We start from the raw sequence: 72,089 nt of genomic DNA, 5'->3' as shown, positions 1-72,089 counted from the left end.
CTTTGGCTATCGGTAAATGGCCATTCTCTCCTCGCCTCAGGTTGGTGGGATTTTGCAGTGGATGCTCTGAGTCTCACAACCACACAGTGTCTCAACTCTCTTATCTGAGAAACACGGTGTTGGTATTGCTCATGGGATCAAATCGACTTGAAAAGCCTAAAAGATTATGGGACGATGAGTATCAGGCTCATCTGGGTGAGATCTGTACACCGGGCATGTGAGGTGTACCTGTGGACTGGGGTTGCCTCAGTTTTCCTGTCCAGCCTGCTCTCCACCCTCCCACCCTGGCCAGACTAGGCTCTGGGGGTCCCAGAGGAAGCGGTTTCTCACTGAGGGGGAAACAGACTTCCTCCTGGTGGAGAACCAGCTGCAGGCTGTGAGGGCCTGGGAGCCCAACCCTCTCCGGTCCTTGTCCCCTAAGAGGATGGGTGGGGAGCTGGGACCAGCCATCTCACCCGTGTCCCTGTCCTTTAAATGGCGCTGCTTTGCGCTTTATGGTGTTTTCAGTTTCTGTTCTCCAGATCTGGAATTGGAAAGCGGGTGCTCCTTCAGCTCTGGTGTCTGCTCACGCACCAGACCCCCGAGACCCACTCCCCACCTCCTTTCTTTCCTCGCCCCTTCCTCAGGGAGAGAGCGGAACACTTGCCTCAAGGGCCTTAAGGAGGGGCTCACATGCCCTTCTGGAGGTTTCTGCGGAGAGACAGCGACAGATGATGAAAAGGAGAGATGAAGAAGCAGAAAAAGGAAGAAGAAAGGAGGAAAATCTAGGAGATTACAAGGGATCAAAAGAGGCTGTTTAAGTACGTGGCAACTTACATGGGAGCTGGGCTCGGGCTGCTAGAGGCTGCTTGGCAGCTGACGTTGAGAAGAAGCTGTGTATTCCAGAAGCCAAAGGAAGATGGTTGGTCTTCCAGCGGGGCCCTCGGGGACCTCAGGCAACACTCAGCTCTCAGGGGGCAGGGCTGGGCCATATGTTGGCCTGGGGGCAACAGATGTCTACCTGAAGCATTTCTACTGGGACAGACATCCAAGAGGGGTCATGTGTGTGCGTGTGTTTATGTGTTTGCATGTGTGTATTTGCTTGTGCATGTGCGTGCAGTGCACTTATCAGTGCACCAACTGCACGGATGCACAACTGTTGGCTGAATGTGCCAGTGTACACCCTTGCCCAAAAGGCATGAAGGGTGAAACCACATCCAGCTCCCAGCCCACGCCACATCATCCAAGCGACAGCCCTCTCTCTCTATCAGAGCTGCTTGGCGCACTCCCCAGCTTGCGTGGGCTCTGAAGTGGGGCAGTGGTTCAAGGTGGCTGCCTCATTCTCTGCTGGGATGAGTTCACAACTGACACATGGCCAGGACCTAGAGGTTGACCAGGGACTTTCCCCCTCAGGCTCTCATGTGATCCTCACAACAAACATGCTGTGGGCAGAGCAGTTCCCTTTGCAGGGAGGTAGGCCGGCACTCAGAGGCCCAGAAATGGCTGCCTTTGGAAATCGGATCCAGCCTTGCTTCCTCTGCCCCTAACTGCCACGAGGTACCATTTCCTCTATTTTTGGAACTTCTCTTCTATCTCTACTCTTTCAACCCCAGGCGTCAGAAACATGCAGGGCAGGCCAAATCAGGGGTCTGGCTCCCCGATCCATGGCCTTTGTGGCTGGACTTACATGGTCAGGGTCAAAGGGGCCACAAGTCTAGAGCTTAGCTTGTGGGTGGACCCTTCTGCCAAGGCCTGGGGGCCCATAAATTCCATACTTAGAGGGATTTTAAGGTTGGGAGAATTTGTGCTGTAGAGTGGGGAAGAGGTGCTGCTATCAGAAACTCCGAGAGGTTTTGGCTTTGGAATCTGCTGGGACTGTGTTCGAATCCTCCTTATGTGACAGGGGCTGATCACTGCCCTCTCTGCACCCCAGTTTTCTCATCTATAAAATGGGAATAATAATAATAGTAATAAGCTAATGTTTACGGAATGCCATCCATATGACAGGCTCTCAGTACTTACTATATGTTAACTGAGTCCTTACAACAATCTTTTGAGTCAGAAATCGTTATCCCCATTTACCAGATCAGGAAACTAGGTTCCCCCCCTTGAAAGTCCTGGGTGGGCTTTCAGCTGCCTTAAAGGGTTAGAATGCAGCAAATACAATGCTGCGTGATTCCCGAGGCTGGCTCAGGAAAGCCTTTCAGCTCCTGCTGCTCTCTCCCGGGACACTCACTCTGGGAGCCTTCAACTGCCACGTGGGAACCCTGGCCACCCTGAAGCTGGCACGTGGAGAGACCACAGAGAAAGGGCGAGATGCCCAAGAGCCCCAGTTGTTTGTGTGTTCCAGCCCGGCTCCAGACAGGTGGAATAAAGAAGGCTTTAAGACGACCCCAGTCACAGCAACCTCCTGATTGCAACTGCAAGAGAGACCCCCAGTGAGAACTGCCCAGTCAAGCCCAGGCAGCTCTGATTTGTGAGCAAAATAAGTGATCACTATTATTTTAAGTTACTGTTTTGGGTGGTTTGGTATGTGGTAGTTGATGACCAAAACATAACACTTGCTTCATAATAGTTACTGTGAGGAAAAGTGAGGGTGTATATGTCAGTCCCTGGCAGTGAATGCCACCTCCTTTCTCGTCATCCATCAGCCCTCTTTGGGTCCCCTCACCAATACTTCTTCGCTTGTCTTGAAACAGAAGCCACTTATACGCAAGCCAAGTAGCCACCTCAGTAAAACTATGAAAACCAGTGCAGTGGGTCTCAGCTTTCTCATGCATAGTCCGTGATCTTCAGGCCCTTTCAAAAACAAAAATGCTGCGTGTGACACTAGGAGCTGGAAGACCCTGGCTTGTAGAGACAGTGAATTACTGGCATCCTATGTCATTCAAGAAAACCCCGAGGAACTCATGCTGGGCGTGTCCTGTGGCGGACCTTAGACCCTTCATTGGCAAATACCCATTGGGGTCACACTATGCTGAGTTTTCCCTAGATGTCGGTTTTATGAGCATAAAGGCTTTAGCTTTATTTTATTATTCTGTTCATTTTGTGAATTTCATTACTTTCTCCACAAGAGAGAACAATGCATATTAGAGTATAATGAGGGATATGCAGGTCTATCCAAGGCAAGAGAAGCGGAAAATGAAAGAAAGGAAAGGAAGGGAGAGGAAGGAAAGAAAGGAAAAGGATGGAAGGAGGCAAGGAAGGAAGGAAGGAAAATCAGAGGGAGGAAGAAAAGAAGGAAAAATGTAGAGAGAGAGAAAATGAAAGAGAATGAGAAGGAAGGAAAATGAAAGAGAAATGAAAGAAAGGAGAGGAAGGGGCTGAAGATGAAAGGCAAAATGTAACATGGAGGAAGAGACCAGCTTTGTTAGGATCTTCTGCCCTCGGCTGAGTCCTGGAGCTGGAGAGGCTAGAGGTTCCAGTCTCCAGACCTGCCCACCTCACTTTGTGCCAGCACTGGCCTTGCACACAGCTCTTGCCTGCAGCTCAACACCCTGAGCTCCTTAAATAGCTCTGAACCACACTGAGTGGTGGATAAACATTTGTTTCACAGCTCACAAAGCAGAGCTGCTGGCTACCGGCAGGTTTGATGTAATGAGTTCCATTCTGGACCCCGGGGAGCATTTAGAATGGGCTCTTCTTTGCCCAGGCTGCCAGTCAAGCCGGTACCGGGGGGGAGAAAAAACACTGCCCTAATCTCTTCCCCACCATCCCTGTCCAGATCTGGCGTCCCCAGAAGCCAAACTACTCATTCTCCTGGGGTGGGATTGGGGAGCAGCGTGCCCCAGGCACCTCGGGTGGGGGTGCAAAAACGAGTGGTGGGGTTGCCTCCTTTCTCCGTATCCTTAGGAAATGACCTGGTCTCCTGAGCAGTCCAGAATACAGCCCTGGTTAGGAGCTGAACATTGCAGGCAGCTTACGGTCCTTTCCCCTCTCTGCTGGCCCCATCCAGCCTTCAGCAGCTGTGGAGAGCGACGGAAGAAAGGATGCAGGGGTAGGACAGCCTGGCATTGCCACCTTGAGTTGGCAGCTGCTCTCCTTGACCCCTGCTCTCTATCATCCAGAACGTGTCCGGGGACTTCCTGCTCAGCTGGTACTCAGAGAGCCCCAGGGTCTGCCAGGAGCCATAGGCTTACAGTCTGACCAACATTCCCATCCCAATGGGGTAGGGAGGTGGTTGGGGAAGGAGCGGCTGATTCGCCTCTTTATTCTCCCCTTCTTCCCAAACTCCCCACTTCAGGACAGTATGACACGCTGCAGGAAGGAGCTGAGGACCAGTCGATATGAGGAATACATGGTAATTATGTGGTTGGCCTTTCAGCACTTCCTCTGTGGATATTAATAGCCATTAATGTCCCACTGTTTTGCACTGCACTGGAGCCTACCAGCCAGAGCACCAGGGCGGGTCACTGCCCCAGGCCCCTCACTCCCCCCACCGCCCCCCACCACCCCCCCCCCCCCCCCCCCCCCCCCCCCCCCCCCCCCCGCCACTGCCTCATTTGCTTCTGAATTTCAGGAAGGAAATGAATAAGCAAAGACAGTGGGTGGAAAATTAGAAGTGGAGAAAACAAATCCAAGGGGAAGTGATTGAGTTTTTCAGCCAAATTGGTTGTTGGATTGGCTTCTTGGACTGTTATGATTGGGATCTCCTAGGGGTCATCTCGTTCCTTCCCCAGACTCCAGGAAGGAGTCACCATGAAAGTTTATGTCCTTTTCCTTAAAGTTACTGGGATTGAAGAAATTGACAAATGAGTTCAGAGGCAGACCAGAATTTTCCCACTAATCCAAGTTAGGTGATAAGAACAGGATGCATCAGGCAGTTTAGACAAAAGGTGGACTTCCTTCTACCCTACTCTTCTTCAAACAGCAGCCTGGTGGACTGAAAAAGCACGAGCCTTGGCATTACAGACTGGGGTTAACAAGCTGGCTCTATGCCCTGGACTATAGGAGATGATAAAAAGGGTGAGACCTTTGGGTAAGAAGACTCAGCTTCTTTATAGCTGTGTGATCTTCAGCAAGTTACATACCTTCTCTGAGCCTCAACTTCCTCATCAGGAAAAAATTTTCCCGGAACAAGACAGGATATAATAAGTAATAAATACTAGTTCGTCCCTGTCCAGTTGTGTGTTGAGCCAGTTTGTACCAGCTCATGAGCTGTGGTGGACATCTCTTCCCAAATTCGCGTTCAGTGACATCACATTGGTAGCTTGAAATCAGCCATGGTGGGAGTGTTTACACCACAGAAATTGGCAAATGCTACAAATTAGGTCTTGTGTTTTTTTCTTTAGGAGAGCTGACTGTTCAACATTTACCAGCACACCATCGTCCCTGCCTCATTTGAGCTGTCTGCAATTGTAGGGTCTAGAGCACGTCCTCGGGCTCCCAAAAGCTGCGAGCTGGCCCTCCGGATGATCTGCTTGCCTCCCATCCACAACAACAAATGCTCACTTCAGGCAGGGATTGTCAAAATCTCCTCAAGGCCCTATTAGAAAGCTGCAGCTCCTTGATCTATTCAGCACCGAGAGGCTGTTGTCGAGGAAGTTGATTGTAGTCCAAATCCAGGTATCAATTCAAAATGTTTTTGCCTCAGACAACCACGTACGATCAATCAGCAATGTAATCCTCTGCTGGTAGAACACAAAAACAAAGCCCCACCTTGCCTCTTAAACACAGCATCATTAGTCTTAGGATAAACTGTAAATTGATGCATAGAGCAAACAGCCGGAGCTGCGTCCTGGGGAATGGGAGCAGATGAAATAGCAGTACTTTATGGTGAATGACAAATCATTGCTCGTCCCGTTCCCTATCAAGTGGAACACCATCAATCACATGGTGGACTCGTTGGGGTCCAAGACAGATAGGACACCATGAACAGATGCTAAGGCTGGGACTGCTGGCCCAGGCAGAGCTGTGCTTTTTGCTTTTCCTGGGAGGGGGAGATGAGACCAATCCACTCTCTGTATGGTCCTGTCCTTCATTGCAGTTTATAAGAGTGAGTGAGGCAAGGAATCCCATCTATTATAGTGTCCTTGAAGATGGGGGACTTCATCTTTTTCATTTTACACAAAGTCCTGGCAGAATGACAAGAGAAAGGCTATGCTTTCAACCAAGAGAGAAGGAGCAAAGTATTGATCACCTCATTTTTTGATTTCAGGGAGTCATTGAAACCCCAGTGAGCGAGCCCTCATCCCTGGGCCTGTCATGGTACCTAGAATCCCAGCCCTTCAGATCATCCTTTATATTAAGATGTTATGTCCCAAAGGATTGTATTACCATGTACATCCCTGTCTCAACACAAGGGGCACCATCTGAGCATAAATAGGTACTCAACATCTATTTGTTGAATGGATAAATGGATGGGTGGATGCACAATAACACAGGGTGGGCAAGTTTCGATGGAAGGAGAAGAGGAGTGGGAAAGGAGTGAGAGTAAGCATGTGAAATAAACAGTATAGCAAGTGACCCTGCTTTGGGGGGTGGAAGGCTGGAATAGGTGATCCAAAATGAAGGAGGGTGGTATCGGAGGGAGAGGTAGGAGGCCCTGAATTTAATATCTACTTCCTTTCCAATTTTCCCCAGGGCCAGCCCTGGCTCTAGTTAGTTTTTAAGCAAAGTATGTTGAGAGCAATAAACATCAGAGCCTGTCTCCATCCTAACGGGAACGTGAGGCTAGGAGGAAAAGTTAGTTGATTGTGATTCGCCGCAGCTCGTGAATAATCCCGCAGGCCCTATTTCTGGCCCTCTGCCATTCATGGGGCCAGGGAACTGAGGAGCAGTGGAATCTTTCTGACTGCTGATTTAATTAAGTGTGGCTAGTCTGTGACGGAAGCTGGCTCGGCGCAAAGCCAAAGTAACAGGTGAATTGGCCATGTCATTGATGGGTGAGTCTGGCCTCTTGTTTGACCAAATCAACCAGTCATTTGGGATATCTGAAGACTTCTGGATAGCAATTGATCCTGCTATGGTGCAGGAAGACACTGGCGATTTGCTTAAAACCCTTCAACGTAATGACAAATATACTGGTTAATTCAGTCCATCTGACAGTCTGGTGTAGCTACAACTTCAACAATACCAAGTATTTGACTTTATGAAGTCAAAGCAACATTTGATTGACTGATTTTTTTCATTTTGGCTGGTTGATGTGGACAAAATGCTGACACAGCTTAGGGGTAGGGTGGAAACAGTTGGCAAGTTTCCTTCATGTATTTTTCACCTTTGCCATCTGGAACTAGGCAAAGAGAGCCCTCCCTTTGCCAGCTCCCCCCAGCTGAAGTCTACACAGCCTTTACCCAGACATCAGGAACAGCTGTGTCAGGCAGAAGGCAGCTGACTCCAGGTGAGTGCTCAGCGGCAAGGGCAGGTGAGATAACGAGCAGCAATAAAGTCCTTTTCAAGGAGGTGGGAGTCTATTGGAGGGGTGAGTTGGTTGGCATATGCCGAGTCTTACTTGATGTGTAACGTGTTCTTCCATGCAGCTTGTTTCTCAGTGTGCGATCAGATTTACTTTTCCTTCTCTTCCCCTTTTCCTGACTTATTTTCTCCCTTTGCTTACTGTGTGTGACACTGTGCTTGATGCCACAGAAGTCAGGACATGATGCAGCTATAACCACTACCCTCCAGGACCTAGTCACACTCTACTTGAGAAGGAAGGCAAGCTCAAAAGTAATTATACTGCAAAAAAATAAAAAGGAAAATAAGATATAAGCTAGGAGATAGTGTTTGAGAGAGTGCAGGAGAAGGGAAGTGGAGGTGCCTTTGGGCTTCATGGAGGAGGTGAGTAGCACATGCGGGCCTGGAAGGATGGGTGAAATTAGGACTGTTACAATTCACGGGGCAGTGGGGGAATTTGGTAAATTGTTGGCAGGGGAAAAGGAGAGGACAAAGATGTAAAGGAAGAAAATCAGGCAATGTGGCTGAAGTAGTCAAAGATCCTTCTGGAGAGAAGATACACGTAGAAGAGGAATAAGAATAACATTTTGGCCCTGATGAAATAGGATCAGAGAAAAAAAATGGCATTGCATGCATGTTTAGGAGGTTGGACACATTTTGGCTTTTCATTGGGAGCCATTGAAGATTTGTTAGCAGGTTAATGACATTGAAACTAATCTTTAAGAAGAATAATCTAGCATCAATTGTAAGGTAGTTTGCAAGAGGGAAGATGGGCAGCAGAGATAAAAGCTAATAGAATATGAGGCAGTCTAAGAGATGGCAATTAAGAGCTTATACTAGGGCTATCATGGTGAGAAAGCAATGAGGGAACAATATTGAAAAAGAACTCTGCTCAGGATCCACAGGGCATGGTTCTAATAACTGCACAGGAGAAGGGGGAATGAAGAGTGGAAAGTTACTCTGCAGTTTTGTACCTTGATACTTGGTTGAGCTGACTTGGGAGAAAGGATGCTGATGGTGGTGATCTCCCGTCATCCTCCTCTGATCGCAGCACGGCTGTCGTGGAGAGTTCCATGTGGCTTCAAACTCACCTTGCACATGACCTGCCTCTCACCTCAAGGGCTCCCTGTGCTTCTATCCATTTGAGCCCCAAGTCCTTCTCTAAAACCTAGGACCTTTCTTGGCCTGCCCACAAGAGTAGCCTAAGTGTGGCGGGGAGAGAATGTCCTGGGCAATTCTCGACCAGTGGGGAATGGGGTCCGTTCCGTTCTTCAGGAGAACCATTTGGAAAGCATTCTGACCACTTCTCAGGAGCTCCCATTGGAATGGGACTTCACTCCCTCCCCTTTAACTCCTCAATTCGTCTTCCACTCCAGAATCCTCCCTCATCCTCGAGTCCATTTGCCCTCTCTAGCTTCATTTGCCTCCCCTCAGCCTGTGCCCAAGGCCAGCCATTTCACCTGCTCAGTGAGTAGGGGTGGGAGGTAAGAAGGGATGGAGCTTGTGTTCACAGAAGGGCAGTGGGCTTGGAGGTACGCTCATGGTTTAAAAGCAGTGGACAGAATTTTGTCATGTCACAAGAGGCCTGGGTAGGACCAAACAACTGCCAAATACTACATGAAGACTAAACGTGTTTTCCAGCTCCCAGTGGTTTGTGTTTTAACAGGAATGTTCTAAAAAATGCAAACTCTTGGCTTGCAGATGTTGCTTGTCTTCCTTGGCTGGTCCGGAGGCATGGATATATATGGCCTTGGACACTTAATGTCTTCCCTAAAACTGTTATGCTCCAATGGGCCTAAAACCTGTGTCTCTTAATTCCCAATTTAGGGCTCTCTACAACCTCCTTACATTGCCAAGTTCATGGTGGTGAGGGCACTGGAATCCTCCTTTCACAGAGGCACCATGTTTAAGGGCTATTTTCCTAAGACCTCTCCAGGATGAAGCCCGTGGGTTAGCAGACCCCATGACCAGGTATAGGCAGGTGAGGGTACAAGCCCCTTGATAGGGTTCCTTCTTAGACTCCCACATTCTATAGTCCTGCAACTAAAGTGACAAAATCGTCCTGAAGTGCTTGGAGTGGAATGGAAGGAAACGGGAAGGAAGTATCTCAGCATGTCGTTAGCCCTGCCCATTTTCTGCCAAATCTCTGCTTAGGTGAATCTCTAAACCATTTTTAAAGATATTCATAGATTCTAGTTACTCTTGCAGTTGCCAATCATGCCCCACAACTAGCAGAGAGCGTGGCATCAAGTGGGCGTTCATTACGTGTTTGTTGAGTTACTGGATGCTCAGCAAATCTCCCTGCCCAGGAGGCCTTACATCCTGCCGCACGTGTGTTCTTACCGTGTGGTTAGCTGTGGGTTCCTATAGTCCTATAGTCCCCAGCAGCACTTCTCAGCCCAGGTGTCAAAACACACTGGCTTGTCTCATCTTTGTGAGGTGCACGGCAAGTAATTTGTTACCAATAATAAAGCATCGACTCTGGGAAGGTTTTATCTGTGAAACAGAGAAGACTTAAGAGGGCGCTTATCATAACGTCTCCCCCACTTTACCTGCATTTCAGTTTGCTTTCTTGGAAAACAACAGGTAGAATCCCGGCTGGATTGCAGGGCGTGGGTATAACCTCTTTGAAGGCGGTGGTTGTGTTTTGAATATGTCACTTTCACCCAAGTGTCCTGGACTGTCAGGGAAACAAGTATGAGACTCGCTGTTGGAACATTCATTCCTCGATTGGAATAGATAGCCAGATCTTTAGCTTTCTCCTTGCCAGGCTACGTATTCGCAGATCTGCCCAGTGACTGGACATTCAGCATGCTCCTGAGGAGCATTTTAATTGGCTGAGTGGGTCTCTGAGGACCTGCCCCCATTAGCATGAAAGCGATTCCTGAAAGTCGCCCAAACATAGCAAATGCAGCCATGTTGTAACAACACGGTGCCGGCGACCTCTGAACCATGTCTCTCTCCATAGCCTTAGCTATTTCAAAGAGATCATTAACAAGGTGGAATTGGGTGCCCCCGGGGTCACTGCACAATATACATTGTTACTGTCTTTTAATGGACTTTCCCCAGACACGGTGATTCTTAAACTGCAGTGTCGGCAGCTGCTAACGCCAGGCTGAGCCATGCTGTCTGCAAGGAGCACCGGCCTGCCAGTTCTGCCAGAGCCGATCTGAGCTTGGGCAGATGGATCCTGCTTGGAGAGGGGAGGAGGGGACGTGGGCTTAGAGGGAGGGGGCACCAGCGGAGAAGCTAGGCAGCCCTCAGAGGTCTTTGTTATTGATTTAGCGTGAGGACTGGAAGTGGCAGGCAGGCAGGTGGCGGGGGCTGGCGGGCGGGGAAGACAGGTGTAGGCAAACGTGGCCAGTGATTAGCCCGCGTGTTGCAGATGTGGCTGGAGGTGTCAGCTGGTGGTGATTAGCACGGGCGCTTCTGAGGGGCGTGGCATCACATGGTGGTTTCAGAGTCCAGATGTGAGAGGCCAGCAGCCCCCCCTTCCCTGCTTCCACACCCCTTCGTACTCTTTCTACTCTTCCCAGAGTGTATGCTCACCGTCACCTCCTTCACCTTTACCTCTGTGCCACCACCAACCCCTTCCACACATTCCTCTCTAGGTGAAGGGCACGGGTATGCAGATTGCTCTCCCCACAATCTGCAGTCTCTCAGCCAATTTCTGAGACGATCACTCAGACTGAGCACCCTCAGACACCAGGCAAGACAGAACCTGCACAATCCGTAAGTAACCTCACGCTCATTCGTGTGAGAAACATACCTGGTAGTGAGGACGTTTATAACCTAGTGTTTGCTTTGCCTGCTCTGTTTTTAGAATGCGCCTAAAATTTTTACAAATGAAGACTTTTATTGAAGTATAATACACAGAAAGTAAACATACTAGTGTACTCCCACTCAGATCAAGACATAGGAAAATTCACAGCACTCCAGAAGCTTGCCTTAGTTCCCATTCTAGTCATTAACACCCACCATCCTCTCCAAAAGTGGTCACTTGACTTCCAGTACCACAGATTCATTCTGATTGTTTTGGAATTTTATAGAAAGGGAACCATACACAATGCATTCTGCTGTATCTGGCCCTTTTTGCTCAATAATATGTTTGTAGGCAGCAGCTTGTTCTTTTTCATTGCTGTATACTATTCCACTGGCTGAGTAGTTCACAATTATTCATTCCACTGTTGGTAGACATTTGGGTTATTTCTGGATTTTGGTTACTATGAATAATGCTACTCCAATAATTTTCACAGGCCTTTTGTTGTGTATATGCATGCATTTCTATACATTTAGGAGTGGAATTGTTAGAATCATAGAGTATGGGTATGCTCAGCTATAGTCAAAACAGTTTAGTAGAACGGGTTTTGTGAAGTGATTGCACCAGGCCTTCTCTCTGATGTCCTGGAACTAGGCTATCCGCACCACTGAGGCCCATGAGCTCACGGAAAACTAGCCACCATTCACAGTTGCATGTCCTGGCCCATTTCAACACTTGGTTCCTTATATGTATCCTCTCTTACATCTTGGTCCTTCAGAACTCGGGCTCCCTATAACCATTTCAGGCCTTTCTTGCTTCAATGACCCCTTTGGATATGCTTCTGTGACTTAACTGACCAGTTGTTCTGCTCAATCAAACCCTTGACTACACTCCCACCCCACTCCACAGAGTTCGGCTTTAGCTCCACAGAACTCATTCGGGCCAGCCCCTGCTTCTGGCCTGTCTGTAAGAGAGGGTTGGATGATATGAGGTAGAGCTTGTCATCCGGAGAAGAGAAGCAAGTGAACTGTAAGACAGGTAAATCAATGAAATTGGCATTTTTCATTATTAATGGGCCCAATTTGTCCTGGGTTAGTGGCTATTTACAAAATTTCTGGATGCCCGGCTCTTTGAGCTTCCCTGTGTCCTGACCATACTTCCTTGATAGAGTGAGAGTGTGTGTGTGTGCCTGTGCATGTGTGTGCCCATGTGATGTGTCTGTCTCCCAGTGTCTGCTATTTCCACGTCTGCAGCAAGCGCTCTGCACCCAGAAGGAGGATGTGATGAAGTGCCGCCCCGTGGCTGGGGGCGTGTGGTGAGTCAGCCAGGCTGCTCACTGGAGGAGAGGGAACAGGAACCATCACACTTGGCACCGGGGCTGTGTCTGCATGATTGGAAACAATCTGTGAAGTGAGTCAGATCAGTCAAGAAAACAATTAAGAGAGTGGGAAAAGAAAATCAGTAAAACTGGTTGTTTGACATGGGGAGAAAGAGCAGCCCGTTGTTCGGGTCCATTTTTCACTTTCCAGCTGGTCATTGTGACACCAAATGAGGCTGGGCTTGCCTACACAAATGCTTTTAACAGTTTTGACCCAGACTGTCTACACAGCTCTAAAACTATCAAGCAAGCTACTCAACAGAGTCAAATAATCAACTATATGCCTCACTCGTAATTCTGTCCTCCAGACCCTTTTATGGGGATGCCATAGAAAATGATGGCAGACATTTTCAAGAGAGACGGAACTTTGGGGGCACCATACGACTCCTGTTGAATTCTGTGTCTGGTGACTGAGTGACTTCTGGCAGCTCTAGATATTATCTGGCGACCAGTGCTGAGAGGTAGAGACAGGGGTCAGATGGAGTTCAAAGCTATGAAATCCGGAGATAATCCCCCTAAATCATGCTGACCAAATGTTTTGCTTTCATCCAAGATTGTTGAGTGAGTGACTCCACATAAACAAACTAATTCTAGCCTTTTAGAGATCATTAACACAATGCCCAGATTTTCAAGGTGAGAAAAGGGAGGGCCAGGGAGGTGGAGAGACACACACAGGATTATGTAGGTAAAAAGCAGGTGTTTACTTGGCTAAGTTCAACTGCACCTGGCTGTCTCCAATGAAGGTGCTAACAAACCAGGAAACCCAGATATAGTGTAGGAATTTGTGATGGAGACATTCAAAAAGAATAGGATATGAGGTAGAATTTTCTCTTAAGAACTAGGGAGCTTCTCCTAATCCCTTTTTGGGCACTGTCCCTGTGTCCCAGCTGTTCATTACCTGCAGGAGCTCTCATCATTATCCAAAGGACACCAGTGTCCAAAAGGAGGGGAACAGGTATGATCCGGCTTTGGCTGGAGCATATTTATGACCTAAAGTGTGCTCTAATTGTGCAGATATCCCATAAATGTTATTTTAGTAAGTTGAGCTACAGTAAATCTGTCATCTCCCTAAGTAACACCACAGTGGATCTGTAGGTAGGCTCGGAACACTGCTGGGAGCCACGCTGGGCTATTAGATTCAGCTCCACGTTGTTATCTCTGCAGCTATGGCATCTCAGGGGCAAAACTCAGGCACTGAGTGGTTCCTCACAGATGCCCTTACCTCCCAAAGACAACGGAAATTGCTACAAGAGATGAGGGCAAGAAGACCAGAGACCCCTAAATGTTTACTGGCTCTAGCCTGTATGGAAAGAGTGTGAGCCAGCACACAGAGCTGGAACAGGGAAGTCAGAGTCTTGGGTTCTATTCCTGCTCTTACAAACTGCTCAGCCTAAGGAAAATCACTTGGTGTTTCCGGCCTCACTCCTGCCATCTTTAAAATGGTGACACATATGCATGCCCCTCCGTGTCAATACAGCAGTTCTGCAAGCCAGGATGTTGAGTTCTTAAGATGAAAATGGTAACAATTAAGTGTATTCTACTACTTGGCCTGCTTTCCTTTGACCATTCTTCAAGCGGTAACATCACCACCTGCAGAGGGTCTGTAATCCCGCATCTCCTTCTTGCAGGAAAGGAGAGGAAAGGAGGTTAATGATGTCTTTGCCTCAAGAAAAATTTAAAACAAATTGATATCTAAACACATTGCTGGATGAACCTGGATGACTCATTATCTATTTGTGGGGCAGAAGCCAATCTAACGTAAACATGGCCCTTCTTAGGATGTTAGGACTTTGCAAGAGCTGGCAGTGATTGAGAAAAATCAGATTCACTTCCAGTTATTGCACCCCAAAACTAGTCACGGGCTACCGTTTCTGGGGCAGAGCTGAGCGTGCAAAGGCGGCTGTCTCTGAAGGGGCAGAATTGAGAGACATTTCTTTCAGCTCGCACGGTTGAATTAGTTGTTACTCGTTACAGGAAATCACATTCTGTAGTTCCTAAGAAATAAGGCAAACTTTTTCAAGATTTGTTTCCGTGTTCAATAAAATCTCTCTCCACAGCCTTTTCAGAGTGTCATTACAAAATTTCCCCCCATTTTTTTTTTTATTAACTTGAGAAGAAAATGAACTGACTTTGGAAAAGGATGTCAGGGGATGCAGTGAGGGTTTACAGACCCAGGGAAAATGTGCTTGAAGAAAAATGCCACAAACTGGGGTCGGCAGGCATTAAATTACAGACATGTCCGTGGTTTGTCCAGATTGGTTAGAGTATGTTTCTCTGCAACAATAAAAAACAAGAGACGTTAACAAGCAATGATGTTAGATGGAATTAAGTAGCGTTCAAACGATGAAAGGGAAGATTAAGGAGCTAACCTTCCACTGCCCAAGCAGTTTACCCGGTCAGTAAAAATAGCAAGCCTGTGTTTCCCACCATCCCTGCCATCAATGGGAGAAAGTAACTCTGATGGGCCAGAAGCCAACAGCTGCCATATGCCCTTGTGTAGCTGTCCTTTCAGGACCCTACTGATGGTTTGGGGTGACTAAATGGCCAGCTAAGCGCAGTACATTTTGATTGTGAATCTTGCCTCTCTTGGTGGTTCCCTGATGCTTCCCTGATGCAGGCACAGCCATATATCACCGCCATTCTGCAGGCGCGCCACCCAGAGAGCATCCTTAGGATTGTAAACAGGATGATTCACAAACTGGTGGCAGCAGCTAAAAGCAGTGCAGCTCGCGACCCTAAGCACGACGCCAAGATTCTAAATGGGATGTTGCAACAACAAGGCTGCCTGAAGATTCTGAAACACAATTGTGTCACCAGGGCATTCATAGGGTGGCATAACCTGTAACTGACAAGCACACCTGTCGTTGTTTCTCCCTGGGCACAGCATCCTTATGCTCCACTGGGCCTCCTGTTGCATTGCTGCCGTTTATTTGCATCCACAAGCAGGGAGCAGGTATTCTGCAGAAATAGCCCTAGAGGGTGTCTGATTCCCACAGGCCTTTGCAGTCAGCTCTAATGGAATGATTTTCAATATTCAGTTTCGGAGAATTCTGACCATGATACACAGACCATGGCAGATCTTAATGACAATAATATCACCTCACATTTTTATGGCATTTAACAGTTTACAAAGTGCTTTCACACACATTATCACATTTAATCCCAGTGAGGTCGACAGTCTCTTCTCCATTCTATTGGCAGTTTGGTGTAGTGGGAAGAGCTCTGGAGCCAGACAGACTTAAGTTCAAATCCTGGCAATGACCCCCACCAGCTATCCAACCAAAGACAATTTGCTTTATTTCTCCCAGTCTCCTTTTCCTTACTTATAATATGGGGAATCATTTCTCTTACAATAAGATGAGGTATGTGGTAAGAATTAAATAACATATGTAAAAACACACAGCATAGGGCCTAATGCATAGAAGGACTCAATAACCATTAATTTCTATCCACTTACAGAGGAAGAAAATGAAGCTTGAGAGGTTAAGGGAATTGCTCAAAGTAACAGCTAGTAAATGGCAGAACTGAGAGTTCATTTATTTTACAAACATTATTGAACATCTACTATATGCCATTGCCTCAGGCATAGGAAAGTGGATAAGACATAATTCTAGCTCTTGAACCGTTCATACTAGAGTGCCAGAGCCTGAAATGCAAATAATCAATTACAATCTATCGTGATCTGAGAGGCAAAATGTATTTAGGGAATGTCCTAAAGGTATGGGTACACCCAGGCGTCTACACAGGAAATGCGTCTAAAGAAGAGGACCCTTCAGAGGAAGCAGTAATAGAATTAAAACTGAAATAAAATGTCAGCAGGTGGACACTGCAGCACAGCGGGGGACATGAAGGGACAGATGAGAGGAAAGACGGGAGGATCTAAGGAGGATCTAAGAGGGAAGAATGGAGCGCCCACAAGTAATGCTAAGAAGTATGAATCTTTGTCTAGTCAACACTCGAGCGAATCCATGGGATGACTTTACATAAAGAACCAACGTGGTCAGATTTGCATTTCTGAAATTGTGGCAGCAATGTGGAAGATTGACTGGAGGAGGGCGATAAAGGAGGCAGCAGTTCAATGAGAGATAATGAGGCTGTGAGCTAAGAAAGTGGCAGAGCAGACAATTTCGAGAGGTGTAACGAAGGCAGAATTGACAAGACGGGGCAATTGATTAGATGTCGAGGCAGGAGAGAAAGAGAGGAATCGAGAAGGACTCCCAGTTTATTAGCTTGGATGACTGGGTGAATGTGGTGCCCCCCACTGAGACGAGAGGCGAGTGGGTCTGAAGGGACAATTATGAATTCATTTGGACTTGTTGATTCTGAGAGACTAGGAGGGGATATTCAGTAGAGAGTGAAAAATATGAGTGTGGAGCTTGAGAGAGGACTGTTGGGGAGAGGCATTGATCCAGGCATCTTGGTTTCTACAGGATGGTCGAACTGGACTTATGCTAAGACGTTAGGACAGGAAGAAAAGAGGGTCATGGAGAACTCTAGGCAATACCAACATTTAAGTGCTAGAATGAGGACTGTCAGAGAGGTGAGAGTACTGGGAGAAAGGGAGGTTGAAGAACCAAAGGGAGATAAGCGTTTTGTGACAAAGTAGAGGAAGGTATCAGATTCCAGCAAGAGTCAAAGAAAACAGAGATGAAACACACCTATCACATTTGGCAATTAGAAGCTCACTTTGGCAATTTAGTTTTAGACAAAGTGGTTAAAAGAAGAACCTTCAAACTTTTTTTTTTACTATGACCCAGAGTGATAAAAATATTTTATACTGTGACCGAGGACAAAAGTTTCATGAACAATACTCACTCTCTGATCTGTTCTATTCCATTCCATTCTGTTCTGAATGCTACTTACCTGGTACTCACTAAATTTATTTTATGCCCAAGTAGTGAGTTGCATACTTCAGTTTGAAAAAGCATTGATTTAGATAAATATAATTTTTCCACAAGAAAATTATGTGGAGTAGAGTGTAGGAGGAGGAAAGAACACTGGATTTTGAGTGAAGATGCCTGATTCCTGGCATGACTCAGCTACTTACTGGCTGTGTGACCTTAGATGTGCCCATTAACCTCCATGTGTCTCTTTCATTATCTGTAAAATTCAGATAATACACCAGCTGCAAAGAGATCTTCTGGGGATCAAATAAGATAAAATATGTGAATACAAAGGGAGTATGTCTAGAATAGTCCTTGTCAAACTAGGATGTTTTTTAGTCCCACTCAAATAAAGAGCGCAATGGTCCTTTGTGTGTCCCAGTTGGTTCTGGCTCTCTTACCTGATTTCCAGAGCCACATCACATCAGAACACACCAAGACCCAGAGTGAGACCAGAAAAATTTAATCAGGCAAAAATTGGTGTTGTTGCTGCAAGATTAATAAAATAATCTGTTCTACTACTGTTGCAGCCATCTCGGTTTTCTGATTTATGTCCAGAGTCCTCTATTGCAAGGACTTTCAATAAAGTCCTATTGGGAGAAGAGCCAGTACAGGCAGGGTTTCTCACTACAGTGTGAAATGACAGCAGACAAACCGCAGAGGAACAGAGAGAGATGGGATCCTTTAACATGGGCTATAATCCTTCCAACTTCAGGAGGCCTCGTGCTATCACTGTATTGAGGCATAATACAATAATAGACTTTGTGATTCTTCCAACAAACTTCTACATTTGAATACCTTATATATGCACTGACTTAGGCACCAAGAAGATGAAGATGACCAAGACATGCTCCTGACCTCCAAAAGGGTACAAAGAGATGGATGAGCAGACACATAAATAGACAATTTCAATTAAATGGTACAACTGAGAGATATGCATCTGAGCATGATAAGATATGAACATACTACGAGAGAAAAGAAGAGCAGGTAGCCTAAAGTAGAGTTCAGGGAATGCTTCTTGAAGGTCATCTTGCCAAGATGAGTCTTGATATTACAGTTAACAAAGCAAGATGGGAAAGACATTTCAGAAAGGCAGAATAGCCTGAGAAAGGTATGGAAGTGTGAAAACTTGCACAGTGTATACAATATTTCTAGAGCATAAAAAGGGGCAAGTACAGGTTAGGCAATAGAGGTAGGTATGGGCCCCATCTCTGAGAGTTTTCTCTACTGGATTAGGGCACTTAGAGTATACTGCATTGGACATGGACACCACTGATGGTGACTGATTGCTCTGGCAACCTTATGGAGAGGAAGTGAAGAATGAGTCAAGGACATGTTTGGGGACGATTGCAATGGTCCAGGAGAGACATGTTGAGGGCCTGAACAAGAAAAGCAATAATACGGATGGAAACGAGGAATTATAGTTGAGAAATATTTTGGATGCTGCATTTAGATGTGGGGGCTGAGATTAGTAATAAATACTCTACTTCAGGGGAAAAAAAATGAGTAATACTGCCTTATACTGCCCAGTAATATTGTCTTCCTTGAGTTCAGGGTCCCGTATGGAAAAATTAAGACGTATCTATAAGGTACAGTAATATGAGGCAGGAGGTGCTAAGTATTGAAAGAGAGGCACAGACACCTGGCTATGGGAGTCAGAGGATAGAGGCATAAATTCCAATTGGGCGATTCTGGGAAGACTTTGTGGAAGAAGCAGCATTCAAGGCAGGGCTTGAAAGATGGATAAGATTTTGCCATGAGTTGATAGGAGGAAAGGACATTTCTGGTAGAAAGAACATCCTGAACAGTCATGGGATGGGAGATGGTGTAGTCTAGGGGCCAAGAACACAGACGTTGGAGTCATGCAGGCCTGGGCTTAAATCTCAGCTCTGTGATGTCCTAATCGTAGAATTGGGAGCAAGTTGCTTTGTTCCTTTGAGCCTCTGCTCGTCGTTTGTAAAATAGTTGTAATTATCCTTTATCTTACAGGGTTGTTGTGAGGATTTAATGAGATAATGTATTTAACTGAGCTTGACTCAAAGCAAGCAATCAATACAGTTAGCTGTTATCCTGTTATTATGACAAAGGAACGGGGAGTGGGGGTTGAGGCAGGACTTGTCATGTAAAGGAGAATGTATATGGTATGGAATAAAATGCAGAGAGTGGGTCAGAGGGCCTGGGAGAGATTGCGGAAGGCTTTGAGTGCAGGACTAGGGCATTTGCACTTACTGAGTTGGCAGTAGGGAGCCACTGAGGATTTATAAATAGGGCTGCGGAGCTGAGTTGTGTTGACGGAGATGGTTTGGAGGAACGAGGGACTGAAAGCATGGAGAGCATTTATGAAATTGTTGTAAGAGTTCAGATGAGAGATAGTGAAGATCTGAATTTATGGAGTGTTAGTAAGAATGGAGAGAAGATCTTAAACATGAGGGAAGTTGTTTAGGTGAAATAAGGGGAAATATCAAAGATACTCAAGTTTCCAATCATGGTTACTGGAATGAGGACTAATAAATAGTAATGATATAGTAACAAATATTGTGAAGACAAGAGGAGAATAGATCAGGAGCTATGGGAGTCAGGGAATAGAGCAAAATGGTGGTTTCAGTTTTGGAAATTGTCAATTACCCTGATATTCATTTTCCTTTACATTGTACAGATGGCTGCGCAGCTAAAGACTTCATTTCCCAGTCTCCCTTGCAACTGGGTGGTGCCATGTGATTAAGTTCTGACCGATGGGATGCCAGCAGAGTGATTGTACCACTTCTGGGTCATTCCCTTCAAAAAAGCTATTTATTTTCCATTCTTCTTTCCATGTTCCTGAAGGTCTGTGTAGGAATGTAGTAGTGAGGAGCCAGCTTCCACCATGCAGGTGAGGGCAACACCCAAGGCATTGGTATCAGAGCCAACATGGGGCCCTAGCAGAGCTGCCCCCACCCCAGACCTCTACCAGCTCAGATTTTCACATAAGAGGGAAATAAAAATAAACCTTCTATATTCTTTAGGCCACCATTATTTTGGCTTATGTTAAAACAGTGGAGATAGTTACCTAATAGAGAGATGATGAGCTTGAGAGCTAGCAGAAGGTGGAGGTGGCCAGGAGAGAGTTGAGGTTGAGGCACTGTAGCCATAGACATCTGTCAGGGCTGGAGGTATCAATTTAGGAGTCGTGTGAACAATGATGATTGAAGCCAGCTAGTGAATCAGAATGCTATGGTAAATGCTGGAGACAGAGAAGAGATGAGGACCACGGGATGCCCAGACAGTACATCTGGTGAGGTGTGGGGAGGAAGAAAAGAAACTGAGATTGAGACTGAGATGGAGACGGATATGAAATGGTGATGAGTTAAGCAGGAAGAAGAGAAAGCAGAAGAGAATAATGGCCGGGCAATTGGGAGAGATTTTTTTCCCTGGTGAAGAGTGGCCAACAATGTCAAATTCTGCAGAGAGGTCAAAGACGGTAAGAACTGAGAAAAGGCCACAAATTTGGGTGGGATTAGAGTATATTTAGGACAGGAAATGATTAAGAAAAAGTCCAATTATCTTCAAAATAATGTGCTTAAGAAGGCAGGAATTTTATAATAAAATTTAAAGAGTTCAATCTAAAATTAATTTTTAAAAAGTATAAGGCAAATAATATACGTAGAAAGTTCCCCCTCCAGGAGGTGGAACTTAATCCTCCCGTCCTCAGTGTGGGCTAGATTTAGTGTCTGGCTTCCAAAGACTAGAATGCAGGAAAGGAAAAAATAGTAACTTCAGAGCGGAAAAACCTGACAAATATCACCCACCTTATCCAAGTGGCCAAGGTCAACACCACCAGGGACAAGTCACATGGATATAATGTACCCTGTGTGATGTGATGAGAAGGGCAATTCAGCTCTGTGGTGGTCTTTCCCAAACCCATAACCCCAGCCTAGACATGAGGAAAACATCAGACAAGCTCAAACTGAGAGACATTCTATGAAACACCTGACTAGTACCCTTCAAAACTGTCAAAGTCACGAGAAAGCAGGAAAGACTGAAAAACTATCACAGACCAGCAACGAAGGAGATTTGGTGACTAAATGCCATGTGGGATCCTGGAGGGGATCCTGGAATAGAAACAAGGACATCATTAATGGAAAAACTGGTAAAATCTGAATAAAGTCTGGAGTTTAGTTAATAATATTGTATCAATGTTAATTTCTTAACTTTGACAAACACACCATGGTCATATAAGATGTTAAAATAGGGGAAACTGGAGGAAGGATGTACACTTCCATATATACTCTATACTTACTATCTTTGTAACTTTTCTGTAACTAAAATTATCCCAATATAAAAAGCTTATTTTTATAAAAGTATAAGGAAAGGGTTGAGCTTTGGCATGGCTCCTACTAGGAATAAGCAAGTTTGAAAGATGAGGGATCTGGTCCTCAACTGCCCCACCCTTCACCCCCTGCCCCTCCCCACCAAGAAAAATTTTGCATTAGTCCATTATTACAGTACAATGGAATGTTCAATTTCATCCTGTGTGTGACATTCCATGCCAACTAGACTAGTTAATGCAACTTTACATTTATGACTCTGCTTGGGTGTGAATTATTGTGTTTATGAAAATCTCCATATTAATGTCTGATTGTAAATCATTCTGCCGGCTCCCTTTATTAATAGCTCAATTCCCACCACTCACGGCTGCAAGCCATTCAAATTACTGCAACCGTACAGGAAAGGGGACGGCTTCCCATTTGTTTACCGTCTGAATTTAACCATCTTGGGCTTTGCTGTAAAGTCACCATCCTCTAAATTGCTCAAGCCAGGTATTTTTTACTGTTTCTTTGTTGGTGAAGTTGGGCAGCTTCTCAGAGGAGCAGCATTTATTACTCTCTGTTCCTACATTTCCTGCTCTGTAGAAATACCTGCCACAAAGCAATTTGGGCATGGATTCTGGAGCTGGTTCAAACCCTGGCTCTGTGACTTCTTGGCTGTGTGATCTTGGTAAGTTATTTAGTCTCTCTGGTCCCAGTTGCCTCATTTGAAGTAGGAATCATAATGCATCTTTTCTAAAGTTGGTATGAAAATTAAATGTGATGTTGTTAGTATAGTTTCTGGCACATGGGAAGCCCTCAATGGTCTTTTTGTGGTGGCAATTATACTAACAATAAGGATAACAATATTAATAGTGGATATGGTTGAAAGCATTTTGGGCTGGCAGGTGGAAGTTCTGGGATATGGTTTGTCTATCAACTAGGTGGCTGATCTTGGAAAAGCCACTTCCTATCTCTGGCTCTCTATTTCTCCATGAGTAAAATGAAGCAGTTGCCTTTCTTAAGGGTCTCTTCTAGGGCTAGTATCCCATACTCTATGCATAGAACAAGTAGCCACACCTGAGAGGTATGCACACCTTTATTCCTTTTTCCATCTTTTGCCCCATCCCAGTCCCCTCTCCTTGGGTCAGACAGTGCCTCAACTGGACCTTACAGAATATTCAGGCAGGGGCCAGCCTTAGCTTTGCTTTTTTCTGGCTTCCTCACACGACAGCTCAAATCAGACCCCCTACCTCTGCCCCCTTACCGGCAGGAGGGGAAATATGAAATCCCAGCAGGCAAGGAGGTTTTTTATGCTTCTGTAAATCATTAAAGTGGCCAATATTTTCCTTTGCTGCACCTCTCTTACCTCACAATATTTTTTTTTCCTGCAGTGAAATCCATTCCCCCAGCCTGGAAATGTGGGCACTTTATAGAAAATCTTTAGCTTGTACCAGCACAAATGGATGGGTCTTATTTCCTGTCGGCAGTTCATGGTGTTGCAAAGGCATTGCCAAAAACTATTGACTGAGACATAAAAGGAAAAAAATGGATGGAAATGAATGTGGGCACATTCACACGTACATTTACAAACACACAGACACGGGCATGATCGAGTCCACACTTAACGGAAGAGATTCCACGAAGGGACCCTCTAATTCATAGCCCGACTCCCTACCTCTGCCCACGCTTAGGACCCACCTTATGCACCAGAGGAGAGAAGGGAGGGCAAGACCAGGCAATGAGAACTGAGGGATGGGGAAGGCCCTAGATTCCCAGTATTTCTCCCTGATCCCTGTGCCATGATGGTGGAAATAACACCACTAACGATCCATCCATTATGTAATTTTAAAAATAAAAAGAGAAAAACACATTCAGCTTTCTGGGATTCTCTTTTCTAATATGATTCTTCCTAAGAACTATTGTGCTTTGCGGTTTAAGAATGACTTTTCGAGGGGCACCTATAGTGTCACACATAATCTTCACAAGAAATTCGTGAGGGAACTGTCACGACTCCCATTTTACAGATGTTAAAACTGAGGTCCAGAGGGATGAGGTGATTCATTCCCTATCGCCCAGTTAGGAAGTGGGGCGCCTGGGACTCAAGCAGTCTCTTGAATTCAACCCCACTGTGTTTTCCACTCTGCCGCACTGCCTCCTGGCGGTGTTCTGAAACAGAGGGTCAGTCAACCTCAGGAGCTCGGCTTCTTTCTGATTGGAGGGCTCCTAGTCTGTGGGAGAAAAGGCAGTGGAGCCTGAGCAGCAGGGGAGAGGAGGCATGGAGAGAGAGGTGGGATGCACAGCAGTTAGTAGGGGTGCAAATGCAGGGGGCGCTTTTTACTCACCCCGTGTGCAGAGCCCAATAAAATCCTTGGGCTTCTGTGCTCAGCAGCATCCAATCTGCCTGGATATTTACTTACTCCCTGTGTGACCTGTGTGTGCCCATTCCTCATATTCAGAAACGTGGGATGCACTGACCTCACAGAGGTACCGTGAGGATGCTGAGGTACACGATGGAGAGAGGCATTTCTTTCCTTCTTCCCTCCCTCTGGCTCTCTCTTCTGCCCTCCTTCCTTCCTCCCTTCCTCCTCTCTCTTTGCATTATTTGGTAGCTTTGAACCTAAATAACTTGAATTAATTATCCAGCTGTCCAATTGCCCCTCACCCCACTTCCCTTCCCCCACAGTACGTATCACTCTTTTCCTCCCGGTCCATGGGGCCCTGTGAGTCCCTGACAACCAGAGGCCTAGGGGCCGGGCCTGTTTACGGTGGCTCAACACTGGCCACACTCGTTCAAACTGAGGGACCCCCTGGACATCTCTGGCAGAATCAAATTCAGACCAAACCATCTGCCCAGTGTGCCAAGCCTACTGCCGGGAGGCCTTCCGCCCAGGTTCAGGCCTCCAGGCTCAGACCAAAGGCTGCTTCCTGGCTTCCTCTCACTGTAACTGTGAACCGCCCAGGGGAGGAAACTGGTGCATGATGCTAAGGACCCCCAAAGAGAGAGGCAGGGCTCAAAGGACTTTGAGGGGCAATGAGAGTCCCTTTGTGGAGGGGAAGGGCAGCTCAGCCCCCAGCACAATGACATCCCCTTCTCCATGCTGGATGCCACCTCAGCCCTCTGCCCACAGTGCATCCGAGTTTAAATCATCTCTCTGCTCTCCTGCGACTTGCCACTCCAATCCTGTCGTTGGTGCCGCTCCTGCCCCCATCACGTCCCCTTTTCTGGACTGCACAGACTCTCCGGAGGCTAGGGGACAGTGGCTGTTTTCTTTTTGTTCCTCCTTAGATGTTCTGTTTGTTGAGCAAATTGTTCTCCTCCCGGCTCAGAGCTGGCGGCTGACACGGCCTCACCCGTGCTCATTAGCTTAGCCAGCTGGTGCGTTGGTAAGGTTTTCCTGCGCTCCTCAGTGTGTTTCTTTTTTTAAACATGATCAATACCCTCTCCGGCTGGGCTCCCTCACACACTCCCTATTGTTCTCCTGTTTGCATTGTGCCTGAGTCCTGCTCAAGGACTCAGGGAGCCTCAGAAGACACGCTTTTCCCCCAGGCTGGCGTGCAGCCTGGACCTGGGGATAGACTGCACAGCAGATGCGGCTCGACCTTCCCTGCTCCCGCCCCTGCAGCTTGGAGCAGTTTTCAGTAGCTGTGGACAGCACCCCAGGAGGCCTGGGTGCATGCCAGGTGGTTGGGTAAAGATGAGAAATTGCTGTGTGGCTCCAAGGCCGACTCCTTTCCCTCTCTGGGCCTCTGCTTCCTTGTTTGTGAAAGAAGGGGTCAGGTCCTAGTTCCCGGGCAAGTACCCTAGCCCTGTGATTCTCAGAGGTCTCGAAGGGGCATCTGGAGATGCAGACCCTTCTAGTGGGAGAGGTATGAGGAAAACACATTCACAAACAGGACCTCACTTGCTCCTGCCTCAGTCCTGAAGACGGACAATGCAGACCTTTGCCAGGTGGGCCCCTGAAGAGGCCACAACCAGACAAGGGCAGGCTTAAGGCCTGGACCCCCTCCTCTGGCTGTTCCTGCCCCCTCACAGCCCACTGGGACCCACCTGCTTATTTTGCACAAGAGACATGAGAAGGTTCTCTGACGCTGTCCCTTCTCCCACTGTTATCCAGCCGTAGTGACTGGAGAAGCCGCAGGAGCGGACTGCTGAGAAAATGTGTTCAGTATGTTTTTGTTTTATGCGTATATATGTGTGTATACACACACACACACACACACACCTCCCCACAGAGATGGTAGTTCAAATAAAGTTTTATCGACAACTCATTCTAGGGTCTAGATGTTTCCTGCTGCCGTCTTTGGATTAAGAGCATGTTCTGAAAAATCTCTGGTGGTTCTGGAAAGATTTTCTCCTTCCTATCCAAGCTAATGAAAAATATTTCTCTATCCTCAAATCAGAAAGTGATAGTAGTAATATCTCACTGTAACTGAGAACTCTGTACGTGCCAGATATTGTGCTAAGCACCTAACACAAGCTGTTTCGTTAACTCATATGATGTACTTACGTCACCTCCATTTTCTGAAAGCTCAGAGAGGTTAAAGAACTTGTCCAAGGTCACAGAGGCAGTAAGTGGGGGAACCCAGAACCAAGCCCTTACTATTCTGGCCTTGGAGCCCCCTCTCTCCTGGATCTTCTCCTGGATCCCCCGTTTCAGCATCAGCAGCCCTAGCTGCTAAGACACTCATCACGGCTGATGACAACATGAAAGAGGGGGGAGGATGCCGGCCTCAACGCCAAGTCCAGCTTTCCAGCCCCGACTCTGTGGCCTCGGGGCAAAAAAAAAAAAAAATCCCAATAAACTCTTCAAGCCTCTGTTTCTCTCCTTCTCAAAGTTACCATGAAGATGAAGTAAGATGATGTTCATGACAATGCTTCAAAAACCATAAAGCACCCTGGGAATATTTACTGTCAGGTTTCGTTCTGATGCTGGCTGAGAACGGGAACCGAGTTAACTCTGTGCAGGCAAAAGTCCCCTGTTCCTTAGTTCTGCCTGCATTTCCTCACCAGGAGGCCCTGCGGCTGCCACGGAGGTGTGAGTGTGAAGCTTCCACGGGCACTGGCCTCTGCAGCGATCTCCAGCTCCTTCGCTCCTGAGCTTCCCTCTGGACACAGAGGAGGCTGGAACCGCTGAGTCAGCGGCATTTCTCCCATCTCAGGCCTCCCTTAAACCTGTTACCGAAATTGGCTCTGTAGTACCCGCAGGTTTGCTTGCTATCCAGCCAATCCCGTGGGGTGGCCCAGTTAATCACATTCGCTCTCTCTCCTCAATCTGGCTGGCTCCCAGGGCAGCAGGGAGGTGCGGGGCGCCTCTGGATGGGCAGGCGAGTGTGTGTGTGAGTGTGTCTGTCCCCTGGGAGCAGTCGGGGACTAAGTTCTCCTACAATAAAAGTGAGTTAGTTGCTGCCTTCCTGGTAACCATAATCCATCCCACTTCTTCCACGGAAATGACAGGCTCCCAGGGTGATGCATCTCCATGACTGGGAGAAATCAGCTATTTTAATCCTTCTCTCACAGGAGCAAGCTCTTCGAGCTGTCCTGCGGCAGCCCGTCAGATCCCTCTGCTATTAAGAACACCCTCTTCTGGTTGGTTCCCTGGTTCCTGGGCTCCCTGCAATGATCTGGGTGGGCTTCTGTGCCCGAGGGACACCCTGCACTGCTCTGTCAGAAGCAGGTCCTCTCCTAGAGGTGGGATGCACCAGAGCCTTCCAGATGTTTCTACCCATCAAAGTTCCCTCCTCGTAGAGGAGCCCGAGAGAGTCCCCCTGGGGGGCTGGCGGGGCGCAGCCTGAAGCAGCCCCACCACAAGCGCAACATTTCTTGGAAGTCTAGTGTTTTATCTCAGGAATTCATGTGAATTTTGCATTCCATATATATCTGTTTGTTTTCATATAAAAATGTGTAACCCCAGATCTTCAAGTAAAATTGATGCCCCAGGAAGATACAACTCGTTTATTGTGTGCCTTGATACCGGCTCCTTTGCCACGGCATACCCCTAGGGGTACAGATTCTCTAGTTAGAGAAGTGTATGCAATGGGAGCAACAACAAGAAAGCACCCGTGTTCACAGCTTCCCCTCCCATCTTCTGAAAAAGGTCCCCTGTCTGTCTGCTCAGCCCTCCCATCTTGTGTTCCGGACATTCCGATGACAGAGATGAAGAAGTGGGGAAGCCGCGAAGGCTGTGCAGATCCACAATGCCGGGCAGCATCCAAATGTTTGTACGATGAATACTTTCCCTTCCTGCCTTAGCTCCACCTGACATCGGAGAGTCAAATCTTGATGAGGCAGAGACAGCCTTTTCCTTAGGCCCTAACCTGACTCCTGGAGACCGTGAAGGCAAGCACAGACCTCTTTACTATTTACCTGCGTATCATTGGCACCCGCCTCAGAGAGTGAAAAGTAGCTTCTTTGTAAGTTCTGAAGTTCTTAGAGGATGTGACCCTGAGAAGTTTGGGGGAGAAGAACCACAGAAGGCCGGTTAAGAGGAACCTGAGGTTGAGATTGAGTAGATGAAAGAAGAGAAGTTGAGGGACTTTAGAAAACAAGAGTGGGAAGAATCGATTTGGCCGAGGGGAAGACTTTTGGATGATCAAGGGGATTCCACTCAGATTGGACAAGCAGGACTAGCCAGTCCCTGGAAGAAGTTCCCAGAGGCCAGGCAACTCTAGTTAGAACAAACGAGGGGCATGTCCTTGCCCGGAGGCCGGGGACTGGACCAGGGGACGGGTGCAGGCTCCTCTAGCTACCTCCCTCCTTCTCCACTACCCACCGCAGTCCCCAGAAGATACACTTTAGGTGAGATAAGTTATAGGATGCAAAGGCACAACCTGATATAACATTTGCAGTATTTCTTAGACAGACGAGGGAAACATCCGGCTCTGTGATTTTGCCTGATACAACCAAGCCAAACCTTTATCACACAAGCATCGGTGCAAGCCGAGAGGGAGAGAGCGGTAAACATCTCGGAGCAGCTCTGCAGACAGCCCCATGTGGAGACACATTTCAGTAGGGGTGGCAGGGGCGGGAAGGAAGGATGGAGCTTGCCAGGTCGTAGCGCTCTGATTTGCAGGGAGCGTGGCGTGGATATTTCAAATCATTTCCTTTTCGTTAGTACCTAATCTCCCAGCTGTTCTCTGAGCTTTGGCTCAAATGCTGGGAAACAGTCGGCCTCAACTGTAAAAGCCACGGGGCTCCTTTAAATTATGTTGTCTTGCTTCCTTCGTGTGTCATGTCAACCCAAACCTCTGTATAGTTTCTGGGAGAAGGGCGTTTTGTCTGATGATGGATTTAAAGGAAAAAGAGCCATTTTTATCAAGACCACTTAAAATTAAACATAGCTTGAGCTGTGGTCTTATTTGAGGACGCAGAAGGACTTGAGGACATTGTTTTACAGCCAGAGGCCCTGCCCCCTCTTGTGTCTCTCCAGGCTCTGGGGTCTGAAGAGATGAGGAGCATATGAGCAGCAGAGAAATGGAACCAATATCTGCCACTGGAGTCCCAGATGGGACTTTGTTCTATTTACATTAATTGAGTGCTGTGCTATGAACTGGTGCATATGTCTATTCATACAAATGAACTCGTTTAGCCCTATGAAGCACATAGTATTGTCCTCATTTTTGTCAGATTTGGAAACTGAGGCTCAGGGGTGAAGCAACTTGCTCAAGGATCCCATACTCAAATGTCATGCAACCAGGATTTTGACAAAGGTTTCCAATGCCAAAACGTGGGCTCTTTCTATTCCACCAATCCAAAAAGAGGCCTCATCCCACATTCATGTATTCATTTGTTCCTTTATTCATACACTCACAAATACGCATTGGGCATCTACTGTGTGGCAGCCCCTAGGGACACAAAGATGACTTGGACAAGGTCCCTGCGCTAAAAGATTGCAGAATCTAGTGGAACACACAGTCTAGTCTTGAAATATTCATTCAACAAATATTTAACATTCAGTAGAACTAACAGCTGGCCTGATTGCGCACAGTCCTTAAGCAGTTGTATTCATGTCCTGTATTGTTACTGCTATTGTTTTATGAGTGGGTGGCATCCTCTGGTGCCCATGCTCTTGGGGCCAGGTAAGGGATGGGTCCACACCTGGGGGAGGTCTCATCTCGGATTCGTTAGGTCTGGAGTGAGGCCTAGACATTGTATTTTCCTAAAAGCTCTACAGGCAAATCCTCCAATTCCCACCTGAGAAGAACGGAACCCCAAAGCTTGGAGGAAACACGTTCCTTTGGGGATCTAAATACAATTTTGCTTCTCTGATTTTTATTCTTTCATTTTGGAATTTTCCTCCTTTAGTTCATGATTTCTTGGATTATTATATTAAGCGGACCCTCAGCCTTAGACCAGACGTTAGCTGGCTAATATTGCTCATTGGCCAGCGGTTGAGAGTTACTCGTTTGAAACCAATGTCATTGAATTGGCTTGATATTCAGCTTAGCATCTTCGCTGCTCACACCCTTCTGAAGACACTGTCTAAAAGACCTCGTCCTTGCTTCCCATTGCTTTGGGAAATCTCATTGATGCCACCTCCCTGACCTCCTCCTGCTGCCCCATCCATTCAGTGGTGCCAAACCTCTGCCTAGGCTCTCACACGTGCTCTTCATCCCCTGCCTCATTCTTTCTCCTACTTCACAGGTCAACCTCATCTGGGGAACACACTCCAGCACCTTGGACCCTTGACAGTTTGGGCCAGTTTGAGCTTTTTCACTCAGCCCTACTTCCTCAAACCCCAGGCTCAGCTCAGCTCATGGGAGGTCAGAAAACTTTCCAAGACCAGAATAATGATGAAAAGAAATGTAGATAGTGGTGAAAATATTCTCTTCTTTTCTCACCCCATACACACATATTTTGGTGCTTGGGACTGATAATTCACCCCAGGTCTTTAGCATTTTCCTCTTTGTCCTCCTCCCCCTCTGTCTTTTTAAATTCTACCCGTCATTTAATACAAGACAGAGAATCATTTGGAAAAAATATAATCAGATAATCTGAGTCCAAATACTTTATCCAATTCTTTTATTTTGCAGACAATAAAAGTGCAGCCCAGAACGGGGAGGTGCTTTTCCAAAAGGCACACAGCCTTGAAGTGCCACTGGCTAGGACTGGAACCCAGTCTCCAAGTCATCTTTCTAAGGAGTAAAGGAGAGGACCATGTGCTTGTGTGAAGCCCTGTCCTGAACACACACCTCCAGATGGCCAGGGATGTCAACTCCCTCTCAAGCCACTCAGTCTAATACCAGGACAACTTCTCTGGTAGAACCAAGTGGAAGACAGTAAGTTCCATGGTGGGTCAGGCCTGCGGTGCAGGAAGCAGCCAGCAGAGTGTCAGTCAGCCAGCCAGGGGGCCATTAGCATTCAGGAAATATGACAAGCCTCTGCTCCCTGTCTACTGCCATGCACCATGCGTCGCCTTACACGACAGGAGTGGCCCTGGCTGAAGAAGGGAATCAAAGGCAAGGCCATTCCTGCAGCTGCAGGTTAATAGTGGACAAATTACATACTTGGAAAACAGTTTTCCCCTCGATGCATTATCTGGACCATTTCAAAGCCCTTTGTCTGGGCTAAGCTGGCTGCGGGTGATGTGTGCAGGCTAGGGACTTGCAGAAAAGATGTATTTTCTGACAGGGAGAAGGTCACCTGGGCAGAGGCCATTACAATGTGCTGCGGTCGGGTCGGAATTTCCCGGATCCCGATCGATGTGGTCTCAGGGCATTACTCAAGCATAGGGATTAGAGCGCTGGCCAAGAAAATGCTCTTCAAATTGGTCGACAAGTCACCTGCCATGAAAAGTCACTCTCTCATTTACCCTCAATCCCTCAGTGCTAAAGCTGGGGCCCCAGGGGTCAGCAAGACTTCAAGGGGTCAGAAGAGGGAGCTCGATAGAGGGGGCTACTGTGGACGAATGGGCTGGCCTTGGGGAAGCTGAGCCCAGAGAAGTCCAGGCTGGTGTGGAGAGACTGGGTCCCAGCCCCAGTTTGCCCTGGACTCACTGAATAACCCTGAGTAGGTCACTAGGTTCTCTGTGTCTCAGTTTACTCGTCTATAAAGTGGGACTAATAATACCTACTCATAGACAGCTTTGATATTTTACTCATTAGACACAACAGGTATAAAAACTCTGAAAACTTACCAGTGGTATTATCCTTTGGACGTAATTTTGGGAAATAAAAGCCGTTCTTCACTAAACCCCTTAGATATGTGTAGATGGGAACAGAGTGGGTCATCATCAGTCATCCCAGCAATCTAGCCAAATTTAGTGTGAGTAAAAATAATTCACACCAAGCTCAGAACCGTGAGCGTTGCTTCCAGGCAGCCATTCCCAAGGCTCTGGCCCAGTCTTGGGCAACGGTCCATCTTGCCCATCCCATCTGCTTTGGGCTGTGTGTTCCAAATGCAAGCTGACCCCAACATCCAGCCCTGATTTTAGGTGGTAGTGAAGTTGGGCTAACAGACTTGTAAGGTTTCTTGGTTCCAAAATGCTGCAAACCTGTGCTTCTGTGTTTCAAAATCAGACTCTTGATCATACGGAGGCAATGAACTGCATCTGCTTCCAGAGATTTGGAATTGCCTGCCTCATTTAACACCTTACGGAACACACTTAGGCTGCGGAGAATGCTTTACTGTGTCCAGGGTTTCTATCCACAGGGACACAGGGACAGTGGGGCACAGGTGAGAAGTGCGTCTACTACCAAATTTTCTCAGCCAGCTCTCTGTGCATCAGGACCCTGTTCCCTAAGTTGCACACATCGGACTTCTCCTGCCCATAAATGTGAGGCAAATGCTGTGATTTGCATGGCCATGGTCCCACACTCTCCTTGCTCCTTCCTGGCTAGCCACCACTTTGATCCAGTTCTCCGGTTCCCATCCCGTTTCTGTGATTCCAATCATCCATTCGTTGTCCTTTCTTCTTGATGGTCATGTCTGGTCTCCCCAGCCTGAGACCCTCAGCTCTCCTTCAAGATCTCCGTCTTGGATTCATCCTACCAGCTCTGTCTTCCCAATCCAGATCACCTTGAGGGTAATAAGAGGGGTTCAGACTCCCCTTGCCCGCCACAGAGCTGTTACCCAGGCAGAGTCCTTTCTGCCATTGCCTTCTGTGGTGCTGAGACCCTGAGACATGAAGTGAGCTCCTTGCGTTCTGTGTATTGTGACACCATCATATCACAGAATGTTCTAGCAGGAAGAGCCTTTAGATTCCACCCCGCAGTGGTAGAACCCTTTCTTCTAATGAACTATCATGCAGAACCACAATAGATAGACTCGATTTTTTAAAAGGTGGGGGCTTCTCTGGGAGAAGCAGATTCCTGAGCTCCACCCCTTTCCCCAGCACCCCAAGTTGGAAACTCCTTGATCTAGTCCAACCTCTTTCTTTTACGGCTAAGGAAACAGAGGCACAGAGAAGTGAAATGACTGTTGGCTGAGTCAGCCATAAGTAGCCGTAAGTAGCAAAGCTGAGGTTAGTACTGGGACCACCGACTTTCTAAGTCAGCCCTCTTCCCCAACACTTCATCATTATCTTCATCATCATTATTTTCATCAATCACCATGTCCCTCAGCCTTTAATAGACGTTGTCTGCTAACGCAGCTTCCTTTAGTGGCTGTGGGTGACTTTGCACGTCATCTGCTGAGCCCTGTGGTGTCTCTTCTAGTGATAGAGGATATACTAGCCCAGGTGGAAGCAGAAAGGGTGCAGTTGGGAACAGACCTGGATTGGGAGACAGAGATCTTAACTAGCTGCCTAGTTCTGCTACATAAACTGCTGCCTCTCTTTGGGCCTCACTTTCCTCATCTATGAAATGGGAGGGCGCCATCCACTTCAAAGATTTGTTTTGAGAACCCCATGAGAAGGCATCCGTTAAAGAGTTGGCACTGTGTCCAACACGTAGCCGGTGCTCCATTAAATGCATTCAGTTCCCGCGGGAGGCCTGCAGGGAACCAGTTTGAGGAGCTTCTGCTTTGCCTGAGCGGAGCGAGCATTTCTAGCAAAATAAACTTCAGTTTCTTTCCTCCGCATTAATGTTGGCTTCTTTGGCTGTTTCTGTGGCCTTAGCTGAAAAATAAATGAATAAACACGAGACGGGGTGAGAGGTTGGGGAAGGGATGTGGCAAAAGACAAAGAAAGAAAGAGAAGGAGATTGATTTCTGGGCAGAATTTATACCTTTTTGGCTTTTTCAAAGGTAAATGAATAGATTGTTGTTGTTTTTCTGCCTGCCGCTGAGAGTGTGCGCGGCTCTGTTATGTATAGACCCTTTTAAAGGCTTCTGGAAGCAATCCCTAACATTTTCTATAGGTGCAGACAGATAATTGAATGCTTTCAAAGACCACTGTGAGGCAGGGAAAGTTCAATTCTGCTGTGTGCCACCGCCTGCATTGACTGAGCGCTCCGTGTGTGTGTTTTCCTGGGGAAGTTGAATTTCTTTTTTGCTTTTCTTCCCACTACTGCCCCTTCACCCCTTGTCCCCCCACCATCTCTGATGAAGCACTTAGACAGAGGACAAGAAACAATATATAATCGCCCCGAAGTCACACCAAATAAACACAGCAAAAGCTCCCAGCCACTTCTCAGGCTGCCAATGAAAAGCGCTGCCTCTTTGCTCCCGGGCCTGACGGACAGGGGGCCCTTTCTGCTCTGCTGTTATTAGAGCTGTCGTGGCAGAAGCCCAGGCAGCTCTGGGCGATGGGGGGTTCTTGTTTTAATTTGTTGCCTGTGCAGGCAGAACACAGTGACATGGGGAGAAAGGATGGGGGATTTCCTCCTGCTGCTATTTCTCTCCACAAAAGCCATCGCGTGTGTGCACGTGTGTGTGTGTGTGTGTGTGTGTGAGTGAGCGATGCAGGGGCTGAGGTCTGAGCACGCCTGCTGGTTAGAACAAGAATATGCTGCATCCAGGCAGTAAAAGGTCCCTTTTAGGGCATGAAGGAGTGATGCAAAGGGGTTCGAGGTGAGGAAGTAAAGAAAACCCACCCCTCCAGATTCATCCAAATTCCGTTAACATTAACCATCAACTTTTACAGATGAGACCTAGTTTGGTTCTCACAACTGCCATTTCAAATATACCGCTTCTCTTCTTAGAGATAAAGAAACTGAGGCTCAGAGATGTTGAGTGAATTACCTAGAGTCTAGCTCACCTGTCTCTAATTCCAGTGCAACATCTACCATATTTGGCATGTCCCACTGTGGTTGTAGGGTAGAGCCTAAAGAGAATGCCTTAGTGTTTTGGATCCAGGCACTGGGGAGGCTGTAGCAAGGTTTTTCCTCCTGGTGGATGGGAACAGGGCAGCAGACACAGTGCCCTTCCTTGAAGTTTAAGGAAAGGATGTCCCATGCATCCCCACGGCATCACTGTGTGTCTCCTTTATTACCTGCCACCTAGGAAGGGAGGGAGGGCCCACTGTGTTCCAGGCACTGGACCAAGAGCCCTTGTGCATTTTCTCCGACCCTCGTGCTGTAAGTCAAAGAATGTAGCACCTGCTCAAGGTCACAAACCAAAAAGGGACAAGGCGAGATTCTAGACCAGGTCCCTCCCTTAAGCTGAGTGGCTTTATCCTCTCCAGGCTTGTGAGCAGGGACACTTCCTCCTTGAGTTCAAGGCACACCACATGATGTCTTAGTTCTGGCCTGGTCCTGCTGCTGCTCCTCCCAAGTAGACTGAAATGGCACTTATTCCAAACTGCCTTTCCAGGTCCCGAGGAGCACATTGGAATGCTCAGCAAATGCTCTTTTCCTGGCTTTGCTGTGGTCTGTCTTGTTTCCTTCCTTGGAATGCAAACTCCTCCAAAACAAAGCCCCAGAGCCAAGGAGTCTGAATTTTCTTTTAACCCCTCACTCAGTTTAAGGGATCTAGCAACCATGTAGGGAGCACTCAACATATGGCGCATGTACTCTGCTAAGTACTCCACGCGCTTTGTTTGTGCAATCCTCACATTAGACCCAGGAGGGACCCATTATTTTTTTTTTTATTTTTTTTTTTTAAGATTTTATTTTATTTTTTTTCCTTCTTCTCCCCAAAGCCCCCAGGTACATAGTTGCATATTCTTAGTTGTGGGTCCTTCTAGTTGTGGCATGTGGGACGCCGCCTCAGCGTGGTCTGATGAGCAGTGTCATGTCTGCGCCCAGGATTCGAACTGACGAAACACTGGGCCGCCTGCAGCGGAGCGCGCGAACTTAACCACTCAGCCACGGGGCCAGCCCCCAGGAGGGACCCATTATTGTTACTGCCACTTTGCAGGTGAGGAGCTTGGGGCTCAGCGATGTTAAGTAACTTGCCTGAGAGCAAACACATAGCAAATATTTGAACCACATTTGAACCCAAATGCCCATGCTCCACTTTCTGTTTTCTGCCTCATAGTGTGTGTGGTTTAAATGCCTTTTTCCTTTTCCTTTCATCCTTACATCTCACTACTTCCCATCTCAATTATCAGAGACATGTGGTGCTATATTTCCCCCCATGGAGCCCTGGCTCCCACAGGCGGGATTTGTCCAATCTGCACCCAGGATCCGAACCAGCCAACCCCAGTCCACAAAAGCATAACGTGGGAACTTAACCGCTGCACCACCGAGCTGGCCCCTCCTGAGATTTTTTTGATTTCATATCCAGGCTAAAGTTTTAAGGCCAAGGCAGCTCTGTTGCTCTGTTTTCTAGCATGTGGAAAAAAGATTGTCTACAGTAAGAGTGAGGAATAGTGCTAAGACTCAAAGTAATACAGAAAAAAAGTGATAAAGACTGAGGCCTGAAGGCCTTCAAGACCTTCCTTCCAGCTGTTCTTGATATGCAGCCATAGCTGTGACTGTGCGCTCCTTTTCTTATAGTAAATTACCACTTTGCTTAAGCCAGTTCCAGTTATGTTTTGTTCTGTTCAATCAAAGGTGACCTGATACTTCTACAAACTAATTCAAAATATCCTCACTGATCCTCTTCTTAGGACACTAGCATAAGATCTTGGTGGCAAGGGGTGAACCAGTGGGTAATTTGTAACTTTCCCATGTGGATTGCCTCTCACTCCTGAGGACCTCTGCCTTTGGACTCAGCTTTGACACCTTGCCTCCTTCCTCCCCATATAGCTCCTCTCTTCACTCACACTGATTCTAGTGTTCTAGTGATAGAGTGGCCAGCCTCTGTGTATATCCAGGCACATCTGAATTCACAGGGCACACATGGCTTTCAGACACTTGAGCTGAGAAAAAGTAAGGGTGGGTCTACGCGCTTTGCTCTTCTAGGGAAAGTCCTTGACTTCAGACATCTCAATGACCTTGACGTTCCTGGACACAAGCCCCAACTGATTCTGTTCTATGACAGCCCCTCCTCCAAGGAGCTACTAATCCTCCTCTCGACCCACCGTCTCACTGTAATGAGCCATGGTTTTCGGAAGCAATGAGTCTCTTTGTGCTAAGAGGTAAATATACTTTAATGCAGAGATTTTCACTCACGGTATTGGGGAGGCGGGAACAATATGTTTACAATTTCTAAGGGGCATGCTTTTGTGTAGTTAGAAAACATATATGCAATACATCAGTTGTCCTCATAATATAAAACATAGAAAAAGCTCAATGTAATAGTATTGCATGGTTTTGGATACATAGAAGACAGAACAAGAATACATGGAGGCACAGATTTTAATGCAAAAACATTGGGAACCACTCCACATTTTCTTTATCATTTTTAATAAGGTTTAACTTACATACAGTAAAGGGTACAGATAATAAGTACACAGCTCAGTGAACTTTTCCACATGCATACACTGTGTAATCACCCCCCAGATCAAGATTTAGAACATTTCCAATACCCTAGAAAGCTTCCTTGTTTCACTCCCCAGTCAACAGCCACCGTGACCACCCATCTCTCAAAGATAGCCATTATTCTGACCTCTAATCACCATAGGTTAGATTTTGCATGTCTTAGACCTTCATACGAATGTAATCATGCAATATATACTCTTTTGTGTCTAGCTTCTTTGATTTAACATTATATCTGTGAGATTCACCCATGTTGTGTGAATAGTACCTCATTCTTTTTCATTGCTGCACAGCACCAATGCAATGGAATCATCATGCAAATGTGCTATGACTTACTTGACCATTCTGCTGTTGATGGACATTTGGGTTGTTTTTAGTTTGGGCCTGTTGGGAGTAAGGTTGCCATGAACATTCTTGTGTATGTCTTCGAGTAGATACAAGCACTCATTTCTGTTGGATATATACCTAGGTGAGTCATAGAGAATATGTATGTTTAGCTTTAGTAGATACTGCCAAATAGTTTCCCAAAGAGGTTATATCCACTGCAGAACTTAAAAACTTAGTTCATCAAACAGTTGTTGAACACCTGCTATGAGCTGGGTGCTCCACTAGGCATTGGGAACAGGAGAGAAAGCGAGCACCATCCATGACCCAGAAAAGCTAATAGTCTGGTCAGCACAACAACAGATGATTTTGATATCATATAGTAAGTGCTGGGTCAGAGGTGGCTTTGGGGCTCCAGGGTGGGCTTCTCAGACCTCAGATGACCTAACGAGAGGGCTTATGCAGGTGAGTGAGGGACAGTGTTTGAGGGAGAGGCTGCAGAGAAGGGTCCTCAAGCCTCTGCAAAGGTAGATCCTGCAGGCCCTTCCCAGCTGGGAGTCCTACTGAAGGAGAAGCCAGGCCCAGGCCAGGCTGTCAGGAGCGAACAAACGGCTGCCAACATGAGCAGTGATTTAAAGGAGAAGGTTGAGACGTCGGGGAGATGAATACCACTGACTCTGCTGCCATCCTGGAAGCGATCCATCAGGGCGGCTTGGCAAAGAGGGGCATAAATCCCCAGCCAGCGAGGCCACGCAGGGCTCCAGGAGGAGGAACAGGGTGTGATGGCAGCTTCCAGGGCTGCCTCCGGCTAGGCAGGAGCCAGCATTTTGAAAAGTATCAGTCTGGTGGCATCCCCAGAAGAGAGTTTTGTAGTGAGGGTCACTCCTCTCCTGAGCTGTGCATTTACACGCAAGGCGGACACTCTCCTGGTCACTTACCATATTGACTCCCCATTCCACGCGCCTGTGGGGGGTTTTCTCAAAGGAGGGTCTGCCTTTCCTACTCCTTCTCTCCAGCCTGATTCTTGCTGTACCTGAAGTTTGGCACAAAAGATTAATTTTTCAAATGAATGGGGGAGATTTAGGAGCAGATGTGAAATTCGTACGTGTCCCCATCCTCTGAAGCTCCCATTTGCCACCCTCCAGCAGCAGCCTGAGGCCCAGAGGGACAGAGACCTGGGAAGTGAACAGGAACAGAACACTGAGTGGGAACAGCAAAGCGTGCGAGTGAATGGGAGATTTTTATGAGTGAAATTTGCTCCCGAGCTTCTTTAATAATGTTATTCATCTTTCTGTCAAAGTCGTCACATTAATGTAGCGGGGAGAGATTTAGAGGAGATGAATTAAGACTTAAATACACAAAATGACTTGGGGAATATTTAAATACAATACATTTTATTTTGGTGCAGCATCCTTCGTTGCGGGTGTCGCTCATGACTCTTGCCAGGCTCTCACAGCCGGGGAATCAACAAGTTCCTCCCTCCTCCGTCCCTCCCTCCCACCGCTTCTTTCATCCAATGTTTGCTGTGCACCTAGTGTGGATGAATTAATGTAGTCTAAACAGAGGGCATAAACAACAGCCTAGGGGTCAGGAGACCTGGGGGCCTCTTCGGGCTTAGACAAAGTCGCTTTTCCTTTGGGAGCCTCTTTCTTCATTGGGAAAACTAGGGGAGTTTCGCTCTGAATTTCAAATGATGCAGAGAATCCTTAGGGACTGTTGCAGAGGAACACAGGAGAGCCCGGGATGCAGAGCTCTGGACCCTCTCCCAGGCCTGCATAACGGTTCATTGCTCTACTTGTACATATGGCAGCAGTACACTATTTCATTTAAAATAAAGTTACTTCGGCCTAAAAAGAAGACTGTATTTGTTCATTCATTCATTCATTCATTCATTCAATGCCTACTTACCGACCCCCTTCGCAGGGCCAGACGTTATGTCAAGTGTTTAGGATTTATCAGTGAGTAAGGCTGACTCGCTCCTGTCCTCCTGGCACTCACAGTCGGCCAGTCCAGCGCCCACATTCCCTGGTGGGATGACTCAGAAGAGTGTGTTCAGCTAGATTAGTCTGGGATTAAGCAGAGAAAGCTTCCTGAAGGAGGTGGGAAAGGCCACTCACCTCTCCATTTGCCCTGCACACCTGGCTTCTGGGCACACAGGGCTAATTTTTCCCCTGGGAAAAAGGATGGGGAGGCTCAGCTTTGGGTGCAGAGAGGATGAAGTGAGGCCATCAGATTAGAAGCCAAAATCAGAGGCAAGAAGGAAAGCCCAGACATTGGGCATCTACTCCATCCTTCTCCCCACTGTTTGACTGAACGTGAACCAGGAGCTGGAGACCTGGGGAGACTGGGGTCCCATTCCCTTATCCTATCTACCACCCCCACCCCCAACCCCCACCACCATTACCACCATCTCGCTTTGCTCTCCCATCTCTCCACTTCCTGTGCTCCGAGTGTTTGGAGAACAGGAAACAGATGCCTTCTTGGAGGGGAAACTTTCCCGCCCTGCCTGCCTCCTCCCCCCGCTCTCTGAGCCGCTCTCTCAGACCAGAGGCAGAGCATCTTCACTCATAGCCCTCCAACCTACCCAGAGATCATTGCCCCCAATGGCAGCGCCAAAGACACACCTCAGCCTGACCCAGATGAGGATGGCCACAAAGAGGAAATGGATTGGCAGGGGGGCCCAAGGAACTTCTGGTTGATTGTTTTGCTCTGCCTTTTAAAGCAGGTTTCTCAAGTATGTTCTGTGTGGGTTACACTCTTTCAGGTTCTAGAAAAAGAAACATACTCAGGTTACTGAGATTGTTGCAAGAACGCAGGAACGCAGCCTTATGCAAAGACAGGTCTGGGAGCCATGCCAGCTTTTGTGCCTAGGTCCCTGCAGGAGGAAGTATTGCTCCAGTGTAAGGTTCTTTCATTATGGAGACTGAAGTACTCTTGGTATTTACTTCTTGGCTCCTACAACCTCCAATTCACTCATCAGCCCATTCTCTTACATTCAGACTTCTGAGGGAGAATCTGACTGATATGGCTAGTCACCAGGCAGGACTGGCCAGCTCAGAAGGTTTAAAATCCTGACGACCACACAGGCTGCTGGCAGGCTAGAGTTGGCTGCCCCTGGGTCTGAGGGCTACTCCTGCCTGGTTCATCAGCTGCAGTGAGAGGGATGGGTTAGGTAGTCTGAGGCACAGAGACATGCATAAGAAACCTCTGAAGACAGCTATGGCTTTGGGTGGGCAGAGCTGAGACTCCCCAAAGCGGGTAGCCTACCAGGAGCCACCTGCCTTACTCCCCAGGACACAAGGGGAGCAACTAGATGAGCCAGGGGAGGGACCAGGATACAGAGACTGAGGCATTTTGAATTTGAGGTGCTCAGAAAACAGATCTATGTGAGTCCCTGTTTGACCTCGAGGCAGTTTATACAGAGAAGGACCCAGAATTCCTCAGAGAGTGCCTATTTTCTGTCGAACGTGGCAGTCTGCAAAGATGGTCCAGAATGCAGATGTCAGGGGGATGCAGCCCAGGAGGTGAGGATACTCAGGACCTCACCCTTCCCTAGACATGAGGAGGAAAGAGTGGGCTCCCAGTCCAGAAAGGTCGAGGACAAGACTAGTAGCTTTGTGCCCAGTCTGCAAACCCATGATTTCTTCAGCCTCTTAGCACCGCTCTAGGGAAGCATTCAGAAAACTCCCTGGAGGAACAGGATGCCCACTGGTCTCTGTCTGCTTTGGGTTGAGTGGATGGATCTAGCCATTGCAAAGTCCATTCCCAAACCCTTCTCTCTGCAGGACATGAGTCCAGACTCCAGGGGGACATGCTGACCCCTCTCAGGGAGACGTTGCTTCCACCCTGGGGCTGTGTGTTGGGTCATCTTCCTTAGTGGTAGAAATGAATGTGTACTGAGCCCTCCACACTCCTTGCTGGGACCCCTTTGCCCTTAAGGAGATGTGATTGTAATTAATCTGGTGGGGAGAAAGTGGTGAGTCCCACAAGAGCTGCTTCCTGAGAGCTGAAATTGTATGAGAGCCAAATACAGGCAAACTGGGAACCACTGTCTTCTCTCCCTATCTCCCTGTAAGAAGCCAAGGTCATTCGGCAGGTCTCTTGTGCAGTCAATCGAAAGTATGAGGAGTAGGAAGAGGTCTCTTCAGCAGCTGCCAGGCTTCTCAGGCCATTGAGGGGCCATTCTTTCTAGAGGCAGGAAAGGCGTGAAGTGACTCCATGAAGCCCTGCCAGGCCTGGACCCACAGGATCCCCCAGAAACTGGTTTCTATCTGAAAAGGGTTCAAGGTGGGCTTGGAGCGGGAAAGGGTGTCTCTGACTTCGTGCAATAGACCAGGACAACTTCACCATTATGTTGAGGGGCCGCTTCTAGTTCCTTGGTCTTAGGATATTTGTGCTGATAGGTTCTTCTGCCAACCTTGCTCTTCCAGGCTCGTGGACAGAATCTCTCAACCCTTCAAAACAAGACTGGGAATGCAAGAACCAGCACATCTACCCTTGAACTGGCTCACTTCATTATTGCCTGCCTCCTTGCCTCTGCATATCTGCAGCCCAGCAGTATGAGTGACTCCAACATCAGTACTCCTGGAATTATTGAGCCCCAGACAGATGGCAGTCAGCAGTAATGACAGGGTGAATTCAAGTGGCTCTTGAGGCCTTCACAGGCAGCAGACAGACAATTTATATGGAAGCATTTTGTAAAATACTTATTGCCACTAAAGCTATTATTCAATTATTAATATTGTTGTTAGCAATACAACACTATTGCCACTCTCAGAGAATTGACAGTGGGAATGTTCTTCAAAGATTACAGCCCTTCTGGAGACCAGCTTTCTTGCAGAGGTATCTATTTTTAATTCTACTAACGTTTCTCTTCTAAGAGGACACAGAGGTCCCTCCCCCAAAGCTAGATTACCTTCCTAGAGTTCAGAGACTCCTTGCTTGTTGGACTTTTCATTGTAAGAATATAATACAAATGAATTTATGTCTGAGAATAAAACATAAATTGCGATATAAATGTATAAATTGTAAAAGATCTTATCTTCTGCCCCGCCTCCCCATTACTAGCCCATGAACCCACAGCCTTGGTCTGCTGTCAAATTAGATCCTAGATAGTGGCCTGACACAGAGCACCTTCTATCCACAGAGCTGGGGTAGTGAAGAGACCCCTGGGCTGAGAATGAAGGAACCTAGGTTAAAATCTTGATATGCTCTTAACCAGCTTGGTGACCTTGGCAAACCCTTTGAATCCTTGATTTCCTCAAAAGGAGCATAACAATTATCTTAGGATATTCGAGCTGCTATAACAGAATACCACAGACTGGGTGGCTTATAAACAACAGAAATTTATTTCTCACAGTTCTGGAGACTGAGAAGTCCAAGACCAAGGTGTAGGCAGATTTGGTGCCTGGTGAGAACCTGCTTTCTGGTTCACAGATGGCCATGTTCTCACTATGTCCTTACACGGTGGAAGGGGTAAGGGAGCTCTCCGGGGTCTCTTTTATAAGGGCGTGACTCCCATTCATGAGGGGCCCAGCTTTATGACCTAATCACCTCCCAAAGGTCCCGCATCCTAATATCATCACATTGGGGATGAGGTTTCAGCATATGAATTCGGGGGGATACATTCAGTCTATAGCAACAATATTACCTATTGTAACAGTATTGTTGGGAGGACCAAATGAGGTTATGAAATACACTCCCATGGCCATGGGCTTAGCTAGTATTCATTGTTTCACAGTTGAAGGAGAGCTGTCCGCACAAAGTGGGTAGGATTCTGGGGGAAGGTTGGTGGGAATGCATTCTCTAAAAGTTCAGGGCAGAGAAGGGAACACCACACACTATGTTTAGACCTAGTCAACCACGAACGAAGGGAAATCTAGTGGCAAGCCAGTCATAGGACTTGTCAAATCCTAATACATGGATTCTGTGAAAACAACATTCTTCCATGGATTCCTTAAAACAAACAACCCCCTTATTTATCAATGCTATTCACCCCAAGTGAAGATGACAACAGTCAATTAAATAAACAAATCAAATTTAAAAAAGCTTAACTCAAGGCAGACGTGATTAATTTCCTCATCGTTGATTGACATTGACTATATTAGCCAGCTTTGCTATGGTAACAAACAACCCCTAAAATCTTAGTAGCTTATAACCACAAGCATTTCTTTCTTGTTCACAGAGCATGTTGGAGCAGATATGCTCCACGTGTCTTCTCATTCCTGGTCTCAGGCTGAAAGGGCAGCCCCTAATTTGAGACCTGCTCTTCTGGCAGTAGGATGAACCAAGCAAGAGAACTGACTGAACATTGCACACCTCTTATAGCTTCCGAACTGTCTGATGTTTCATTGGCCCAAGTAAGTCACATGGTTAAGCTTGACAATGGAGAGATGGCACACAAGGTTGGGTCAGGGGCTAAAATACATTCCATTTTCCAAAGGCCACAGCAAGTCAGAGGTGAACAGGCAAGGGAGCATAATGGTCTCATGGGAAGGGAATGAGTATCTGGAACAATACAATCCCCTGCAGTGGGCACTGTCTCCTTCCCCCGACATGCTTGGATTTCTACAGCATTCTCATGTGGAAGATATTCTAGGTTCTATTAATTTTATGTATCTGGTGCATTCAGTGGCAGAAGATTCGCAATGGGGACCATATCTCTAGGGGACTTCTGTGCCGCTGAGAGTCCCTCCATCCTGACAGTCACTCCTTTCATCTTTCCTGCTGGCTCCCTTCATGTCTGCCCCACCCCTCAAGACTCCCCTCCTTCCCAGACTGAGCTCACTGAGGTGACCTTTCCCACAACTGGGCAGCAAGCATGAGCTACTTTGATGACCTTGTCGGATCCAGTGCCAAAGCTGGACCCTCCTCCACCCCCAAGGTACCCATGGGCTCCTGGGCAGGGCTATCCAGCTCCACTCCAGCTCTCCTTCCAGATTGGAGCCTGAAAAACAGAATTTCTGCCTCAGGTAATGCAGCTGCTCCTCTCTGAATAATGCATGCCGTGCACCACACCGGACCAAGGACAAGTGGTTGAGAAATTGGGGAGCTTTCATTTGATTTCATTATTTTGCTTTTAGACCCAAGCATTTGCTGCTGTCAGGCATTTCAAAGAGGACAAGACAACAAGGTGTTCTGAGATGAGCAGAAAAGGTCAATCATCCCTGGGGGCTAAAGGGACTGCAGCGGAGAAGGCAGAGCAGAGACAGCCCTCACCACAGGTACAGGGCCCTGAAGGGGGCACTGTGGCCAAGAGTGCTCCGTGGGGGTCTGGGGAGACCGGAAATCCTGAGTCAACAGACTTTCTGGGAGATGCTTACATGGAGGTTGGGGACTCACACCTCCATACACGTCAGTTAATTGCAGGCGGGAGCAGGACATGCGGAGAGCTGTGAGATGGTAATTAGGAACGGAAATCAGAGCCAGAGATCGTCACCAGTAGAGCAAATGGTCCTTGATGTGGGAAGTTTGACTCCAACAAACAAGTAGGGTTCAAGGCAATGAATTAGCCCAACTCGAGTCAGACAGTAAAACCAGGCTAACTACACTCAGGACCCCCCAGCCTGCACCTTCTTGGTTTGGGTTTCCCATAGGACCTGCCTATGAAGTCCCAACATGTATCACGGGTTGGTCGTGCTTAAAGAAGCCTGCCTTAACCAACTGACACTCCCAGCACCACTGCACACACAGGCTCTGCTTTAACCAGGTGGGCTCTTCCCTCCCACCCAGTCTCCGCAGAGCACAGGTTATTTCTCACCTCCACACCTTTGCTCACATCCACATGCCACCTGGAATCTTCTCCCCACTACCCTCTGCCTGGATCCTTTAAGGATCACCATGCACTCTACAGCAATTTGAACACTTCAACCCACATGGATCTCTCCCTTCTCTCAATTCCTACAATTACCTCCATTAATGGCCAGTTTGTGTCATCACTAATAAAAATAATAATACACAATTTTGAAGCATTTTCTCACTGTCTTCAAGTTACATTTCTCAGAGCTATGCGGTGCTCATGGATACCTCAGAGGCTGCTCAGGGGCAAGGAAAGGCTATGTGGGGGAGCCACCCCGAAAACAGCAGCTCAGCTCTTCTCTGTGTTTTATCTCAGAGTTTCATGTACATTTTTTTTTTAAAGGATTGCACTATTGATCTGGAAACCACTGCATTTTTCATTCCATCCTCACAAGAAGCTTGTGGGGCATAGAGGACGAGGTATGATCACCCACCTTTTACAGCGGAGGAACCTAGACAGGCTAACTGTCTCAACAAGGGAGGAGGGAGCATCCCAGCTTCTGTCTCCTGAGTGCAAGTCCGGGGTATTTACAACCACAACTGGGAGTGGCTCATCTCTGACTTCCTGATCAGGTTCTTTCAGAAGCAGAAACTGTGTTGTAACATTTACTTATCCTGCTTACTTCCTGTTTGGAACACAGGGCTGGGCACATAGTAGGCATTTACTACATACCCAGCCCTGAGTGCGGGTCTGCCCTCGGTGTTGCAGAAGGTGCCAGGCCTGCCATCACCTGACCCTCTCTCAGGCGGCACATGTCCCCGAGCTGAGTGATCTACACGCTATACTAGTCACCGGGGTGCTTTATGTAACCAAAGGGATACTTTCTCGCTCCCTTTCTCTTGCTGTTGATATGGTTACATAATCTTATTATTAGCCCAGACGATGGGGTAATAGGATGTGACACTCATATTGCTGCTGTTTTAAAGAGCTGCAGTTAGTTCTGAAGAATAGACTGTGTGTCGTAGAGATAGCACAGCTGCCGCGTCAGGTGCAGCCTCTGTTCTCCGCCCCCCTCGATATCCTCCCTCAGTTCTGGGAACCAGGTGTTCCCACCGGGAGGAAAGATGGAGTGTCCTTCCTTCGTGGCCCGCCTCAGCCACACTTTGGGGGTACAGAGCCCTTTCTGCCATTGTGACCCAGGAGGAGGCAGGGAGAGGACTGCCTTCAAGTAGGGGAAGAAGCTGAAGCACTGGGCTGACTCGCGAAGGGGAAAAAAGATAAATAGAGGTAAAATTGTTTCCAAATTGAATGTTTTTCACTATTTTCAGTGTGGTGTCTGCAGTGCTCCAAGATGATTCCCTCTCAGGGGCTTCAGAAGAGCTGTAAATAGAATGAATTGGTTTTAGGGACAAACTCTGATAGTGCGCTTCTCAAGAAAATATATGCTAATGCATGTAGACTATCATTATTGGGGAGACCTATGTGCCGACTCTTTTATGTCTATGAAGAGCGGATTTCTGATTGCTAGCATTTTGCCAAAGTCTTTGTCATGCGTGGGCTGAATATCTAGCAGGAAGAGGCGGATTCAGCCACCGCTACGTGCTGTGTCTCTCCTAGACCAGGGTTGGAGGGAGGTCTTGGTCTGCCCAAGAGAAATGTCTCATGAAACCAGAAGGAGAGAAGGCACATCTTTGTCTAAGGACCCAAATAAAAGCCAAGCCAGTCTGGATTCACTCGTAATTCTAGGACCTCCGGGCTCTTAAGAAGCAAGGAGGGAGGCCCCCAAGGATGAGAGAGAGGTGCCAATTTGATTCAGTAGCATGTAATGCTACACCCAGTCAGAGGGTGGCAGCACCTTCCACATGCCCTAGGAGCCATCGCTTCTGATCATTCCAGGACATTTTTGTGGGATGACCTGCCCCTTGCCCAGCCAGCCTCTTCTGCCTTTTCTTCTGCTATGGGAAAGTGGGTTAAACAGCGCTCGGCTTTGCAAGGAACACAGCCAACAAATGAGATATCAAACACAGCTTCCCGTGTAAGAGATCAGATTCCGGCGGGCACACACGCCAGCGCTCTGCTGGAGCTCCTGGGCTCGGCAGCCAGCTTCATTTAGGATTCATAAATACTTTTGCACACTCCTGCACATACAGCCGCCAAAGGAATTTCATTCTATACCATCTGCATTCAAATGCAACAAAGGGGAAAAACGTGGACATTAAAAGCAGGAAAAGAAGAAGGAGAAAGAGGCTCTGAAGCCAACCCGAGGCTCTGAGTGGTGGGTGTTTGGTAGCTGATGGATGACCTGGTGAAGGGTTCTTCCACCTGTCCTTCCTACGGAGACTCACCTGGAGCCAGGTGGGTGAATGCAGCCTATACTGGCTGGTGTGAGTGCCATGGTCAATAACACTAAAAAAGTGCTAAATCAGGTGCCTGTCAAGATGGGCATCAACCTTACATGGGTGCTGGTCCTAAAGTCCCTCCTTCAAGGCTTCCGGGGAGTTGGGACATTTTGGGCTCCAACTTGTCCTCAGGTAGGAGAATCAAATGCCTTCGAGAACCAGGCTGAGGAATCTAAAGGTACCAAGCCAGCCAGGTGCTAACTGAAGCCTGACTGTGTAGGTTAAAGCAGGTAGCAGGTAGTCATAGCCTGCTGATTATTGCCAAGCAAGAATTTTGTCAAACCTCCACACTTATCAAAAGAAACCAGAAATCCGTGTTTTTTTTAAATTGGAAATCTCTTGATTTTCAAATGGTGGCAGTTAATTAAAAAATAAATAAATACTGTGCTGGCCAAAGAAAACAATTCCAACAGGTTACACCCTACTTCTGTTCTCCCGTACACATTCTAGTCTATCAAATACTTCCCTCTCTCGCTGTTTGAATCCTGATGATCTGTGCCCCATAAATTGCCAGGTTTGATTTTTCTGACTTGTTCTCCAGCTTCGCACTGTTTGCTGAGCAAGATGATATGCATTTCAAGGGCACAGGCCTATCTTTTTTTTCCCAATAGTTTCCAGCTGAGAGTAGATGTTCAGCAATTTTTAGTGAATTATAACCTACGCCATTTCACGAAGGATTTGAAGAATCCTACATGGATACCTGCTACAGAAATATAAAATCAACAATCAAGAGCATGAGGATAAATGCTTAGACTTGACTTGTCGACCAGCTGCCTCTAAGGCATGGTGCTGTGTGAGTTCCCTCAAGATAAGATGATATGCAGAATCCAGAGGCATGAGAGAGTGCACAGCCATGGCAAAAACTCACAAATTGTTTGTGGTGTGAACAAAGGACAGAGCAAGTGAAATGGCCTTGGAGAAGGGGGCCTATTGACTGTGAGGCTCAGAGATCTGAATGTAAGATCCAAGCTCTACCTGGAGCTGGGAGCCGGAATAATGAATGGCAGTCTCTCCATTGAGCCTTTTTTGGTTGTAAGTGACAGAAATAGAAGTAAAACTGGCTTAGGCAAAAAGAGGAATGTATTGGAAGGTTATTATGTCAACATCCTTCCAAGCCATGAAGAAGAAGGGATTCATTTAGACCCACAGGGAAATATGAACAAGATATATCATCACCAGTCTCTCTGTATTTCATCTCTTCTTGAGTGCTGGCTTTATTTTCTCCCTCAGCTGTCAGGCCTCCTCCACCCATTAGGGAACAGAGCCACCAATAATCTCCGAGCGGCACATCTAACAGCTCCCACCCCAGGGGGAACTGCTTCCTACTTTCTCTCAAGGCAAGATTAAATACAACCCTTGGGGAAGGCTCAATGCCACACTGGTGTTCCAATGGCCCCCTCAGGGCCATCTCAATCAACCATGACTGCCACAAGAGAGGGTTGCCACAATTGGTCCAGATTCACTCAGATACCCACACAAGGAGTGACAAGATGGCAGCTTTTATTCAAACCACAAGGTTCATTTTGGGGGAAAAACATTTTCTGGGAGATGGGAACTCGGTGCCTAAGAAAAGGGAAGGGTGCTGGCAAATCAGACATCCCCTGGAGTGCACACAGCACTTGGCTACAAGTGGCTCCTTCATGTACCATCTCATTTTATTTGTCCCTCACAAAACTCTGTGAAGAGTGTGGGACATTTATAATTGTTCCTATCGTACTGATGGAAAAAAACTGATATTCATAGAGACAAAGCAACTTAACCAATGTCACATAGCTTTTAAATGGCCAATCTAGGACTCAATTCCTATTAAAAAAAAATTTAATACCAGTGCTCATTCTCTTATAGAGGAGCTGAGTGAGCTTTCCAGAAAAAGAATTTCTCATTGCAAGATCAGGCTTTCCTAAATGATACAGAGCCTTGGGTGGTAGACCCCTAACTTGTTGCAGCTCCTCTGCTCCTCTCAGAAGTTTGTTGGGATCCCCTGAGTTACCTGCAGCTGACCTCAATGGCTGTCTCTGCTCAGTTTAGGGGTTTTGTTGTCTACCAAGACTCCTATCCAAAGACTCCAACTCTTGATTGTCTAATTTGGGTGTTTAGAGGTACTTCTGCCTTGTGAAATACCTGGAGTCCTCTGGTCCAGAAGGACTAATGCTCACAGGAAATGAGGAACTGGAAAAAGGGAGAAAATCCATCTATGAGATATGGTGCTGATGGAGACGAAAATGAACACTTCCATGTCTGCAGCTGGGAGCAGCTCCAGTCGCCTTTGGTGGGCGGAGCACAACTCTATCATGAGAAGTAAGACCGTGACAGCAGGGTATTTGGCATCTTCCATCCAATGGTGATGAGGGAAAGAAATCTCCTCAGCTATATTACCAGTAGACTCCTGTAGACTTGCCAAGTCTCGTGGCCTCTCCTGCTTTTGAGGCAAATCATGAATACCCATCTTTCTTTCATCCTGCATGTTAATGCCCAAAGAAGTACTGGATCGAATTGATTTGAGTTGGATCAGCCAGGCCCTGTGTCCAAGCTGCCTTGCTTGAGTGTAGTCTGTGCCACTTACTAGAAAGAAAGAATTACTCTTGACACCAGGATTATATCACTGCCAAAGACATCAATAATCTATTAAAGATGTGGAGTAATATAACACTAATTATCAATTGAGGGAATCCATCACAAGGAGAAGGCAGGTAAAGTTTCGATTTCCCTTTCTGCATGAACCCTACCCCTTCATCCCACAATGATTTGCTGTTCCCTTGGTTTGGCCTCATGCATAATTCAGTGATCCGCGTGGCAGGAAAACACTTAGAAAACTTCTTTTGCCTTCTCCAGGAGGCTGGGGCAAAGGTGGCTCACAGCTATTCATCCATGCAAGGAAAGCTATCTCTGCTGCAGCCTGCTGGAAGAGACAGGGGCCGTGGCCTCTCTCAGTCCCATTTGGGGACTTGCCTAAGGGTGACATAATGAATTGCTGTGACCCAGTCAAAGAAGAAAAATACAGGTTGGATGAGATAAATTGATGCCACCCCGGTCTTTCCAGCAGTCCTGGGGTTGAGGAGCTCCACCTGCCTCGGAGGTTTTGCTTTTTCAGAAGGAAACAGCAGTGCTTCATGACGCTGATGAAGGTCAAGGAATGGAGTTCTCGGGAGATAGAAGGGGAAAATTTTATGACTTGGGTCGTCCCTCATTTTACCCATTTATTTCATCCTAAAAAATTTAATGAGCATCTACTATGTTCTAGGCTCTATGCTAGGCCCTGGGAATGCAGTAAAAAAAAAACCACTCTCAAAACACTCAGAGTGTATTGGGAGGCACAAACAAGTATATGGACAATTGTGTGCTTTCTATTTCTGATGCCTGAGCAGTTGGGACCATTTATTCTTTTTACTCATTCATCAGAAAGATCTTTCTTGAATACCAACTATGTGCCTGGGTCTGCACTAAATGCTGGGAATAGAGCAGTGAACAAGACAAGACAAGGTTTTGAGTGAGGAAGATAAACCATAAGCCAGTCCATAAATATGTGCCCGAAGAAGTTCCAGGTTGAAATCAGTGCTCTGAAGGAAAGATTGGGTGATATAACAGGAAGTGACTGGGTGGGGGATAACCTCAGATAAAAAGGTCCCTCTGAAGAGGAGATATTTGAGCTGAAATTTACGGATTGGAAGAAGCCAGTCATGCAAGAGATAAACAGGAGTGTTGGCAGCAGTGGTGTGCTGGTAAATGTTTTACAGCCGGCTCCCTGGGGGAAAAGACAGACCTGATTTGTAGTGTTTGCCAGTTTTCATGGTATAAATACTCCCACATTGCCAATTTCAAGCTGCCAACATGATATTGCTGAAAACAGAATTGGGAAGAGATGTGTACAATGGATTCCCTCTCGCTTGTGCTAGAGGCCTCCAGCACACCACCAGTTGGCAGTTACCTGGCCATACCAAGGGGCATGTAGAGAATGGGTCCTGGTCCATGTTAAGGGATCAGACAACCAAGCTGGTGGGACTAAAGAGAGTTCTCCAGGGCTATGGGCTGAGATCAGGGGTTGCTACATTTAGATACAACTAGCAACTATTGTATGGATAGCACGTGCCACAATTCAGTGCAAAAGGCACTGCACGTGATCCTTCTTGATCCTATTTTAAAATTGGATGCTCTCATACCGCCTATCTAGATATTTCTACTTAATTTAATGTCTGTACGGATGGATGGATAAGGCATGGTGTTGAGAGTACAAAAATGAGAAATACAACAGTCACTGCCCTGACGGCATGTAGAGACTGATAGAGAGAAGGGAAACAGGAAAGGAAAACGAACATTTATTAAACATCCACCATTAACAAAATTAGAGAGGCCAGGAGGGGGAAAACATGGGGAGATTAAATATATTTTCTGTGTGATAAAGAATGGATTTTTATAGTTTGATGTGACTCAGAATTTTCCAGAAGGACAAAATATCTGGGCCAGATGGACCAGATGGGTAGTTTTCTTTGGTTCAGGCCAGGAATATGTCATCTAATAAGAACTGGTCTCATTATTTTTTTAGTGAACACATTGTTTACCCTTCAAGAAGGCTTTGAGAGGGAACCAGAGATCAGCTTATAGAATTTGGCCATAGACACCTTCAAGAATCAAGAACCTAGAACCCAGAGAGAAGGGTAACATCAGGGAATTGTTAATCCATAAAAATACCTTAACAATACCTACAGACCTGTGGGAGTGGCTGTTACCACCTTCTACTTGAATGCAGATGCCACAATTTATAGCATGAAGTTTATATAAAAGGAATGGTCCTCTCTGATTGGCATTTTGGGAGTGGTCCCTGATGGGGCTGGCCAATAATCAATCAGTGTTTGGCCTTTTCAAACTGCTTTGCCAGGGGCTCTACAAAGCAGTATTGATTCACCTAGTGTCAACAAAGAAGAGTTTGAGATTCTGGCAGGAAAACCGGATGGAGAAATACGGCAGAGTTGAAAACCCGGGACCAAAGCTCGGGAGAGAAGTCTGAGCCGGTTATGTACCCAGAGGAGATAGTCGAACCCTCGGGAGAGAGATCAATCCTTCACTTCTCAGTGGAGGAATAACAGCAGAAAAAGGAAGTGCATTCACAGGAATATTGCTGTAGAGGCAGAGAGAAGATCCAGAGAGGGAACTGGATAAGAGATGTGAAGAAATACAGAGAAAATCATGGAAATAAAGAGTTTCACAAAGAAGGACATGGTCAGTGGATTCAAATGTAGCCAAGAAGTTATGAGACTGAAGACTGAGGAAAGGCCATTGAAACAAGGGATCAAGATGTCATTAGTCATCTGTATGACAGAGGTTTCAGTAACACTAACATCTGTACAGTGATTTTCACTGTGTGTATATGGGGGGATGTCGTCCTTATCTATGAGCTCATTCAATACTTATGATGAATGAGACGAAGAAAGTGAGGTTCAGATAGTAAATGGCTGATCCAGAAACTGAGCCCAAGTTTTCTGACTCCAAATCTCATCCTCTTTCTATTATCTTTTGTGGCATCCCTCAGGAGAGCACCTTGTGACCAAAGGTGGATGGTAGGGAAGGAGTGAGGTGTAAGGTGTGGTTAAGGTCAACGACAGCGAGAGAGCACTCTTTTTAAAAGTGTGGATGTAGAAGAGAAGGTGAATAGTAATTGGAGGGACTTTTTTTGTTCCAGAATAAGAATAATTTCAAATGTTTTGGGCCGGGAAAGGAAGGATTTGGTATCAAAAGGGATGGAGCAATGTCACAGAGAGGAAGAAGGGAAACAGGATCCAGAACACATGTGGAGCAGCAGGTATGGCACATCACTTTGAGAGTGAAAGGGCAGAAGAAATTCTAAGCTAGAGGAAAGAGAGTTTGAGGAAGACCCCGTTGTTGGATGAGGACATGGTGAGATCATCATTAAGGCTAAGAGGGGGCCCCTGCAGAGTTGAGAGACGGAGGAGAGGAAAGGGGGAAGGGAAACTGCTCTGGGTATTTCTTGATGACTTCCTGATACCTGCTCATATTCCATTGACGGCCCCTGGAGTTAGGGAGGGCCCAGAGACTTCTTAAGCTAGAGTGGCCACTTGCTGGCCCTGGCATTCCTTCTTTGGGATAACCGTGGTATGATGTTAATAGCCGTGGGCTTGGACACCCGACACTCAGAGTACAGTTCTGGCCTTGAGAGTTCTCTTCAGCCTTATGTCCAGGAACTCCAACTTTTGGACATTATACCTGCAAGTTGCACTGTTTTCTCAAACTCCTTGGGACTAAAACCATCATAAAATAACAGAATTTTGTGCTTAAAAGATTACCTTGATCTAATCCTTGAATTTCCTTTATAACAACTGTACCAAGTGTTCTGCTTGATCATTTCCTGTAATAAGGAGCTCACTACTTCTTTTGACAGCCTGTTCCACTTTTAAGCATGTCTAACTGGTGTAAAATTCTTCCTTATATTTGTCTTAGATCTGACTTCTGGGCCACACAGAACCCAGAAATAAACTGGGCAATTCCTGTTCCCTTGGGAGCGGTTGTCAAAGATTTGAAGACAGCCATCGTGTCGCCCTATGTTTTCTATGCTTCAGGGCAAGCAAACCAAATTCTTCTTCTTATTTCTGGGCTTTAGACCATCCAGTTCATTTTCCCCTGGACATAACCCAGGATGCCGATGACTAGATATGCCTCCGCTAAGCCCACCTTCTGCCTCTTTACCTTTTTGCCTGGGGCTCTGATCCCCTTGGACATGACCAGAGTCTGTTTGCCTCGAGTCTCTCTTCTCTCAGGTTCATCCTGCATGCTGCTGTCAGACTAGCCATTCTAAAACATGATCTTTTACAGGTCACTTCCCTTGTCAGAGAAATTGCAGTGGTTCTCCGTTTACTATGATATGAAGTCCAAATCTGGCATTAAATACTTTCTAAAATGAGGCATTTCAGTATTTCTTCAAGCTCTTCTCTGTTCTGAATATTTTCCTCTGACCAGGTTTGCTCATTCATCTTTCCATTTATTCATCTATTTATCCATTAAAGAAACAACTATTGCATATCAACTATGTGCCAGGCATTTAGACCGGTTATGGGAATATAAATATGAGAGAGACGTGGCCTTTGAGAGGAAGGAGTTCACAGTCTGGTAAGGAAGAAAACTATGTATGTACATAAACAATTCTTGTCATCAAGTGTGGCAAAAAAGAATCACTAAATATCGCACCAATAATGTGCAATGGTAATAGGGAAGGAAGCGATCCATCCTGCTTGGAGTGAGTAAGAAAGGATTCAAAAAGAAGGTGATGTTTAAGTTGACAGGACAGATGGGTAGAAGCGTGCATGGTTAATAAGGAAAGACAAAAGTATTATAAGTAGAAGAAACCACATCTGAAAGACCATGTTCTAGAAACTTCAAGTGTCTGACATTTCAACAGAGTATGGGTATGTGGAAGAGGTGGGAGAAAGCAGTGGTGAGCTGGTAAATTTTTAACAGTCAGTTCTTTCGATTGGGGGGGAGGGAAGCCCTGATTTGTAGCACTTGCCTATTTCTGTGGTGTAAATATTCCTTGCGTGGCTGGTTTCTAACTGCCAATGTGACGTCACTGAACACAGAGAGAGGAAGAAAATTGTGTTCAGTTGGCTCTCATCAGACAGTAGGAAGTAGACAAGGATATAATCAGGGAAAGCTTTTAGATGTTGAGGAAATGGGATTTTTGTCCTGTAGGGTGATGGGGAGCCACTGAAGGGCTTTAAGCCAGATCATGACACAACCAACTTTGCCTTAGGAAAAATGAATGAAAACTGTGTATGTGTGTAACTGTGGATGGTGATGGTGTTAGGGAAGAAAGCGGTCAAAATTAGGAGACTAGGGAGGACACTGGTTCTCAACCCTAGCCGCATGCCACACGTTAGAATTCCCTGTGAAATAACAAACAATAATAATAGTGCTGAGAGCTTAATCCCAAGATTTTGCTTGAATCTGTCTGGGGCTGGGCCCCGGCTTCTGTGTGTCTTAAATGCCTCTCAGGTGATAGTAATTTACAGCAGGGGTTGCAAAGCACTGAGTTAGGAGACTTGTTCTGAAGTAAGTTTTCTCTTGATCCAATCTCATGTTTCGTCTTGGGAACTGCTCCAGCTCCACCTCCAAGCATTCTTCATGTATCTCAGTCCATTCTTGGTGGCCAGTCCTTCCCTTCAGACACAGTTCCTGTTCCCTCTCTTGAGGTCTTTTGGGCTTTTTTTTGCTTCCTAATCTGGCCTCACTCAGAAGTTAAGTAACCAACGCCCCTTGGTTCATGCCTTACTGCTGTGAGACAGCCCTGAACACTCCCGCTACCAAAACCCCAACACAGGACCCTAAGCCTTTTTGAAAGAAGAGAATGGATAAAAGGCCATGTAGGAAAAGATGAACAGCTGAACAGGGGCAGAGGCTGTGAATATGGTGAGGTATTGATAATAATATAATAATGAAAATGTGTGAACAGTTACCAAATGCTTACGGTGGGCTACTTTCTAGGTGCTTTTCCTATGTTAGTGTAAATCTCCCCAAAACTCTATGAAGTAGGTAATATTATTATCATTCCTGCTTCATCTATGAGGAAATTGAAACACAGAAAATAAGTAACTTCACCAAAGTCAACAGCTGGTAAGCAGCAAAGTCAACCTTCAAACACATGTGGTTTGGCTCAATGGACCATGTTCCTAACCACTACATTATTTTACCTCTCTCAAGAAATGCGTAGGTCTACCTAAGAGAGGACTTGATTGATGTATATGGAGGGAGAAGTAGGAGTCACATTCCAGGTTGCTAACACAGGCATTTGAGAAGACAGGGGTTTCACCAATCAAAACAGAGCAGTAGGAGGAAGAGATGTTCTGCAGGACGCGAGTTTGAACACATTGAGTTTGAAGTGCTGTGAGAGATTACCCATAAATTGTTGTGTATGAGGATCCGGAGTTCAGGAAAGGAAGATTGAGCTGGAAGTATAGACTTTTGTAGTTTTCAGGATTGAGGTGGTAGTTAAAGCCATGGGAATGGGGACAATCAGTACAGTCACCCAGGGAGAGTTTGCAGACTGAGAAGAGAAAAGAGTCAAAGTCAAGCACTAGAGAAATCAATAGTTAATGAGACCTGAGGAAGTACGCTGAGTGCAAAAGTTAGAGAGAAAGCAGAAGCATGACGGGAGCTTGATACGGAGGAAACCAAGGGAGTGGATTACTCCCTGAAGGAGGGGATTGATCAGTTGTGCCGAATGCTGCAGGGGGCACAGGTAAATAAGGACCGAAAAGCAGTCACTAGGCTTGAACACAGAGGCCATTGGTGATTTTGCTAGTTTTAGTGAAATGGTGAAAGCAGTGAGTTATGGGGCGTGTGGGAAGTAAAGGAGATATATATCTCCTTCACTTTATACATATGCTCACTCACACACACAGCCTTCACTTCAGATTTACATATATGTTTTATGTATAGATTTATTTATTATAGTATACTACATTTATTTATATATTTATAGTATAAATTTATTTATATATATACGTGTATGTAGAGGACAGGAACGATAAACCGTGAGCAAAAAGGTCATGTGATTCTCCAGATGACCAAGTATTCCTGTTGTGAGTTTAGGCACAGTTCACTCACACCTCAGGGCCTCCATATTCTTTGTGAAGCAGAAAGCAACAGGGTCAGGACAACATGACTGAGGACAAGATGGGTTGGAAATATCTTCTACATGAATATTGGGCATGAACTACCCAAGAACCAAAGGGAAAGTCTGCTGAACAGATTTGAAGGTCCAATTCATATTGGAAACTCCAGATTTCGGATGATGTCAGTCTGCATGGTTGTGCTATTTCTTCAGCTCTGCTCATTTACGCAGGTTAAGGGGCAGGGAATGAAGATTGTGGAATGGATTTGGAAGGGGTGCCATGTAAGAAAGCGGGAGCAGAAGGTTGCAAGTGAATAATTCAAGGAATCAACTGTGGTTCTTATGGATGATAAGGAAAAGAATGAAATTAGAAGGTAGTTGAGAAATGAAAGGAAAATGGGGGATTCAGTGGACTAGAAACATCCGTGGGATTGACGTGCAAGACCAACAGGATTAGAAAGTAAAAGAGGGGGAACAGTAGTTTTGGCAGAGCAGGGGACACTGGATTTGAGGTTTTCACACTAAGAGAAGAGGTAGGTGATAAGATGTAGATATGGTGCAGTCATATAGGAGCGGAAGCAATGTTCACTGGGGCTGGGAAGGTCAAGCAGCTTAGAAGCTATTGTGTTGGATCAGTGCTTCAAGACTGCAGAAATATCCCAGCGGGGCAGGATGCAGGGGAAGACCAGTAAGTGCCCATGGAAATGTGGTTATCCGTTAGGGCATCTCAGGAGTCTGCATAGAATTATAGCCCTTTCAGGCTTCATCCAGCTCACCTCTTCTCCTTTCCCACGCTGGGTTTACATCCTGCTCCCCCTGCCTCTTTAACTCAGGCCATACTCATTCCATTGCTTGGGGCTCCTTCTCCCCAAATCTGGCTGCAGAGGAAGACCCAGTCTTTCTCGTTCTCACTTCCCTGCTGCTGGCCCTTTTGGTTCTGAGAGCTTTACTGCTAATTGGTGTCAGGAACCGAAGTGGAAATGACGGGTACCAAATGTAGGAAGCTGCAATTTCCAGCATCCTACACCATTCTCTCGGCCATGGTCTCTGGGGTGTATTTTGTGACTCCTTTCTGGCAGGCACAATGGAAGAAAGCACATAGAACTCGCTTTCTTGTTGTATTCCTAAGAGTGGAAGTCCCTTGGACTGCCCTTACCCTCTCTCTGAGGGCAGGCTAATTCCTCTCTGCTTTATCTTATGAAACATGAAAACAGAGAAATTTCCTAAGTATAATAGACACTTATATTCCCACAACTGAAATTAACCGGAAACTAACATGATACCATATTTGCTTCAGATCTTTACTTTTCAAAAGAAATAAAACATTACAGATACAGGTGATGCCCCATCTGCATCCTTGCCCCATCTCTCCACCCACTAAGTATCCTCTAGTCTGAAGGTTGTGTAATTTCCTTTCACGTTTTTTACTTTTACTATGTATGTGTTTGTCTATAAATAATACATATTTTTTTGCAACTAGATTTTTTCACTCAACTTTATGTTTTTGAGATTTATGCATCTTGATATATGTGGATCTAGTCTGCTCATGGTAATTATGGTATGGTATTTCACTGTATAAAAAATTATAGCTTTTAGTCCCCTGATGAGGGACAGTTTCTTTCTATTTGTTTGCTATTACATGCAGAGCTGCAGCAAGAATCTATAGCATTTCCTTGTGTGCATTTGCAGTTCCTAAACATACTAGTGTCTAGAGTGGCTACAGAATACACGCTAGCAGGGGTATTGTCATATTTTATGTATGATAAGCATACATTTCACTTTTTAGGAAACTGTTATTTTCCAAGGTGTTGTATCATTTTATACTTCTCCCAGCAGTGTATGTGAGTTCCGGTTGCTTCAATCCTTACCAACACTTGGTGCTGTGTCTTAAATTTCAGCCGTTCTAATCAGTGGGAAGGTATCTCATAGTGTGGTTTTAGTTTGCCTTTCCCTGATGACTATTGATGTTGAGCATCTTTTCAGGTGATTACTGCCCATTGGTATATATTCTTTGTGAAGTGTCTGTTAAATTTTTTGCCTGCTTTTCATTGTGTTGTTGTCTTCGTATTAAGCTGATGTAAGTTCTTCACATACTGTTGATACCAAACCTGAAGTGAGTTCATTCACCCGTTGCGCAGCAAGCCAATCTCTGACACAGGGTGTGGTGGAAGAAAGTAGGAATTTTATTTTTGCACAGCGCTGAGCAAGGAGAGAGGGCAGTTAATGTTGAAATCCCAAACTCCCCGAAAAGCTAAAAGGAAGGGTTTTTATTTGGGGTTTTAGGTAGGGAAGGGGGAGCGTATGGCCTTGCTGGTCAGAGCTTTCCCACCAGCCTATCTTTGGCCTTGAGACTACTTGCAGAGAGGAGGAAGTCAATGACCTTCCTGGTCAGCAGCTTTCCCACCAGCCTGTGTCTCTTTGTGGGGAGGAGATAATCCAGGTGCTTGTCCTTGGCGGTGTCTGACTCAATGGAGGATAGTGGATTCTGGAGCCAGGAAGCCAGAGAATAAGCAGGGAATGAGCGTTTTGGTTTTAACCCCATATATGCTGGGTTTAATGTGGGGAAACTGATATCAGGGTCAATATCACTCTTGATCAAAATTCTTTGTAAGGGGTGGGGAGGGCACAAAGGGTGAAGTGATGTACCCACAACATTACTAACAATAATGTACAACTGAAATCTCACAAGGTTGTAATCTATCATAATCTTAATAAAAAAAATTCTTTGTAAGATACATGGGTTGAGAATATTTTCTTCTAGTCTGAGGCTCACCTTTTCCCTTTCCTAATGGTGTACTTTGAAAAGCAGAAATTTTTAATTGTAAATTAGCATTTTTTCCTTTAGGGTTTATGCTTTTTATGTTCTATGCAAGAAATCTTTGCCTATCTTGAAGTCATAAAGATATTCTCCTACATTTTCTTCTAGAAGTTTCATGATTTTAACTTCTATCTTTAAGACTAATGGTCCATATTGAGTTAATTTTTGTGTATGTCATTAAGGGTCAAGGTTTACTTTTTTTCACATGATATCCAGTTATTCCAGCTCATGACTTTCCTTTCTCCATCGATACACCTTGTCACCTTTAATGAAAATCAATTTACCTTATATATGAAGATATATTTATGAACTCTGTATTCTGTTCCATTGATCCTATAAATCTGTCCTTATATGAATACCACTATATTACTATAGCTTTATAGTAAGTCTGGAAACCAGGTAATATAAATCTTCAACCCTGTTTATCTTTTTCAAGAATATTTTGACTAGTCTAGGTCCGTTTCAGTTCCATATAAATTTTAGAATTAGCTTGCCAATTTCTATAAAAAGAAGCTTGCTGAGATTTTGATAGGAATTGCTTGACTCTATAGATTAAATGGAGGGGAACTGACATCTTAACAATATTGTATCTTCTGATTCATGAATGTGGTATGTTATGACATTTATTTAGGTCCTTTAAAATTTCTCTCAGTAATATATCATAGTTTTCAGGGTGCTGGTTTTACACATGTATTGTTAAATTTACGCCCACATATTTTCATATTTTTGACACTATCATAAATATTATTTCTTATTTTACTTTCAAATGGTTTATTGCTAACATATAAAAATACAATTGATATTTGTATATTGTCCTCATATCCTACAAATGTGCTAAAGTCGGTTATTTATTCCATAGCTTTCATTGTAGAGTCCCTGGAATTTTCTCTATACAGGATTCCCCTGCTATCCGAAAGTAGTGTTCCTATGAAACCCTTTGTAAGCTGAAATGGCGTACAGCAAAGGAGCAATTACCATTAATTTATCTGAGAAAAATTTTTGAGCATTCTCAGACCCCAAAAATAATGTGGCAAAATAAATCAAGACAAAGCACAGATGCTCATAGAGTTCGAAGCCGTGGCAGTGGATGCTGAGATGCTGAGTGCGGTTCCCAGGGAAGCGTGGCCGCACCACTCTGGCTGCTGGGGTGTGCTCTGCCTCTAGAATGGCTCGCTGCAAAGGATACGCACTGAATGCTATTTTCGCCTTTTTTTGTTAAAGCCAAAATCCTCTTCGGATTTTGTTTGGTTAGCAAAGACAAGTACTAATGAATGTCTTTCGTAAAAGTGGCATAAAGTGAACTTTTGAATAGCTGGGGAAACTTGTACACCATAATGTTGCCTGCAAATAAAGAAAGTATTACTTCCTTCACTTCAAACTGTAGGTCTTCAAAAAAGTTTTATCGAGGTATAATTGACATAAAATAAACTACACTTCTTAAAGTGTACAATTCGATAAATTTTGACACATGTATACAATCATGAAGCTATTGCCAAAATGAAGAACATAAAACATATCCAACACCCCCAAAAGTTTATACCTTTGCACCCCTCCCGCTCATGCCCATCCCCCACAGACAATCACTCATCTGCCTTCTGTCAGTATAGTTCAGTTGACATTTTCTGGAGTTTAATATAACTGAAGCATATAGTATGGACTCTTCTTTGTCTGCTTTCACTCAACATATTTTGAGATTCATGCCTATTGTTGCATGTACCAGTAGATAATCTCTTTTCATTGCTGAGTAGTATTCTATTGTATACCACAAGGATTTTCTCCCATATTTTCTTTCAGAAATTTTACAGTTTAAGATGTTACAGTTTTGGTTTATACATTTAGCACTAGGATACATTTTGAATTAATTTTTGTATATGGTGCAAGATATTGATCAAAGTTCATTTTTCTCATATATGGATATCATTTGTTGAAAGACTATTTTTTCTCCACTAAACTGCAGTTGCAACATTGTCAAAGATCAGTTGTCCATATATGTGTGGGTATATTTCTTGACTTTATTCTGGTTCGTTGATCTATTTGTTTATCTTCTCACCAATACCATGATATCTTGATTACTATAGTTTTAGACTAAGACTTGAAATCAGGTAATATTAGTCCTCCAACTTCGTTCCTTTTCAAAGTTGTTTTGCATGTTCCATGTCCTTTGCATTTCCATGCTGATTTTAGAATCAGATCGTCAATTTCTTCAGAAAAGTTTGCTGAGATTTGTATATTGTATATTGTATATTGATCTGGTATCCTTCAATTTTGCCAAACTCACTTACGAGTTCTAGTAGCTTTTTTTAGACTCCATCAGCTTCTTTCTATAAATGATAATGTTATAAGCAAATAAAGACAATTTTGTTTCTTCCTTTCCAACCTGAATGCCTTTTCTTCTCTTGCTTTTTTTTTTTTTTGAGGAAGATTAGCCCTGAGCTAACTGCTGCCAATCCTCCCCTTTTTGCTGAGGAAGACTGGCCCTGAGCTAACATCGTGCCTGTCTTCCTCCACTTTATATGTGGGACGCCTACCACAGCATGACATGCCAAGCGGTGCTATGTCTGCACACAGGATCCGAACCAGCAAACCCCCGGCTGCCAAAGTGGAACATGCGCACTTAACTGCTGCACCACCAGGTGAGCCCCTTCTCTTGCTTTTTGTGCTGACTAGAACTTCTAGTGGAATAGAAGCAATGAGTGTGGGCATCCACTCGTGTTGTTCCTGATCTTAGGGGTAAGTTTTCAGCCTTTTGCCATTAAGTATAAGGTTAGTTGTAAGTCTTTCATAGATGCTTTTTGTCAGGTTGATGAAATTCCCCTCTATTTTGTTAGTTTGCTCAGAATCTTATGAGAGATGGGTATTGGACTTTGTCAAATGCTTTTTCTGTTTTTTTGGTGAGGAAGATTGTCCTTCAACTAACATCCATTGCCAATCTTCCTCTTTTTGTTTGAGGAAGATTGTTGCTGATCTAACATTTGTGCCAATCTTCCTCTATTTTGTGTGTGGGACACCGCCACAGCATGGCCTGATGAGTAGTGTGTAGGTCTGTGCCCAAGATCCGAACCCACGAACCCTGGACCTCTGAAGTGGAACACACGAACTTAACCACTATGCAACCAGGCTGGCCTCTCATTGCATCTTTTGAAATGATCATATGGCTTTTCTTTTTTAGTTTGTTAATATAAATTATACTAATTGATTTTCAAATCTTAAACCAACTTTGCATTCATGAGATAAACATTACTGTCTCATAATATGTTTTACTTTTTATATATTATTGGATTTGATTTGCTAAAATATTAAGAATTTTTGCACCTGTGTTAATATCTGTAATATCCTGGGGGCTGGCCCCATGGCCGAGTGGTTAAGTTCACGCACTCCGGTGCAGGCGGCCCAGTGTTTCATTGGTTCGAATCCTGGGCACGGACATGGCACTGCTCATCAAACCACGCTGAGGCAGCGTCTCACGTGCCACGACTAGAAGGACCCACAACGAAAAATATACAACTATGTACTGGGGGACTTTGGGGAGAAAAAGGAAAAAAATAAAATCTTTAAAAAAAAAATCTGTAAAACCTTTCATTTCCAATATTGTTATTTTGTGTCGTCTTCCTTTTTGTCTGTTCAATCTGATTAGAGGTATACAAGGTTTTTTTTTTTGGTCTTATGAAGGTACCAGCTTTTGGTTTTGTTGATTTTCTCTATTGTTGTTCTGTTTTCTATTTCATTGATTTCTGTTCTGTTCTTTATTATATTCTTTCTTCTTCTTTGTATGGGTTTAATTTACTGTTATTGTTTTTGGTTTCTTAAGGTGGAAGTTCACATTATTGACTTGAAACCTTCTTTTCGAGTATAGGCATTTAGTGCTATAAATTTCCCTCTCAGTGTGCTTTAACAGCATCCTAAAAATTTTAGTATGTTGTGTTTTCATTTTCATTCAGTTCAGAATACTTTTTAATTCCTCTTTGGATTTGACCTATGGATTATTTAAAAGAATGTTATTTAGTTTCCAAATATTTGGGAATTTTCCAGATCAATTTCTGTTGTTTTTGCTACTAAAATATTGCTTTGGACAGAGAACATATTTTGTATGTTTTGAATTCTTTTAACTTTCTGGACTTTTTTATGGCCTAGAATATGGTTTATGTTGTGAGCTATCCCCTGTGCACTCGGAAAGAATTTGTAGTTTGCTTTTTGGGGGCAAAGTGTTCTATAACGTTACTTAGGTCAATTTGATTGATAGAGTTGTTCAGGTCTTTTATATTCTTGCTGATTTTCTGTCTCCTTGTGCTCTCAGTTATTGAGAGAGTGGCATCAAAAGTTTTTGGGTGCTCTCTCTGTGTAGCTCTCCCTCTTCAATACTCTATCCTACCAACTCCAGTCTCTCTGGTCTTTTTGGACTCTCAGCTCCGTCTCCCCAAGTCAAGGATGACCTCTCTCTGGGTTCCCTCTCCTTGCCTGGAAACTCTAAAAGCAGTAAGCTAGTGCAAATGTAGGGCTCACATTATTTGCTCTCTATCTCTTGGAGATCACTGTTGTTTGGTTGCCTAATGTTCAACGTCTTGAAAACTGATGCTTCATATAGTTTGTCAGTTTTTCACTTGTTTCAGGTGGAAGGGTGAATTCAGTTACTATTATTCCACTTTAGACATCCTATATGCCATTTGTTTGTTTTTGCACGCTTTATTGCAGTGACTAAGACATTCAGTGCAATGTCAAATAGACGTGGCAATTGTGACCATTTTTATTTCATTCCTAATCTAAAGGGAGAAGTACTCAGTATTTTATCATTAAGTGTTGAGTTAGCTGTAGGATTTTCACAAATGACTTTTTGGAGCTTGAGGAAGTTCCCTTCTATTTTTAGCGTACTGAGAGTTATTAATTTTTCATAAATGGCTGTCAAATTTTATCAAATGCATTTTTCTGCATCTGTTAAGAAGATCATATATTTTTCTCATTGAATCTGTTATTTTGGTGAATTTCATTCATTAATTTTCAAATGATAAACCAATTTTGTATTCGTGATATATTATCCTTTTTATCTATTGCTGGACTCAATTTGCTAATATTTTGCTAATGACTTTTGCATCTATGTTTTTGGGGAATATTGGTCTGTAGTTTTGTTTTCTTGTAAAATCTTGCCTGGTTTTCTGTACCAGGGTTATTCTGCTTTGTAAAATTAGTTGGGAATTGTTTCTTCTTGTATTTTCTGAGAGAGTCTTGTGGTATAGGTATTATTTCTTCCTTAAATATTTGTTCAAATTCACCTGTGAAATCAATGGGCTTGAGAGTATTCTTTGTGGGAAAATTATAAATTCAATCTCTTTAATAAATAACATTTCAGATTTTCTATTTGTCTTAAGTGAACTGGTAATTTGTGTCTTTCAAATAATTTTCCGTTCATCTAAGTTGTTTAATTTATTAGCTTAAACTTGTTTATAATTTTCCCTACAATGTCTGTAAGATCTGTAGTGTTGTTCTTTCTTTCAGTCTTGATATTGATAATTTGTGTCTTCTTTTTTCCCCCCAATTGGTCTAGCTAAAAGTTTGTCAATTTTATCAATATTTAAAAAAAAACACATTTTTTGTTTTATCGGTTTTCCTCTATTTTGGGGGGGGGTGGTGAGGAAGATTTGCCCTGAGCTAACATTTGTGCTAGTCTTCCTCTATTTATATGCAGGACACCACCACAGCATGGCTTGATGAGCGATGTGTAGGTCCACACCGGGATCCGAACCTGCTAACCCTGGGCCACTGAAGTGGAGCACATGAACCCAACCACTACACCACTGGACCAGCCCCTGGTTTCCTCTATTGTTTATCCTTTCCTATTTGATTGATTTCTACTTTTGTCTTTAATATTTCCTTCCTTCTCCCCACTATAGGTTTAATTTGCTCACCATCACCCCCTACCCCCAGTATTCCTCCAGCCAGAAGCTGAAATAGTTTAAGACATGTCTTCTTTAATAACAGAAACATTTAAAGGTATAGACTTTCTTCTAATCTCTCCTTAAGCAATATTCCACAGTTTTTAGAAGTCCTATTTATTGAAGTGTCTTTTATACAGAACAAATTTGACACTTGTTTAGTGTACAGTCCTATGAATCTTTCAAATTTATCTGGTCATGTAATGCCGTCCAATCGATATATAGAATGTTTCAATCACCTCAAAAGGTTCCCTTATGCCTATTTGTAGTTAATCTTCTTCCTGTACCCCCAGCCCCAGACAATCACTGATCTGTTTTCTGTCCCTATAATTTTGCGTTTTCCAGAATGTCTTAAAAATATAATCCTAGAGCTTTCACCTTTTGAGGCTGCCTTCTTTCACTTAGCACAACACCTTTGAAATTCTCCCATGTTGATGTATGTATGAGTACATCATTTTTACTACTGAGGAGTATTGTACTGTATGGATATACCACAATTCATTTATGCATTGACCAGTTGATGGACATTTGTGTTGTTTCCAGGTTTTGGTGATTATGAATAAAGCTGCTATAAACATTCTGGTACAAGTTTTTATGTGAACTACAATTTCTAAGTTACTTGGGTAAATACTTAGGAGTGGAATTGTTGGCTCAAATGGTAAGTGTATGTTTAACTTAATATGAAAATGCAAACTATTTTCCAAAGTGGCTATACCATTTTGCATTCCTACCACCAATGTCTGAGAGATCTGCTTACTCCACATCCTCAACAGCACTTGGTATTGTCAAATTTTATTCCTTTTTAAGTGTTAGCCGTTCTGATAGATGGTGGTGTCTCTTTGCAGTTTTAATTTGCTTTTCCTTAATGTTGAGCATATTTTCAGGGGCTTATTTTCCATCTGTATCTCTTGTTTGGTATACTGTCTGTTTAACTCTTTTCTAATGTTCTGTTGAATTGTTTGCTTTTTTTTATACTTGACCTGTAAGAAATTGTTATATATTCTGTATACCAAAATTTGTCTCAGTCCATGGGCATTTATTTTTGTCAAACTTAATAACATCTCTCCAAGAGAAGAAATCTTTAATTTTGATGAAGTCTAACTTTCCAATTTTTCCTTTTTTTAAATATTATTATTATTATTATTATTATTTGAGGAAGACTAGCCCTGAGCTAACATCCATGCCCATCTTCCTTTATTTTATATGTGGGACAACTGCCACCACAGAGCTTGATAAGTGGTGTGTAGGTCCATGCCCGGGATCTGAACCAGCAAACCCTGGGCCACTGAAGTGGAGTGCATGAATTTAATCCCTATGCCACCAAGATGGCTTAGCAATTTTTTTTTAATTTACACTTTTTGTGTTCTAAGCGATATTTATCTAACCTAAGGTCACAAAGTTTTGCACCTACAATTTCTTCTATAAGTTTTATTGTTTAGATTTTACATTTAGGTATATTATAGATTTCAATTAACTTTTGTATATGGTGCAAGGAGTAGGTTGAGGTTTCTTTGTTTTTGTTTTTGTTTTGCATATGGACAACCAATTGCTCCAGCACCATTTGTTGAAAAGACTATCCTTGCTCCACTGAATGGTATTGGCACTTTGTCAAAATCGTATATTTATGGGTCTATTTCTGGACTGTCCAGTCTGATTCATTGATCTATATGTCTATCCTTTTGCCAATACCACACGGTCTTGATTACTGTAGCTCTTTGTAGTAAGTCTTACAATGAATCTTATAGTGAGTCCTCCAAATTTGCTTTTTCTCAAAATTGTTTTGGTTACTCTAGGTTTATTATTTATCCATGGCTACATAACAATTTACCCAAAACTTAAAGGCTTAGAGCAACAAACATTTATTATGTCACAATTTCTATGAGGCAGGAATTTGGAACAGCTTAGCTGGGTTTTTGGATAAGGATCTCTCATAAGGTTGCGGTTAAGATGTTAGCCAGAGCTGCAATCACATGAAAGACTGACTAAACTAGAAGACTCATGTCCAAGTTCACTTACATGACTGTTGGCCAGAGGCTTCAGTGTCTTAAAACATGGAGTTCTCCAAAGGCTGCTCACATATGGCAGCTGGCTTCCCCCAAAGCGAGTGAAGAGACAGAGTGTGATCAGTAAAAGATGGAAAGTGACATGGTGTCTTTTATATCCTATTCTCGGAAGTGACATACCATTATTTCTGCCATATTCTCTTGGTCACACAGACTAACCTGAATACCAGGATCACTGAGGGGCATCCTGGGGGCTAGTTACCACACTAGGTCCTTTGTCTGTCTATATAAACTTCAGAATCAACTTGTTGATTTCCAAAAGATAAAACAGTCTCTGGTGGTTTTGATTGGGATTCCGTTGACTCTATAGATCAGTTTGGGAAGAACTGGTATGTTAACAATACTGTATCTTCTAATTTGTGAACACAATATCTCTCCATTTATTATTTAAGTCTTCTTTGATTCTTCTAATCAATGTTTTACAGTTTTCGGCATAAAGATCTTATATATATATTTAGATTTATCCTTTAAGAGTTCATGTTTTGCATTGCTATTGTATATGATACTCCATTTATAAGTTTAACCTTCTAATTGTTGCTAGGATACAGAATACAGCTGATTTTTTAAAAAAGACTCATATATCCTGTAAACTCGCTAACCTCATTTATTAATTCTGATATCTTTTTTGTAGATTCCTTGGGATTTTCTACATAGAAAATCATGTTGTCTCGGAATTACATGAGTTTTACTTCTTTCCTTCTAATCTGTATGCCTTTGTTTCTTTTTCTTGCTTTATTACGCTCATGAGACCTCCAGTACATTGTTTAATAGGAGTGGTGAGAGCAGACATCTTTGTCTTGTTCATGATCTTTGCTATAGATTTTTCATAGCTGCTTTTTATCAGTTTGAGGAAGTTCTCTTTTCCTAGTTTGTTGAGAGTTTTTATCATGAATAGGTGTTGGATTTTGCCAAATAATTTTTCTATGTATACACACATGATGAAATGTTTTTCTTCTTTAATCTGTTGAATTGTGAATTACGTTGATTACTTTGTGAATTCTGTACTAACCTGGTATCCTGGGATAAACCCCACTTGATCCAATGTATTATCCTTTTTATATATTGCTGGATCAGTTTGCTAATATTTTATTAAGGAGTTTTACATCCATGTTCATGAGGGATATTGATCTGTAGTTTTATTTTCTTGTAATGTCTTTGTCTGGTTTCGGTATCAGGAAAATGCTGACCTCATAAAACTATTTGGAAAGTGTCCTCTCTTCTTTCATTTTCTGGAAGAGTTTGTGTACAATTGGCAAGATTTTTTTTCCCTTAAACATTTAGTTGAATTCCTCAAACTGATAAAAAGCAGCTATGAAAAATCTATAGCAAAGATCATGAACAAGACAAAGACGTCTGCTCTCACCACTCCTATTAAACAATGTACTGGAGGTCCTCATGAGCGTAATAAAGCAAGAAAAAGAAACAAACTGGACCTGGAGTTTGTTTGGTTGGGAGTTTTACGAATACAAATTCTACTTTTTAAATAAATATAAAGCTATTCAGGTTATTTGTTTCTTCTTGATTGGAGATTTCTCTGCTTGTCTTTCATGGAATGTGTTGATTTCTTCTATGTTTTCAAATTTATTGGTATAGAGTAGTTCAAATATTCTTTTATTATCTTTTTAATGTCTGTAGGATCTGCATGATGTTTCCTCTCTTATTTGTAGTATTGTTCATTTGTATCTTTCTTTTGTTCCTGATGAGGTCTGGCTAGAGGTTTATCAATTTTATTGATCTTTTCAAAGGACCATCTTTCGATTTCGTTGTTTTCGTCCCTCTATTGTTTTCTGTTGTAAATTTCCTTTATTCCTGTTCTTGTAATTATTGTTTCCTTCCTTCTGTTCACTTGTCTTAATTTTATCTTCTATTTTGGTTTCTTAAAGTGAAAACTTAGATAATTTTATTTGATATTTTTCTTATTGTCTAAGATAAACACCTAATGCTTTAAATTTCTCTCTAAGCACTTGCTTTATCTACATTCCACGTTATGTTTTAATTCTTATTAAATAAAAAAATGTTTACCAATTTTCCTGTGACTTCTTTGATCCAGCAGATATTTAGAAGTATGTTGTTTCATTTCCTAATATTTGGGAATTTTCCAGATATCTTTCTGTTATTGATTTCTATTTTAATTTCATCATCGTCAGAGAACATATTTCTTATGATTTTAATTTTTTTAAATTATTTGTTTTTATGGTCTCTTTTGATGAACATTCCATATACACTTGAAAAACACCTGTATTCTGTTGTTGGATGGAGTGTTACATAAATGTCAGTTAGGTCAGCTGGTTAATAACATTGTTCAGGGCATCTATTCTTACTGATTGTCTATTTGTTCTATTAATTAATGAGAGAATAGTTAAAGTCTGTGACTGTGATTATGGATTTCTCTTTTTCTCCTTTTAGTTCTATCAGTTTTTGCTTCACATACTTTGAAATACATTATTAGGTGCCCAAACATTTAGAATTATTATGTCTTTTTCATAGACTGACTTCATTATGGAATGTCTCTCTCTATTCCCTGTAATGTTCCTTGTTCTGAAGTCTACTTTGTCTGATAGCCACTCCAGCTTTCTTATGATAATTGTTTTCATAATATATATTTTTCATTCTTGAATTTTAACTTATCTGTGTCTTTATACTTAAATTGGATTTCTCAGAAACAATGTATAATTTGATCATGCTTTTTTATCCAGTCTTACAATCTCTGCCTTTTAATTGAAGTGTTTAAACCATTTAGTTTTAATATATTTATTTATTTACCATCTTGCTATTTGTTTTCAATATGTTCCATCTCTTCTTTGTTATTTCTTCCCCTATTTGGGCCTTTTTAAAATTTTTATTTTTGACTAAATGAATAATTTTTATGATTCTATTTTATCTTCCTCTGTGGACTATTAGCTGTATTTCTTTATTTTATTTTATTTATTTATTTATTTATTTATTTTTAAAGATTTTATTTTTTCCTTTTTCTCCCCAAAGCCCCCCGGTACATAGTTGTGTATTCTTCATTGTGGGTCCTTCTAGTTGTGGCATGTGGGACACTGCCTCAGCGTGGTCTGATGAGCAGTGCCATGTCCACGCCCAGGATTCGAACCAACGAAACACTGGGCCACCTGCAGCGGAGCGCGCGAACTTAACCACTCGGCCACGGGGCCAGCCCCTTTCTTTATTTTATTTTATTGACGTTATGATAGTTTACAACATTGTGAAATTTCAGTTGTACATTATTATTTGTTGGTCACCATATAAGTGTGCCCCTTCACCCTTTGTGCCCACCCCCCAACCCACTTCCCCCTGGTAACTAAAGAACTAAACAATTTTCTTTGTCCGTGTGTTTGTTTATCTTCCACATGTGAGTGAAATCCTTCAGTGTTTGTCTTTCTCTGTCTGGCTTATTTCACTTAACATAATACCCTCAAGGTCCATCCATGTTGTTGCAAATGGGACGATTTTGTCTTTTCCTTTTTTATGGCTGAGTGGTATTACACTGTATAAATAAACCACATCTTCTTTATCCATTCATCAGTCAATGGGCACTTGGGTTGCTTCCACATCTTGGCTATTGTGAATAATGCTGCAATGAACATAGGAGTACATAAGTTTCTTCAATTGTTGATTTCAGGTTCTTTGGATAAATACCCAGTAGTGGGATAGCTGGGTCATATGGTGTTTCTATTTTTAACTTTTTGAGAAATCTCCATACTGTTTTCCATAGTGGCTGCGCCAGCTTGCAATCCCACCAGCAGTGTATGAGGCTTCCCTTTTCTCCACATCCTCTCCAACATTTG

The 72,089-nt window shown here is 44.6% G+C and overlaps 1 long non-coding RNA gene across 1 annotated transcript; it reads left to right on the top strand.

The window, feature by feature from the left end:
- Positions 1 to 46,487: 46,487 nt before the first annotated feature.
- On the top strand, positions 46,488 to 66,819 carry LOC139041217 (uncharacterized). The gene is made up of 3 exons (XR_011496040.1): positions 46,488 to 46,765; positions 62,733 to 62,944; positions 65,989 to 66,819. It is a non-coding gene; the product is annotated as an uncharacterized lncRNA (long non-coding RNA).
- Positions 66,820 to 72,089: the final 5,270 nt, after the last annotated feature.

This window comes from Equus asinus, chromosome 20 (genome assembly GCF_041296235.1).
Source record: "Equus asinus isolate D_3611 breed Donkey chromosome 20, EquAss-T2T_v2, whole genome shotgun sequence".
Taxonomy (NCBI): Eukaryota; Metazoa; Chordata; class Mammalia; order Perissodactyla; family Equidae; genus Equus; species Equus asinus.
Note: the sequence above shows the minus strand (reverse complement) of the source record. Positions and strands in the feature narration are given on the sequence as shown.